This window comes from Phaethon aethereus, assembly GCF_964289735.1.
Source record: "Phaethon aethereus genome assembly, chromosome: 18".
NCBI classification, from domain to species: Eukaryota; Metazoa; Chordata; class Aves; order Phaethontiformes; family Phaethontidae; genus Phaethon; species Phaethon aethereus.
This window is the reverse complement of record NC_138594.1, coordinates 3927988-3998551: the sequence shown is the minus strand read 5'-3', so window position 1 is coordinate 3998551 and position 70564 is coordinate 3927988. Positions and strand designations below refer to the sequence as shown.

General features: G+C 53.7%; 1 protein-coding gene across 1 annotated transcript; it reads right to left on the bottom strand.

The window, feature by feature from the left end:
* Positions 1-24635: 24635 nt before the first annotated feature.
* Positions 24636-58803, bottom strand: HS3ST3A1 (heparan sulfate-glucosamine 3-sulfotransferase 3A1; the record flags this gene model as incomplete). Its single annotated transcript, XM_082008227.1, has 2 exons — positions 58223-58803; positions 24636-25254 (listed from the first exon to the last, which is right to left on the bottom strand). The coding sequence occupies exons 1-2, from the start codon at positions 58792-58794 to the stop codon at positions 24636-24638; spliced, it is 1191 nt and encodes a 396-aa protein (XP_081864353.1). The 5' UTR covers positions 58795-58803.
* Between the last annotated feature and the right edge of the window lie 11761 nt (positions 58804-70564).

Below are 70564 nucleotides of genomic sequence, written 5' to 3'. Positions count from 1 at the left end.
ATAAGCCCTGGGAGTGGATCCTGTCACTCGGGTGGTTTCTGCTTTGGTGGCAGATAATTACAGCATGGAAAGAAAAAGCATTTGCTAAAAGCAGGAACTTAATGGGGTTTCTAAAGGATGCTTTGTCCAGGCAGCTACTGGAGTTAATAAAACTCGGCTTGGGCTCCATAAAGGTCTGTAGGGCTTTAAGTCTGAGTTTTGCTGAGTGTTGCCAGGCTGGGAATTTGGGACTGGCATCCGTGATTACTGTCCAATACTCCACAGAGAGCTGTGGGGGTGCAAAAAGTAACGAGGACTCGGGGTTGTGCAGGAACAGCTCCCGAGCATCCCGGTTCGTGTGAAAGTCGGAGCCGAACAGGCACAACCGTTCACCTGTGCCGTGTGCCAGCCAAGGAGTTTGGCTGCTGGCAAGCAGCAGGATTTCACAACGATTGGATCAGTGTTTTGCGACAGCACTGCAAACTCCCAGAGGTTTTCTGTTTGGGGAGCTCATTATTATTAAGTGCTTGGTGCATTTGTCTTCATTTGATCTCTTTTAGCTTAAAAGGTCAGCAAGACTCAGTTAGCAAAGCGCTCCGGAGATGAAGAGGGGGTATGGATTTTTAATGCTGTGCTGTCATCCCCTGCTCACGCAGTCCTGTTCCCGGTGCCCGGGTGGGACGTGAGCACAGGGTGCGGGTGCCGACCTGCCCCCACCCAGCCCCAAATAGCCGTGGCCCCAAAGGTGCTCACTTGGTGCACCGGGAACTGCTGCCTGCACTCGCACACTGCTGCTTACGAGCTTTGAATTTCTCAGTGTAGCGTAAAGGCAGTGGGACCTGAGGAGCTGCTGAACTGGTAGTTTATTTGGGGGAGGGAGTTCCTCCTCTTGTCTGTTCCTTCTTTCCTCCAGTAGCTGCAGTAGAGAAAAAAAAAAAAAAGTCTAAGGAAAGGGAGGAAGGGCCTGGAGGCAACAGGTTAGAAAACAAATACCGGAAAAATGAGAAATGGAGTTATTTGGAAAGCAGTTATTTGCTTTGAGGTTCAAGTTCTTTTTTTTTTTTTTTCTTCTCTGATTTATTTTTTTGAAAGAAAATGGAAAAATTATTTTCTCAAAATATCCCCCCCTTTTTTTTTTTTGTTTAAAAACATTAGACAAACTTTTGGTGTTGCCTCTGCTCAGGATGGAGTTTGCAATTTAATAACCTTGTTATGTTACAAATCCTGAGACTTTGCGACTCCTGCACTAGTCTGTCTGCCAAGCTGAGAGCATTTCTTGACCTTTTAAAGAAAGCCAGAGATAATGAACCATTTGGGCTGTAGGATGCCCTAGCTGCTTGGAATAAAATCAGCGTGGCTGTGAATTTTGGAGAGGAACAAACGTGCAGCTCTGAGCCAGCAGTGCAGGCTGAGAGTTCGCAGTGATCTTCGACTGAAGTAACAGCCATAAACTCCTTTAAAACAGTTAATAAATCAGAGGACATGGGCAGAGTGAGATCTAGGCTTCACAGGGGCTTTAGAAAGTGTCTTGAAAGGTCCAGAGAGGGAGGATTTGACTGGTTGCCATTGAGTTTGAGCTCGTAACTAGCGATTTTTGCTCTTTCAAAAGGCTCATCAGCTCTTGAGAAATGCAAATGCTGAAGAGGCTGATGCTTGTTGGGGGGACGTGGATGTCAGAAGCTTCTTTCCCTGCTGACGGCGTTGGAAACGTGCAGTGTGCGCCACACGTTTTGCACTGCGGATGTTGGAGGTACAATGATAAAAGATGTTGCTTTCATCAGTATTTTCTGTGGTGAGTTTTAGTCCTTCTCTGAAAATGGAAACCTGAAATACCGCAGCTTCACGGGTGTTGTCCCAGGTCTTAGGTCAGAAACATTCCCCAGTGAGCATCGCTGGCCCCTGTCAGTGAAAGGGCCCTTGTGCATCCCAGACGATGTGGCTGGGGAGTGGAGACCGAGCACCCAAACCGTCCTTCCAGTAGCCCACCACAGCGGTGCTTCAGGCGAGCACCTCCTGACTTAACCCTGAAACCACTGGCTCCAGCTCCCATGGGCTCAGCGCCGAGCAGCAGCCGGGGCTCTGCCAGTCTCTGAGGGCTCCTGCAGCGTACCAGAACACCGTCGTTCTCTGGTCCTTCCTGGAGACCAGCAGATGTTCATGGATGAATGGCAGAGAGAGTTGGGGTTGTTCAGCCTGGAGCAGAGAAGGCTCTGGGGAGACCTTACTGCAGCTGCCAGGGCTTAAAGGGGCTGATAAGAAAGATGGGGACAGACTGTTTAGCAGGGCCTGTAGCAACAGGACAAGGGGTAATGGTTTTAAACTAAAAGAGGGGAGATTCAGACTAGATAGAAGGAAGGAATTTTTGGCCATGAGGGTGGTGAAGCCCTGGGCCAGGTTGGCCAGAGAGGTGGTCGATGCCCCATCCCTGGACACATCCCAGGTCAGGCTGGATGGGGCTCTGAGCGACCTGCTCTGGTTGCAGATGTCCCTGCGCACTGCAGGGAGGTTGGACTAGATGGCCTTGAAAGGTCCCTTCCAACCCAAACCATTCTGTGATTCTCTGTTCTCGGGTGATCCCTTCCGCGTTTGGCTCATCGGGTCCCTCCCACTGCCTGGGGTGTTGCACCAGGGCTGTGATTTTCCTGCCTCCTGCGTGTGGTTGCTCATGCCAGTGTTCTCTGCTTAGCCCAAGTGGTTATGTTCTTTTCATCCACTGCCTGAGTTACTCTGTCCCTTTTCTTTGCGTTTTCCATGGTATTTCCATCTTTGCAGCACGCTTAGCACAGGAGCACCACGCTCCTGCCTGGCTCTTCTCTTGCTTTGCCTGCTGCAGCTGGGTGGTGTTCCCAGGTCCATGGTGCGGACCCGATTCGGCACACACGTACAGGAACAGGGACACACACACACACACAGGTGCACACATGTGCAGTCCTGGCACAGGATGGGGCTGGCAGGCTGGCAAGGACCTGCTTCCATGATCTTTCCATCGCTTGTTCCAGCAGAAAGGACTTAGAAAGCTTTTTGGGCAGAGAGAGAGAAGGGATGGCTAATGCGCTCCAGCCCTCTCCTTGCTCGTGCCGTGGAAAAATGCACAATTAATTTGTTTAAAACGTCACCAAGGATATGTGAGCTCTTCCTATGCTGTGAAACCAGAGCCAGAGCATTGGTCTGTAATTCTTTTAGGGAAAGATTACATAGTTGGTCTTGATTAAACCATTAGTTTAATGTTGATTAAACCATCGTTAAATTATTCATGTGTCTAGCTATTCATACAATACATAAGGAATTTATTGTAATGGGATGGGTTGCCATGCCCAGCATTAAAAACTTGCTGTTGTGCTCACTAGCAGCTAGCATGGCAAAAAGAAACAAACGGGATGGTAGGGGAAGGACTTTCTACATTACTGCTGTAGTATAAATGGAGCTGTCGTTTAAACTGAAATAGCATTAGGTTTATGGTGAGTTTTAGCCACAGATCTCGTGTCATAGCCTGTTTTCCTGCCAAGGAAACATGGGCAGGCTTGCTCTCCTCTAATGGGGGAACCCAAAGCATTGCAGAATGTGGCCACCACCGTGGTGGTGGCGAAGAGCCAGGTAGGACGGTCGCTTAGTGCCATAATAAACAATCATTTAGCTAAGGGAAACCTCCAAAGTCAACGCTCATGAGGAAAATCCCAGGACTGTTTTGGTGTCTGGCAGAGCAGATGAAACACCAGGCTGAAGAGATTTCTCCAAGAGGTCTTCCACTCTCTGTATAGCGTTTGCTTTTTTCCTTCAAAGCTGAAAAGCTTGGCAGATGTATAATGCACCCCACGCTACTGGAAGCCTGCTTATACTGGTCGCTGGAGGGTCTTCTTGTTGCTGTCATCTCCAGGAATAAAACATGGACATTGGAAATGGATGTGCATGAGTCTGCCTGGATACCCAGGGTCAAGGGTGGTTGGGTGAGAGCAACATCCTTGACGTGGGTGACCTGTCGAGGAGCGTGCTGATGGAGCCCTGCCTTTGCATGCACCTGCATCTCCCTCCTTTGCCATGCAAAAGCTGAGGACGGGGAGGGAAGGAAGAAATATCCTGCTGGGGGTGGCCTCAGCCCTGCCCTGCTCTGTGGCTGCAGGCAGGGCAGAGGAGCAGGCAGGGCGGAGGAGCAGGCAGGTGGAGACGGACTGCTTTACATCTGCTCTGCTAACAAGCAGTTGAGATGAAAGCTGATCACAACTGGAGGGTTCCAGGCACATTTTAGAGAAAAATAAAACTGTTTTGAAGCATGATGAGTTAAGAGAAAGGATGATATGGTGTGTCAGAGGAAACAGTGAACCCTGAGATGGTCCTTCCAGTCCTGCATTGCTCTGGTGGCCTCCACAGCAAGCTTCAGAATTTTGACAAAGCCCCAAATCCTGAAATTTTGAAATATTGTCACAGAGCCCTGTGCACCACTCCCCTTGCTCAGATGGGCTCCCACCGGCATTACGTTCCTGGGCTGCACTGGGATGCTGCTGCCGGCAGAGGGGAGGCAGTGAGCCCTGAGGGGTTGGGACGTGTTGGGAGGCCCCCTCACCCCAGCATGGCTCTGCCTCCATGGCTTCCTGGGGCCCTGGTTTCTCTTCTTCAGGGGCACCAAGGCAGGTTGGACGCTGTTGTGTTGTCTTTATTATCGGTCTACAGCCCTACAGTCTTCTGCTGGCTGGGTGAAGATCTACCTCTTGAGATACATATGGGCCACAGCTTGATTTCACACAGCCTGGGTGGATTTGTTAGGTAACAGAAGGTGTTTCCTAAAGTCCGTGCTGGTAAGAGTTTGGAGGGCCTGGTGGGGCCCCAGGGAGTGAAAGGCATTTGCCCATGGCCAGTGCTCATCTAGCAAGCTCAATGTGCTCCTCAAAGTCATTTTTTAGGCCATCCTTTCTTAGGGGGCAGAATCAGGACTCAAAGCCATGGCTTGCTCCAGTGGAGGGTCCCTACAGCCCCCTCGAGACTTGGGGGAGTCCCATCCCCAGGAACTGGAGGTGCTGGGGGAGGATTGGACCGGCTGGGGAGCCTGTGCCTCTTACAGATCCCCACTTGGCAGCTCCAAAACCTCAGGTTTAACTAATCTCCCATCAGTTTTGCTTTCCCACACCCTGATCGCAGGCAAGGGGCTGAACACCAGTCGGGGTCTGTCCCATTGCCTCATTTCAAATAGTGTTTTTCCCCCCTCCCCAAGGCTGAGTTTCCTTGCTTGCATCCCACCGGGATACAGCTCCTGAGCCCAGATCTCATGGCCAAATGCAGACAGCAAGAGCCACAATCCCCCGGGGGCTGATATCGGGGTTTATAAAGCCCCGTGTCTTCCTTCAGCCATCGCTGGCGGGTGGGAGGACGTTAACGCAGCTCCTGTGCGGACGCCTGTAATAGGAGCGGTGCCTGGGGAGGCATTTGGTCCTCATTAGCAGACACTCGGTAGCTGTTTTGTCATTTTTCTTGTTTGTTATAAAAAATAAATACAGTTTAATAGGTGATCTTACAGAGCAGGTTTTGGCAACAAAATAGACCGTGTCCCATTATAAACTTGATGTGTATAATTTAAAGCAAGATGGAATATAAAACCATTTCCAGCTCACATGAGGGAGAGGGAGACACAGATTTAGGTCTTGATGGTGCTGAAATGAAAAACAGCACATTCTTGGATAGTGTATGAAATCAGGCATTCTGTTTTATAGAGTTCAAACTATAAACAGCATTTTTCAGAATAATTAATCACGTAGTTTATTTTTTGCTTTGAAAAGTTTGAGGAGGGGGTTTCTTTCATTTCTTTGTGTATTTTTAGAGATATCGTATGCAAAAAAGCAGCCCTAAACACCGTAGAAGATTATTTGGAGTCCAGGGAGGACTTAAGGGGACGTTCCTGTCAAAATCCCATCTATTAGCAGAGCTTTAAGGAATGCCCCGAGGAGCCCTCGGGAACGCCACGCCTGACGGGGAAGGCTGGGCTCTGGAGCCGAGGGCCGGGGTGTGGAGCGGCGGTGGGAAGGTGAGCAGGAGAGGCGGCGACGCAGCCAGTGAGGTGCTAACCATCGCGGCTTTCGCAGACCAGCGTTAAAAGTGGGCTGGCGGGGACCGGGGGGCTGGTGGGATGTCTGTTAGCAGAGGATGTTCCTCGTCTGACCTGCTGGCCTGCGGTGTGCTCGCCTTCCATCCGGTGTGGAAAAACCTGCCCGATGCTCTTGCTTAAACTGGGCAATTAATTCTTACTGGGATTAGAAACGGGACAGGTCTCTGCTATCAGCACTGTCTCCGTCGTCCCGCAGGGCTATGAGCAGAGGACCTGATCCCCCACCGCCGTAAATCAGCACAGCTCCACCGGAGCTGGAAGAGGGATGCAGATCTCCGCCAAGGAAAGAGGGAGATCCAAAGCGCGTTTCCTCCATCCTCCTGTTGCGTAAAGCAACACGCTCCTCTGGTTTCGGAGCGGCGGGGCTGGCTTGCCGCGGTCTGCTCTGGCTGTTCGATTCTGATTTCAGCAGAGCCAGTGTAAATCCAAAACAGCTCTAGGGAAGTCAGTCAAGTTACTGGAGACTCCAGGCTAGAGGAGATGGGAAACTATTCACAGCTTGTATGTAGCTGTTGACATTGTATGTAAAAAGCTGGCTGAATGCAGCACAATGTGCTTTAAGCAGGGTGCTAATCTCTCTTGTTATTAAGTTCTCTCACATTTCCCATTATCAGAGCTTCTTTATGGCTGTTTATAGGACTGCAAAACTTCAATCTTTTAGGTTGAAATGCATCACCCATGTGTCATCCATGACACAGGTAGTGCCACCAGGTGAAACTTTCCTTTTTCTCGATTTTCTTATGAGCTGGGAAGCTGCACGACCCCCAGCTGTGTTAAAAATAGCAATTGATAAAGCTACACAGTCTTGCACCCTGGAGGAGTTCAAGCCAGCGTTCCTCCCGCCGGTGCCATGCTGCCCATGTGGGTGTTAATATATGATGCCATGCTGCTTTCCCTATGGGATCCCTCCCGGTCAGCAGGCGCTGAGCTGAGGTGAGCCAGGGTGAAGGCAGGTCCAAGAGATGCAGTGGCAGAGGCAGGACCCCTCCTGTAGGGCCAGCAACAGCCTGTCTTATTCGTGCTCTGTGGATTCATCTCCTCATCCCTGGCAGTAAATAACGCACCAAATCACAGCGTCAGTAAGGGTGGAAAAGAGCTTTAAGATCATCGAGTCCAACCGTCAACCCAACACCACCATGCCCCCTAAACCATGTCCCAAAGCGCCACGTCCACACGTTTTTTGAACACTTAAGTATTAAGAAGTCCTATAGGAAACCTACCCTGCTTCTCTAGCTAGAGGCTATACACTAATGTGCATGTACAAGAAGGTAAACCAACCTTTTTTTGAGCTGGAAAGTGGCATGTTTTACTGGAAAACCAAACCAGTTTGCTTTGGCTGTGCTGCCGCCCATCCTCATGGCAGCTATACTCCTGCTGCCGTTTCCCGGTTGGGGTACTTAATGCCGGAGGTGTTGTGGCAATGTGTTGGAGCTGAAATGTATCGGCTTCATGCCAAAATAATTCACTTAGGGTTGTTTGGCTTTTTTTTCCGATGAAAAATCAAAATTTCCTTTGCAAGATGAGACATGATTTCAGTGGGCTGGGGGAGGATTGAGTGGTGGTGGTGCGGGAAGAGGAAATAACTTTCTTTTTAAAAAAAAAAAAAAACCAAAACCTAAAAATGACTTTTCCTTTGCAAAATAAATTTTATGACACATTTTTCGACCAGTCCTAATTTTGAATAGTATTAGCAGTTTGGTGCCAGCCCGCTGAGTGCTGGAGCAGCTCACATTCCTGTAGGAGAGAGATATAAATCCTAGCACCAAATCTGAAGCTGGCCTTTCTTGCTGGGACCCTGTAGACCAAGGTATTCCTGTGCAGAGGCAGGCGAGGAGATCGTCTCAGTGGGATCAGTGCACGAAGCCCCGGTCTTCTCACAGCTATATTAGAAATACAAATCCTGCAGTGAACCTTTCAAGCGTAGAGATGCATTTTGGTTATCAGCTGGGGGATACAACAGTTGTGTGAATAGACAGCTGTGTCAGTGGTGGGATTAGATATCAATCTTATTTGGAGATAAATTGTTCCTAAAGGGTCTGGTTTGGGCTTCCACACGATGTTGTATTGCATCTGCTCAGGACTGGCCACCTCCTGTCACCAAAGGTGCGTGTGGAGTTGCAGGACAGTGACTTATGGGGAAGGGTGACCTTGCATTTCAGATGCAAGACTTGAATTCAGTTCTTGGCTCTATACTACAGTTTCTCTTGCCCATGTGTTGGCCTCCTTGTGCCACCAGCAAGGCATGGAGCCACCGCGGTGTCCAGGGGTGGGACCTCCCTGGACCCGTTTGTCTTTCATTAATAAGCCAGAAGAGCGCTGCGGGCTCCGGGTGCCGTTACAGCTGACAAATGGGGTCAGGGTGCGTGTGCGTGCTCCGTGAGCTCTGGCCGCTTGTCACCCCCGAACCCAAAGAGGAAAAATCACAATTTTCAGGACATAAAGAGCAAAAAAGGTTTCACTGCTCACTGGTTTGCTTGAAGAAAGTGGATCAATACCACTTGATTCATAACTAAATAAAACCAAGCCAGACCCAGCTTGCTGGATCTCCAAGGATATATTTTGTAGCTGAAAAGGTGGCTTTTCTCTTTGGAAATGGCACTGACTGTTTTCCCTGTTTTGTGGGTATTAAGGGAAAGAAATGGGGACTTTTCTGTTCTTTGTGGTTTGATCTGGCTTTTGTTGAATGACACCTTGGATGCTGATTGTCAGCACTCGAGCTCCTGCCCCTGTTTGCCAGGCTGGTGCAGTTTCACCGCAGTTGCTTGTCCACGAGCAGATTTGATACCGAGGAGTGATGGTGGATAGAGGATTTGCTGTTGGCGTTGCAGAAAGAACAGCTGGTGGTTCCCTACATTCCCAAGTGAAATTTGTGGGGAGAAAGGTGACACTGAGAGGTGACTTCCGTGGAAAGCATCTTGCGAAACCGAAATTTTCAAGTTTGGTATTTTTTGGTAGAGTTTTTCTTGAAACATTTCATGGAGTTTTGGGCCACTGACTGGCCTTTCTCCACCACTGTGCGACTATTTTTCTTTATCAAAACCCCCTAATTTTCTTTTGGGCTCCTCCTTCTCAAAGTGCTGCCCAGGGCACTGCCTTCTCAAACTGTGCAATGGCTTCCTGATGGAAAATGATGTCCTCCAGCATCGGTAGTGAGAAGGACCTATGTGTTTCTTGTACAACTGGTCCCGTGGATCTGTGAGAGGAGGAGTGTTTACCAGCAGGTGAGATCTCTCTAATGTTGACAAACACGGTTGTCTTCTGGTGGATCTAGAGACCTTCCCGCTGTGATGGAGCCTCCAACGTCCACCTCCCTGGATAGCAGGGCTGTGGCAGCTGAGCTGCACCCCTGGGCGCTGGCTCCGTGTCCTCCCCACCTCACCAGTGCCGCACTAAGAGAGGTCAGCGGGGAGCCGAGCGCCCTGCGATGATGGAGACCTCGCGTTGGTTTTCCCTTCTCGCTGGCAAGCTGTGCATCTCCTGAGGAGCAGTGCAGGGGCAAGCAGCTGGTGGGAACCAAATGGTTGTGCTGACGTAATGACAATCTGTGGCGTATGAGCTCTGAGAAGCTCCTCTGTTATGTGCTCTGCCCCCGGAATGAGTAAATAAAAGCCTCCTCATTTATTTATGATGCAAATAGTGACTGTGTGTTCAGCTCTAGGTTTTGCTGATTATTTATTTAGAGCCTCTTGTCTCAGAGGCACTGGCTGTTTGCGTGCAGGAGGTATCTGTCTGGCTTTATTACCCACAAACAGACATTTTACTTCTTGGGCTGTGGCTGCTAATGTTTTTGAAAGCCTACTGTGGAAATGGAAATCCTTCCAGGGAGACACAGATCCCCTGGTCCTTCCTCTTCAAAGTCAGTAGCAGCAGCTCATGGTCCCACCAGCCCCCTGAAAATCCCATCTGCACCGTATCCAGCTCCTATGGAGCAACTGAACACAGCTCCTTTGGGCTTGGAGGTTTCTACTGTGACAACACCAAAAAGTGATGGCTAAAATCCAGTTGCTGTAGGCTCTTGGCCTCAAAAAGCTGAAGAGAAAATGGGTAGGAGAGGGATACGGGCAGGCATGAAAACAGTGTTTGGCCTATCATACCAGTAATGGTTGCTTAGGACCTCCTTCCTGTCCCCACACAACAGGAGACAGTGTCACTGTGTACCAGAAGTGTTGGATTTGTCTTGTTCCACAACCAGCCACAAAAAGCAGCTTTGTTGGGTTTCTGGAGACCTGGGGAGTGAATCAGTGTTCCCCTGTGACAAGGTGTCTTTCAATACTCCTGGTTCTTCTCAAGTTGGTGGCTGATAAAATTTTGGCACTTGGCTTTAGGAAGCTAATGCCACTCATTTGATACACCCTTCTCAGGTCACCCCCTTGGCTTTGACAGTTGATGGAGCGCAAGTGCTTCTGCTTCTCGTTAGTGATCCACGGCATGGACCAGATCTCAGCTCCAAAGCTTTGGTGAGTACAATCCTGGACAGCATTTTCAATGAGTGCAAAGGCAAGGAGGGAAGGGCTTGTCCCAGCAGATGGACGAGCCCAGAAGGGTTAGATTATGACAAAGGAATTCTGTCCATCCCCGCTGGTCGCAATTGTGGCGCCGTCATGGGACTCTGGGAAGAAAGGCAGCAGTGGCTTGCCCTGGCCCGCTGCCATTATCTCATTATCCACCAAGTTATTCCTTGCTAAAATGTCTGTCTTTAATTACCCTGTGCAGGAATCGCTTCTTTGTAAAATGATGCCACAGTCAGAATTTTAGAGGAGAGAGCTGATTTTCTGAAATTTCTTTTAAAAAATCTGTATTTACCCTTTTATTTGACTGCTGGTCTCGAAGTCTTAGGGCCCAAGGGCAGGAATTATTTTCTTAGTACCCCCATGGTCTGTTTTTGCAGGGTAAGATCGTTTACATCCACTAAGTCTCAGAAATATGAGGTAGAAAGAGAAGAATTAATTCATACTCCATAGTACAGCTGGGCAACCTGCTGTAGAGGACGATTAAATCCAGACTTACGTAATCAAACTTAGGCACCCAAATGAGTGACCAAAGGCTCTGGTCCAAGCTCAGATCATTGAAGGTCTTGGATCTCCTCTCTTGCAGACTGAGACAAGGTTGCTGTTAAGCCAGATAGATTTTGCTTGGCTCCTTCACTCATGGCAGGATTTCCAGGGCTTTCCAGGACTTCAGCCATTCTCATGGGTCTTCTCTGAAAGCTTCACCTTCAGCTCAAGGTGTGGTGCTGCCTTACAGGTAAGATCCAACCTAAATCCCAGGTACCTTGTGCAGGGAGCCACCCCAGTGGTTAGCGGTGAAAACCACTGCTAGCTAGTGGCGAAAAGTCTTCTAGAGCTGGCAAAGTCGAGAAAAGGGGGGATGCCTAGGAGCCCCTGGGCTTGGAGAAGGCATTTAAGGTTTGAAGCAGTGCAGCACTCCTGTAGCAAATAATCGGCGTGTGTTCTGGAGGGATAAAAGGGGCTGGATACAGATAAACAACGGAGTGGTAAATGTTGTGCCTGCTCTGTGTGTGTGTCCCCAGCTGCATTCACATCTGGAGTGATTTTGGGAGGTACTCAAATACCGAAGAAACCTACAAGGATGCACAAATGGGGCCTTGGTGACTATCAGTGTCTCACCTGAAACACAGTATCGGCGAAAGGGAAGGAGAGCTGGGGATGGGTCTCGGCTCTGCAGCGGGGCAGGACGCAGCCTGCGGCAGTTCTCCACGGGTGTCTGTGATGCACTGCCAGAACCCCCCTGCCCCAGCACAGCACCGGCCACTGGGGCTGGGGTGGGTTCTCCAGCTGCTTCGGTCTCTGGCCTTGGACTCAAGCCAGAGTGAATCTCACTGAGGGGCTGGGATGAGGAGGGGAGTAACGAACTGTTTAGAGGGCCATGAATAGCAGCTTTCATCAGCTGTCATTTCCCATTACAACTGACTCGACATGGAAATGCGGCGCAGGGCCCTGGCAGGAGAGGTTCCCGTGCCTTCTGAGTCCCAGCCAGCTCCATCCAGAGTCTCCTCTGGCTCTTTGGAGACTCAACCTTTCAGCTTGAACCTGCTACAGTGACTGCTAAAGGACTTGACTGTACCTACCAGCTGCAGGACACTAGCTCAGCTCTTGCTTGATGGCATGGAGAGCGGGTCAGAAGTGACTGGGACCTTGCTGGGCTTGATGTGAGTTGATGTGGGTGAAACACTTGCAGACTTGAAGGAGTTCTGCAGCACCTAACCTGAGCTCAAGGATGCCAAGTGCATCAATCTTCAAACAAGACTTTATGTATAGAGTCTTCTGCCAAAAGGTAGAGAATTTGATGTAAAAACAGAAATATGCTTCCGTTGCCTTGGGATACGATATCCTCCTGAGCTGGCTTGCATATCGCTTCACAGAGATCAGCTGTCCACCAAACTACCAATACCTCCTAAACTTGGCTGCATTTCAGTGCTTGTGGGATGTAGTATAAAAAGAAATGAGGATGACTGGGTGTCTGTGTTTCCAACTGACCGTGGTGCAAAGTGCCTAAACCTAAGCCCGAGGATGGAGCTACACCCTCTGTGTATGGAGGGTTACAGGAGTTCTTGTGTCATTTCTGGTTGGAGGTGGGTGTGGTGGTGCTGGAAAGGAAGGAGAACTTGGAAAAGGAGTTTCCAACAGGGAGTAGCCAAAGGAAACTGATAGTTTTTATGCCAATAAATTGGAACTGGGATTACAAAGGCAGAGAGTAATTCTTATGCTCTGAAGATCACTCATTTCTTAATTCTGGGTTCGGGTGGTTGGTATAGGAAAGGATGGTGGCCAAGGGCTGAGCATGGAGATCCCCAAAACCCATAACTGAGAGAATTATTCACTTTACTGAGCAGTGTGCACGGGCAGCTTTGAGCAAGCAACACACCAAGTGTGATGGCTGGTGCTTGCCAGTGCCCAGAGATGCTGTGGGTGTGTGTGGGGGAAGAAGGGCTGGGAGGAGGGAGAGGGTGGAAAAGCTGCATTGTTCCAAGGCCAGGCTGGGAATGGAGCAGAGAAGGGATGTGAAGGACAAGTAACACTTCTGCAAGAGCGAGCCGTATAGAAACAGCTGCTGCACGCCAGCTACTTGGTGTTTCCCCACCTGCAGCTCCCTTGAAGGGATGAAAGGGAAGGTTCAATCTTTATTTCATTTGATTAATAAAAAACTTCTTTCCTTCTCTCAGCAGAGATACTGGAGCACAGCCCACGGGTTGGGAGTGGAGGGAGGGAATAGCTGCAGCTTGGCTTCTCCTCTCTGACCGCCAGCCAGCTCCCTATCTCAGGATGGATCCAGCAGGAGCACGGGAGCTTGCATCCAAGAAGCCCCGGTGCTCTGCCAGGGCCACACAGGTAGCAAAGAGCCTGATAGAAAGTCAAGTGCAACATCTGGGAGTCTTTTTTTTGCTGTTGCCTCCCCTGTATTTCAGAGCAGTAACTCTCCGATGTGCTTGGAGCGCTTGCCAAAGCTCAAAATGCTCCGGTCTCCCACACGAACACCCCTGCATGTGCACAAACGCCTGCCCGTGTTCGTCTAGGAAATCTGGATCAGAGGACAACTATATTCTGGAGTAATATGTTGCCTGGGGGACCCTGAAGGTCTTTTGTAGGAGAACAAGTAGTAGGCTGTTCTGCTCAGCTCTTTATTCAGCCTTGGTGCTGCTGCTTCAGGGCGGGATGGGCTGGGGACTGACGATTCGGGGAACTTGTCCTTCTCCTGCTTCTCCTGCATCCTCCCCTAAGAGTCTAAGACTGCAGCTTGCAGATAAAGGAAGACGAGCCAAAATACTCCTGTGAGAAGGAAATGGATCCAGGCAAGGGGGAATCGGCCACCCTTGCTGTGATGCCCCACAGACTGCCAATTGATTTGCTTTTCCATCTGCATCCTGGATAGTCTGAGGTGGTGGCGAGCTTTGCAAGGGGTGGGAATCTGCAGCCCTGCTCTCCCCGTGAGCAGCATGTCTCTGGTCTGGGAACAGGCAGCATCACTAAAGGGCTGTGCGGTCTAACAGCATGTTTGTGGTGTGTTCTCCTGGTGCACGTACAAGCTACTGAGGGCCTTGGTGAGGTGGAAACAAGCAGAAACCTCCCTGATAGCCAGTGCTTAGGCAAGGAAGCAGGATGCTGCTGGGAGGCAAATGGAAAACAGAGCCTGTGGGAGAGGAAGCCTCTTCCTTCCTCTCAGGCTTGAGATCTGGAGCATGTTTATGGCAACAGAGTAGGCCATCATGGTCGAGGATAGATGGGTTGGCTTCCTGAGACACAGAGCCCCATTCCCATAACTCGGTATTTTGGGCCATAGAATCATAAAATTACAGAACGGTTTGGGTTGGAAAGGACCTTTCAAGGCCATCTAGTCCAACCCCCCTGCCATGAGCAGGGACATCTGCAACTTGATCAGGTTTCTCAGAGCCCCGTCCAGCCTGACATGGGATGTGTCCAGGGATGGGGCATCGACCACCTCTCTGGGCAACCTGGGCCAGGGCTTCACCACCCTCATGGTCAAAAATGTCTCCCTTAAATCTAGTCTGAATCTCCCCTCTTTTAGTTTAAAACCCTTACCCCTTGTCCTATCGCTACAGACCCTGCCAAACAGTCTGTCCCCATCTTTCTCCTCAGCCCCTCTCAGCCCTGGCAGCTGCAGGAAGGTCTCCCCGGAGCCTTCTCTGCTCCAGGCTGAGCCCCCCCAGCTCTCCCAGCCTGTCCTCCCAGCAGAGCTGTTCCAGCCCTCGGAGCGTTGCTGGGGCCTCCTCTGGCCCCGCTCCAGCAGGTCCATGTCTCTCCTGTGCCGAGGGCTCCAGAGCTGGATGCAGCACTGCAGGGGGGTCTCCCCAGAGCAGGGCAGAGGGGCAGAATCCCCTCCCTCGCCCTGCTGGCCACGCAGCTTTGGGGGCAGCCCAGAACACGGTTGGCTTCTGGGCTGCGAGCGCACGTTGCCAGCTCATGTCCAGCTTTTCACCCACCAGGACCCCTAAGTCCTTCTCCATGGGGCTGCTCTCCATCCCTTCACCCCCAGCCTGTGCTGATACTGGGGGTTGCCCCGACCCAGGTGCAGGACCATCTTTAACTTTAAATCAAGTACCTTAATAGTAGACACAAGCTTGGTGAAGGGCTTTAACTGTTATTTTCTTGCCCAAAAGCTGGTCTGGTGATAGAAGCACTGATTGAACCTTCCTTAGTCTGGCAGGGCCGGGGCTGCCTCGTGCCGGGCTCTCTGCCTGCCTGCTGAGTGTTTGCAGCACTGCAGGTGCCACATTTTGTTGTCTTTTGGGATATTGGGGGAATAAGTGCAGAATCCCTTCTTCGTGCATTTGGAGGGCACGGATTTCACGTCAAGGACAGACTCATAGAAAACTTGGCTTCACTTTTGGTGATGGTCTCTGAATTCTGCTCTCGTGAAACCATCGGTAACAGCGAGCCTCTGCCACCGTGCAAACACAGCCATGGATTTCACGAGTGGATCTGAGGGAAACAGTTGCAAACCTCTGTCTGGTTGCTGCACCGTTTGGTGTTTGCATTTCTCACCGGTGCTGTTTCTGTTCCTGGTCTTACTTTGCATTATTTATCCTGGTCTCGGGTGGCTGTACTTAGCAATGGCTACGGAGATGGCCACGAAGTGTTAAGAAGTCCAGATCTGCAAGTATTTTCACAAAGTAGAATTTGGTGATTGCAAATGGTTAACAGTAAAAACTAATTCAGGAAATGAGTACGTCCCAAATCTGGTGACTTCTAGGAGGGGCAGTTAAGCATCTAAGATGCACCCAATAAAGTTAGTAACTATTTTCTCCTTTCTTCCTGCAAGATGTCTTATCCAGCCTGAGAATGGGAGTACTGCCACGTGATGTGACTGAGTAATCACTAATACCAACAAGTAGCTTAAATAGATCATTTCCTAACAACAGAACTAGCAAAGTATGTTCCTGTGAACCATCCGTCTGCGAAACAGTGACAGAAGTGAAAAAAATTACTTCAGGAATTAATTGTGAGCAGCGAGTGTCAGTGGTGCAGGAAAGACACAAGAAAAGGAAAAAAAAAAAGCTAAAGGAAAATATAATTTAAACATCCACAGAAGACATGCAAATGCAGCCATTTGCTCAATGAGGGGCCTCTGGATTTTTCCTAATGAACTCTAATGCAAAGAGGAAATTAAAGAACTCTGTTTTCCACTCTGCCCAGTTGCAAAGCGGCTGTGCGGGGAGCGGGGCCGGGGCCGGGCAGGGACGCCGTAGCGCCTGCCGACGGGGGAAGGATGAGGCTGAGGAGGGAAGTTTCTGCTCTCACGCTGACAAATGGATTATTTTGGTTTTTCGTCTGACAGAGTATGCTTGTTTGCTAAGCAAAGCAAACAACAAATTCAACCAAACTGAAACTTTAAGCAGGAGAAGAGCAGTCTGGATTAACTTCTTGACCAAGTGTTTTTGTTTTTGCTTTTTCTGAAAGGGTCTTCCAAGATGGCCCAATATCTGAGACCATTTACTTTTTGAAATAGAAACATCCTGTTTTCTAGCCTGTAATACTTTTCATTTTGAATCGTAAGCTAAGTATAGCATGAATGGGGCTTCTTTGCCGAAGGTTTGGGAGAATTGAAACCAAATGTTAAGAAATTATCTATCCAAAATGCTTGGCTTGACTGAACTCAAATGACTGTTGTTTTTTAAAAGCTATAAACAATATTGAGATTCTGACTCTTTATCCCCATATGACTTGAGAATTGTTTACAAATTTCAGACATTTTTCAGGAACTAAAAACCTGTTCCTTACGGATATTTATGCTGGCAGCTACTACCTAAAGGACAGCTCAGCTCCTCGAAAAGTAGAAGCATGTGACAATTTTCTCTTTAGTAAAGCTGGTAAAATATGGGGTGTCAAACCAGGATGAATCCTCCCGGGCAGCGGTTGCATCCGCGCGGGCTCCTCTGCGGCATTTCGCTCCGGAGCGCTGGTGCCGAGGGTCCAACGTGCACCGTGAAGCCCACGCTCTCCCCGCCGGCTCCCTGGCTCTGGGGAGGGGCTTGGGTGGTTCGAACGTCGGATTCCGACTCTGGATGGACATTTCTGCGCTGCTGGAAAATGAGCCGCAGCTTCTGTTGGAGCGAGGCGGGATCTGCACTCGGGTTCTGGCCACGTAGAGGTGCGCGGTGCTGCGGCTGGCGCCGGGCTGAGGCTGGAGACGGGTCAGCTCTCCCATTAATAAGCTTTTCCGAGGCAGTGAAAGCCCAAGCTTGATCCTGATGGCAGATGTGGTGATGTATACGGGCAGTCCATTACCACACCAGCAGCACCTTCCAGGCACCTCTTACACGAGTGTCTGCTCCGGATGATGCGACTTGCGCCAGCGGATAACTGCAGACCAGCGAGAGCTCAAATGGCACCTCTTGCTCACCAAGACGTATGGGGCAATATCCAGTTTATACGGGCAGAGCTGGCCGTGTCCTGAGCCCCAGCCCTGCCAGCAACTCGCACGGGTAGCCGTACAAATAATTTATTTAACCTTGAGTCTTCTCCTTGTGGAAAATGGAGGAGTTTGGTCTCAAGCCAATACTGGTTTTGAGTTACAGGGAACCACAGGGGGGGTTTTGAATCGTGGGGTGGTGATGCCGTTGGTTATATCTTTATAATTCCCGTGGCAGGCGGCTAGAGCGGTGTCTGTGGGATAGGACGTGCTCCTGAACTGGGGTCCTTGGACTGCGGCTTCACTTTGGACAACAGACCCTGCCTGAGCTTAGCAGACACGTTCTTTTGGTCAGAAGAGCTAATTAAGAAAACAAGTAAGAAATGGCTCCTGGCAATCCCGCAAATCCTGTGATGCTGCTGAACTGATAACGGCCCCGGCGGGGTCCTCTCCTCCGCCTCCACCAGCCCTGCGCCCCGCTGGTTCCTGCCCCGACTGGGGGGGAGCCCGCGGTAAAAGCGCAAACCCTTCCGCGCGCCCCGAAGCCGTGGGTCCCGGGGAGCCGCTGAGGCCGTTTTGCACCAGCAAAGCCCCAGCGAGCCGCAGACGAGGCAGCGTGCGGCCGCAGGCGTGCGGAGAGGCAGGTAATTAGAGTCGTGACTGCATTTGCCCTGTTGATACGATGCGTTCGGCCGCTTCTCTCTGTGCCCTTAGACTCGTCCCTTCTCGGGAGAATTTTTTCACTCTGTTGCCGTCTCATCTGTGCCCAGCTGTGGGGGGTCTCCAGCAGTGAGCATATAGAAAATCTATTGATTCTGTTCCATAAGCCCCGTACAAAGGAAGGTAAGTGTCCCCCAGCCAATACCTCGCAGTCATTTCCTTTAGCTGTTGCTCACGTGCCCTAAATCACAGCTGTTGGTGAAAGAACAAGAGAAATGAGCTGGAGAAACCGTGGCCGAGCAGGTCTAATCCTGTCTACAACATCACCATTGCCCCGGTGTCGATGGAGGAGCTCGCGGGGGCCAGATGCTGGTGCATCTGTGAAGAAGGACCCTCCGTGACCAGGAGTTGCAGGAGAAGGAATAGCAAAGAGGTTTGGCAAGGGAGCAGGTACTTGTGGCTGATGAGCTGTGTTGGAAGCTCCTCTGCTGCGCCAAGGACCTTGGGCAACACTCACACTGGGGAGTTTGGCCGCCATAAATTACACAGCTGTTTTAAGAACCGTGGGATGATTATTACCGTTATTATTCCTATTTAACGATGCTGGAATGCAGGTGCTGAGTCTTTCTTGAAGAGCTCTGCTTGGCTCCCAGCAGCTTCCACCGTGAGCCGGGCTGTCCCGGGGGCGTTTCTCGGTCGTCAGATTTGGAAGGTCCCGCGCCGAGCGGCGTGCTTGAGGCTCGGCACGCTGTTGGCCTTCGCTAGCAGCTGCACGCCCGGAGAGATGAGGGATCCAAAGCTGCGTTCACATGGTGCGGTACCGAGCCCGAGGGCAGCGTCGGGCCTGAATGAACGAGATCTTTCCCCACGGAGCAATGAGCTGCGCTGCCTCCGGGACGGGGCGAGCCTGCGCGGCGCGCCAGCCCCCGCGCAGCGGTGTGGACAGGCGTGAGATGAAGGAGGTATAATTTTTTGAAAAAGCCATGGCTGGCCAATGTCTTAGGTAATAAATGCTATGAATTGAGGAATGCGGCCTTGTTATTGCCTGGCAGAGGGGAATTCATTCTGCACATTGGCTTCTCCGGAGTTTTCCACCCAGGCGTCGTTGACTTCTTACCACCACATAGGTATTTCTGTATTTCAGCAAAATTCCCCACTTCTAATCTGGATAGTCCTTGCTGGGTGGAGTGCAAAACCCACATTGTTAACTCCGGATAACGGTAATTAAAAGAAAATAAAATCAAAGGTGCTCAGAAAAGAAATGGAAAATTTTTCTGTGGAAGCCAAAAGATTATATTAAACTTCAGTGGTTTAATAAAACATTATGAAGTTTGGGAGCATATTTTCCCTGGGACTTAATCTGTTTATACATCTAAAAAAGTAAATAGAATATCACTTTACTTGACCACACAGAAAACCTGATATACGGGGGCTGCTCCGCTGTATATATTTCTTGGTGAGTTGCTTCCACCTCGGGTTTCAAGCAATGCATCGTGAGTTGGGTCCGTTCCTCTCCGACCAGGTCGGGCGAAAGCAGGAATTCATCAAATTCAGTGGCGAGACGCTGTGGACGTGGCAGGGCCAGCGGCGGCGAAGGGGAGAATGGTGGGAAGACCTGACTTCTCAGGGGGTTTTGCAGTCTAAAGCAAGGAGTATGACATTAAGCTAGCTGGAGAATCGTGAAGTGGAAGGTAAGAGGTCGTGGAAACGGTGCCAACGAGGCCACTGGGGAGTTCACAGCGGGCAGAGCCCCCCCGGCTGCCGTGGAGCGTGTTAGGTTTAGGGGACTGAAATCAGACACAAATGGGTAATTCTGTCTTTTCCCCTTTTTCATAAACCTGCCCGCTCTTTCAAGGTTGCTGCCGCCAGCAAAAAGAGAGCACAGCCTCTCAGTACCCGTAAACTTTATTAAATGTGTGCTTTTTCATTCTTAAATTAAATTAAAATCAGTCTGTTTCATACTGGAATAGCACCAAAGGGAGAAGGATGACAATATCACCAAGCAAAGGGGAGGGAGGAGAGAAAACCCAGAAACCCTTCTATACGAACAAGAATTTTTTTAATGGTTAACAAAATGGGCCATTTTTTTTTCCTAATCTGGAGACCTGACATTGTGTATGTGGGAGAACCGAGGAGGCTAATAACTTGCTAGTTAGTTAGTCAAAATACTTGGTGCAGGGTAGCCATGGCCAAATCATTGCTGGAAATTTAACTTTGTGGTGCAGCACCCCAAAGACCACCCCAAACACCACGTAGAGGAGCCTCACACACTGATCTCCGTGGCACATGGGTGTTTGTATTCCCTTTAACTGTGTAAATTACTGGGTGGCAGCATTTCCTTAGGAGTTGATTAAATTCCCCCGTCACAAAATCAGCCCCCCGTGGACATGGCAGCCCGGTCCTTGCCCTCCCAGAAATCACAGCGACGCGAATCGCAGCAGCAGCGGGGCCGGGTTTGGTCTTGCCAAGCTGTACTGGTACAGCAAAACCCAGTTCTCTGACATTTTCCAGGTGTGGCCAGTTGAAGGCTGGTGCAAAGAGCCTTCCCACAGTTTGGGTTTGGCTGGCAGCGGCCGCTGTGGTGGGCCAGAGGGAGGTCTCGCGTTCAGCCCTCTCTCTGAATTGGGCTCTACAAGCCTGCGCCAAAATACGTCCCCATCAGTGGAAAAAACCCTGATTTTTGCAGAACAAGTGCAATACTTGTGCTCAGCACCCCTGCACCACAGCTCATGGTGGTTTTGGTGGGGCTGGGCTGGGCAGGGTGCTGTGCGAACCCTCAGCAGACCCACTGCCTGTGACCCAGCGGCACCCCTGCAAATGGGGTGTGAAGGAGATGCGTCCGTCTGCCGAAAGATGAATTTGACGATTGACGTTGACAGGATGCTTTATAAAGGTGGTTGGGTTTTTTTGTCTTGAAAGAAATATTCTAAAATCTAAGCGTTGCGTGGCATATAAGCCTGAGCTTCATCAGTGCCTAATGGCACATTTGATTATTGAAAGAAGAAAAATTTTAATACACCTAATTAGTTTCTCATCATTAATGTATTGATTTTTCTGCCTTTTTTTTTTTTTTTTTAAATCAAACTCTGTAGGTCACTTCCCTTTTTATTTATAGCTACTTTTGCTTTCCCCTCCTAATACACACGCTCGGTACTGCAGGCCTAGGAGGGGTGCAGTTTCCAATAGTTTATTTCCAATTCTTCTTAGGTTAAAATAATCTAAACTTCATGGCTGGATTTTAAAATAAGCCTAAAGAATTTAGAGGCTTAAATGTTATTAGAGTTCAAAGCAATTTGATTGCGTGACCTCTTTTTAAAAGGCATTGTTCATACGTGGAGGGATTTTCAAAATTACTTATGGCTCAGATCAAAAAAAATCAATTACAGTCTCAGATCCCCAAATAGTTTTACTAGGTGTGTATCAAGGGATTCAAACCCTCAGAAATTAGTGGAAGTAAAACATTCAAGCATTTTTGGGAAAGTACGCCCATGTAGCCGAGTTCAGTGTGCTGGGAAGAGTTTTTTAAAGGCACGTATGATAGTTAGGCCTGTGTACACACCGAAGCTATACTGCTTTAAGGGCAGTGATTTGGTGGCAGTTGTAGAAACTCATTTGTATGAAGGTGCTTTATGTTTCTATACCTCGTTCAATATGGGAGGAACAATCTGTAGCACTATAAAGCTCCTTCATACTAGTCTGAATGTGACCGTATGAGAGACAATAGCGATAGAATTATATTGATTTTTTTAAATCATACTCTTAAGTGATATTTATACTTGTCAAAGGCATGTACAGATTAGCCCAACCTTAAGTCTCCTTGAAATACCAAAGAAACAGCATGCTTAAATCTTCTTTTCAGCTTGGAGAAGCTCAGACTTTGTGCCGCGGTAGTGCTGGCACTGCTTGGTTGTGCCCGTGAGCGGGTGACGCCGTGTCCTCCCTGCCAGCTCGGCTTTTGCGCTTGGATGGAAGAGCACGGCACGGGAGGGGTGGTGGCCATCGCCCATTCCTGCCCCAACAAGCCTTGCTGTTGGAAAGGTTTTCCCAATGATTAACGCCCATCCTTTTGGCTACACCTTAGGCCCATTCCCCCTTGATCTGGCCGGCATGGGCAGAGAGCAGATTGCTCCCCTCGTCTCCAGTGGGACTTTGGGGAGACCATTACCAAGAGCCCAACACTCTTCCAACTTCTACTGATTTGGGAGCTTTGAGCTCCAGCAAAGAGCTGCAGAGAAGCTGGGAGGGACCATGACCCCACGAAGCCAAAGCTTCCACTGTGTGATGAACCATCTCTGATTTTTCCATGTCATTTCTTGCACGAACATTGAGGGGCTGGAGGGAGGCAAGTAAGAGAAAGGGCTCTGTGGGGTCTGCGTGGTCCCTCACCTGCCCTTCTGCTGTAAGGTGTTTGCAGAAGCAATTATGTAAAATGTTTACCCAGATATGGCACAAGACATTGCCAAAAAGAGCCTTAAAATGGGACACGCTGGAACAAGAATGGTGGGAAGGGAGCGAGGGTGTCAGCAGAGGTAGCGAGGGTGGCACCGAGCCATGCCGTGCCAGGACAGACTGAGCATGGCCCGGCCGTGGTGCCACCAGCCCATCACCACTGCGCTACCAGCCGGGGCACGGAAACCCGAGCTCAGGTAGGGCTTTGGGATCGCAGTGGTGGGAGAAGGTCCTGGGGCCTCACAACACTAATGAAGTTGTTTTAATCGCCTTGGGAAATGGGCCTTGCATGAAAAACCGTGTGGGTTTGCGTCTTCCAGGGACAGGAAGGTCCCAGGACTTTGCACCCTCGGGAACGGAGGGAGGCAAGTAGGGATGAGGGATGGGTAGGAAGGAGGCGGCTCAGGGCAGCCAGGAGGGGATGTGGCTCAACACCTGCAGTGGAAATGAGTCCCTCTTGGGTTAAATTGGAATTCCAGATACAATTCTCTTTGGACCCCTTGAAATCTCTGCTCTGCTGTGATTTGATTAAGATCTTGGCCGGTGTGCAGGCAGCCACTGAGCTTGGTCCCCAGGCTTCTTCCTAACCAGATTACCAGCTGATCCCCCGCTTAGTTTGTTTTACCACATCAGGGCCTTTTTAAAGTCAGACTCGGGAGAGGGAGCATCATCGTGTTGTGTTTATGCAGCACCAAGCGATAATTAGGTGTGCCTATAGTCCAGAAAATGCTGAAGATAAAGAGCCAGCAGATAAATGAGCCCACAGTAATACAAGATCCTGCTTCACTAATAGATTTCTATCGCTGAGACATTTCTACCAGCCAAGTGATAAGGATCAAAGCAAAGAATTTAAAGCTCCTGGTTATTGCGAACAGGAGATTCATTTTGCCTGGCAACTTTTAAAGCCCTGCACAACCTGCTTCCCCCTTGGTTCTCCTTTAGGAAAGGACAAGAAAACTTCCATTGTCTTCTCCTCATTCTCTCCCCTTTCTGGGTGTGGGTTTTGTTCATTTTTTCTCAAACAACCCTTTCTCCACTGTTTTTCTTCTAAGACTGGCCCAACTTTAACCATTCTTCATTATGGCTTAAATATCATCCGCCAGACACTGTGAACTTGTTCCTGCATACGAGTGGTGGGATGGCGGGTCCCCCATCACCTTCAGGACAGGTGTACCATGAGCATCATCTCGGTGTGGACCTTCCTTGCCTGTCACCCAAATCCCTTCAGATGGGCCCCCCCGGGAAAAGTGCTTTGCCGTCAGCGTAGCGAAAGGGGTCCGCGTAGCTGGCAGTGGGGAACACCGGTGTAGAGCCAACTCCCGTCAATGAGGCCTTGTGACTACCTGGCAATTTTCGTCATAAGAGTCAAAAGAATAATTTGTTTTCTTTCACTTTTGGCTACCAAAATTGTTTTGTCTCAAAACAAAAGGCAGGATTATTGGTTTTGGCTTCTGTAAGGTGAAAAAGAAGTTTGGTTGATGAAAGGAACTTGATTTAGGGGGAGCAAAAGTCAAAAAATTGGATAAATTAAAAAAATTTCACCAAGGGTTTAATGCAATTTAAAAAAAAAAATCCCCTAAGGTGAGGTTTTGAAAGCCAAATTACGTATTAAGCCTCCTTTGTTTCATTGACAAAAGTGATGAGGTCTGGTCTATAATGGAATGGTATCTGCAAGCCAAAATCTGGCTGACCTTCCAGTAAGGCTCTGAGCTCCCCCAAGCACCCTTGTCCCTTCTGGAGGTGGACCTGAGGACATCTAAAAACTCTGCACCTGCATTTTGTTTTACAGAGGCAGCGCTAAACCTTGGGCCCATGGAAGGAAGCAGCCAAGCTGCAGGCGGTTCGATAGGACCAGGTTGCTGTTCACAGCCTCCTTTTCTGGACGGATACATCACCTCATCTCTGAGAGAAGAAAGAAGACAAAGCACTGTCAAAAGAAAAAAAAAATCAGAACAAATCATGTTTCAGCACAACTGTTATTTTTTTCCTGTATTTTCCCCCTCTACTGATATGTAAAAAAAAATATATTATATTATATTTTCCTTTTCTTAAATTATTTTTTTCAGCCTCAGTCCCAGCCGAAGTCCTGCCCCGTCATCTGGTAGAACTTCATGTTGAAGGGCCGGTAGAAGTCCCGCAGTCTCTGCACCACCTCCTGGTCTATGTCGGGGTGGGTCCTGCCTTTCGTCTTCCCCAGGCAGTGGGGTTTGCTGCTGCCTTCCGCCTTCTTCAGGCACGGGAACCCCTTGGTTTTGTTGAAGTAGAAGTGTTTGTCGGTGATGATCCTCTTGAGGCCCAGAAAGTCCTGGACCCTGCCCAGCTCCCCCGCGGGGTCGCTGATCAGCCTCTCCCCGCTGACGAAGAGGATCTGCCCGATGGGGAAGTAGAGGAGCCAGTTCTCCAGGTGCTTGGCGTAGATGCCGATCTGGATGGCGCTCCACGAGGTGTCGATCAGGCCTGTAGTCCTGTTTTTGAAGGTCAGGCTCTCAAAGGTGGGGATATCGGGCTTCTTGGAGAGCGTCTGGGTGTAGTCTGAGATGGCTCTGGTCACGGGGTCCCGCACCACCACGATGAGCTTTGTGCCCTTGGACATGGAGGAGATGCGGGCTGGGGCCTCCTTGGTGACGAAGTAGCTGGGGGTCTTCTCCATGGTGATCTGCCCCTCCAGGGTCCTGGGCATGAGGTCCCTGGGAGAGGGGGAGAGAGGGAGACGTTAGTGCCGAATGCCCCGGGGCAGGGTGGGGGGAGCTGCGCGCAGGCAGCGCTGGGGGGACGTGCCGGTGCCGAGGGCAGGGTGCTCCCGAGCCTCGCCGTTTTGTGCCTGTTCAAGGTCTCTAAGGGGCTTCTTGAGGGGGACCCCACTCCCCTTCTTGCAAGGCCGCTGTAAGGACAGAGCACGTCCCTACGATCCTGTTGTCCTATCCCTTTAAATTCCGCCCTGCCCATGCTGGGGTTTCCTGCACATCGGCTTCAATTCCCTGGAATAACAGTGAATTTCTGGGGTAACAACACTCCCTTCCTGCAGGGCGCACGGGATTTTCAAGGGCCGGGATGTAAGAGACTATCTTTTGGTATTTTCAAGGTGGCAGCAAGCTGATGTCACACAAAAATGTGCGATACCAGCCCCCTGACCTCAGCGATTTCCTTCTTCCACCCAAAGAAATCCTACACGCCGGCTGCTTTGGGAAGCTCTCCCAGCCGGCAGCGGGAAGGGGCTCGGGGCTCGGGCCAGCGCCCATCCCGCTTCGTGGTCCCCTTGGGAGGCCAAAGCCGTCTGGGCCGGGCGCTGGCTGTGACCTGCTGGAGGATCGCAGGATTTGGCCTCGGGATAACGGAGCTCCTCTGCGGTAAACACGGCGAGCCAGGAAGGCGCAGGAGCCGTACGAGCAGCCGTTCGTCTCCTCCTCCTGGGCGCTCCCAGCTCCCCCCCGTGCCCCCCCTTGCTTGCCACACCACAGCCCATCCCCTCGCATTGGCATCGCCCCGTATTACACCCCCGGACGGGAGCCAGCGTCCGCAAAACACCAACGATTCGCACCGTCGTCACTCGGTTCCTTCCAGGCGCGCGGCAGAGTCTTCCTCCCCGCCGCTTGGTCTCCTTCCAACGCTCCGCTCCTTCCCGAGGGGATGGGAGACGGACGGGAGGTGGCTGCCGCGCCGGCGACGCTCGCCGGCGAGTTCTTGTGGCAACTGCGGCCCCGGGTCCCCAGGAGCAGGGACCCGCATCCCCCCCGTGCCCTGACCCCCCGACTTTGACCCCGCCGCGGTCGCAACACCCTCGTGCCGTGACGAACCGCTCCCTGCCTGCGTTACGGTGACCGCCTTGCAGCAGCAACATCTGGTTTGCAAACCTGTGCAATATGCCGGCAAAATTAAACTCATCTATCAAAAAAGCAACAATGAAAAGCCAACAACAGCTAAAAATACCAATAACAACCCAACCCCAGGCTGAGTCGTTATGTTACAAATGAGGCAGCGAGGACTGACCCTTCCTAAAGCAATTTTTTTTATTTGCAGCCACATTACGAAGAGGCTGAGCAAAGAGAAGGTCCTAGAGAAGCCAAATCTTTGCCGGTCTCTGCTGAGGGTTTCTGTTTGAGGGAAACTCCATGAATTTGGGACATTCTGGCTGGAGAAGAAAGGAGCTGAGGGGTATGAGAGAGCTCTCATGCATCCTGAAGGATGTGAAGGCATAAAGGCAGTCGCTGCTGTCACTACGGATGGGGACGGGTTCAAAACCCCCACCAGGATGTCCCTTGCCGAGCAGACGCACAATTCTACGGTGGGATTTGCCGTCACCTGATGCTGCAAAGGCCGAAAGCGTAAATGATTCAGAAACAGACCGGCCAAATTCAGGGTGGATGAAACGAGTTGGCGGCAACGAAATGTGAGAGGCCCAGAGCCACTTCAGCCACTTCCATAGGGAGCCCCCAGCCCCAGTTGCCCTCGGCTGGGAGGAGGTAACAGGAGAAGGAGCCCTGCAGACCACCAGCCCCCGTACACTCTTCTGTGGCTGAACCGGCCACGGGGCGAGGGCAGCAGGAAGGCGAGCTGACTGCCGTCTGTGTTTTGGTAAGCGCTGAAACCTCCGCTGCGTCTCCCCGAGGAGCGGCTGAAGCCCCTTCGCGGCGAGGCTGCCGCAGAAAAGCTTCCTCCGGTGCGCAGGAATGAGCGCGCACCGCTGCTGCCCGGGCTGGCGGGCAGGGACGCGCCAGCAGCCCCGGGGAACGCGCTACCACAGCTTTTGGGAGATTAATTAATTACAAAGGGCATCTTTCATGGACGTAAACAGTTGCCTGGAGGCCTCCCTGGACTAATGGCATCTGGGTTTTATTGCAGAAGAGCCACTTGAAAAGACAAGAACCACAAAAATGTTTTTGGCAAGAGCAGCCACCAGCGGGCCCTGCCAGAATAAATGGATTCTGTTATTTTAATTTTAGTAGAGCTTGGGGCTTTATTTAATTACTTAATAGAGGAGGAAGACTTTCCTCAAAGGGAGCATTTCGGCTGCGCATGCATATTCATATCTGGCCTCTTCCAGGTCTGTACTTTCTTCCCAGCAGGGGTGTCCGAGGCGGACGTTCCCGTGCCCGGCCAAAGTCCCCAGAGGTAGCTCGCGGGGCTGCTGCTCACGGGGGCTGCGGCCCCTTCCCCACCCCAGTGGGCTTGGCGGGGCTTCACTTTGGTAACGCAAGGGTTTGGATTTGTCCTCTCTCGGAGCGGCTGCGGCAAACCCTCCAGCACCCGGCCGGGGTGGGAGAGGCGCAGCTGCGGGGTCGGCTGCCTCGGGGGGCTGGGCTGGGGGTGATGCTGGGCCAGGGCTGAGGTGGTTACCGGTCCCAGTGACGCACGTGGTGCTGCTCTGGGATTTCCTGAGGCACGCTGGTGTGCCAGCCCTCGACATCGGCACTTTGGTGCGAGGGCCACGTTAGGACGTCCCGGTAATAGTCTCCCAACCCTCAGACACTCCTGGTGTGGGAACTGATCATGTTTATTATGGCTTTTATATCTCTTTATGGACGGTATAATGACGCCGTTAAAAATCTTGACATTAAGTTCCCCAGGGCAAGCGGGGTGTTGGCTCGACCTCCATCCTGGAGACCAGAGTCCACAGAGATGCCACCTGAACTCGAGTCCCTGTTCTCAGCAGGAGCACAACTCGGAAAGAAAGCCTCACTTCATCTCAAGAAACCCGAATAGCGGATCAGGCTCCCTCTTTACAAGACTGAGCACCCAAGGGTTGTGCTTCTGGAAATTCAGCTTGGAGGGAAGGATGCCACGATACGTGTTGTCGGCGTTTGCCACCAGCCTGTGCTGGGTACCTGCCTTGGCTCCATCGGGGGATGCAAAAGGGGTTAAAACAGCTGGTTTGCCTCATCCGGCACGTGCTGCTGTCCCACTAACTCTAAGCAGCAAGAAAAACTGTGGATTAGCGGGAAAACAAGTATTGCTTGTTCCAGAAATGAGGTTTTGGGAGGCGACAGCCTGTTTCACGTAGGAGGAGCAGCCCCGTGCTGCTGTTTCCCACAGAGGTGGGAGCAGCTTTTGGGTCACTGGACGCAGAAGACTCGAGGTGAGCTTGGCTGTCTGAAGTCCATCTGCTGCTTTGCTCCCAGCTGGACCAAGCCGTGTCCTGCTCAGGACCTCCCGGGCTCCTGAGCAGCATGCAAGGCATTAAAAGCTGCTGTGGGTGGACTTGCTGCAAACCTTTCCCACATAAATCTAGTCCAGATCTCTCCCGAAGGGAGGCTGAAGTCGGCTGATAAGGGCAGCTCTTCACCAGGCCTCACGCCATCACAACCCAGCGCGATAAATAAAGCTGCTGTGATTACAGCTACCAGCCCCACGTGCTCTCAGTAAAACCTGCCCCGACCACGCGCTCAGGGCAGGACTCAGCTCTGGTTTCAACCAGTCCTAGGAGTTTTTTTAAATAATCAGCCTGTCAGAGCCCGGCTATCCAGGCTGGCCGGATTGAAATGATCATCCAGAACAAGGTTTGCCAGACGAGTGGCGTAGAGGGGAACGATGCTGTCATCCCCCAGCGGGGTCAGCCCTGCCCTGTGTCGCGGCAGGGCCTCAGCTGCAGGGTCTCGCACACCCTTCCCCATCCGAGGGCACGGCTGGGTCTACCTCGAGCTCCCCTGCAGCAGAAAAGTGGGTTTGTGCACTGCTTGAAACGGCAACTGCAATTGCTTACGTGAGGAGGAGGAGGAGGAGGATGCAGATGACGGGTTTGGACCGGCACTGGGGTTTGTAGCTTGCAGCAATGCAGCTCCTCGGTGCCGGAGCAGGGAATAGCCCTGGGAGAAAGACCAGTCCCTGCCCGCCCAGCGCTGGCGCGCTGACCCCAGTGCAGCGGGGCGGTCCCGGCTTCGCCCAGCGCCGGAGGTCGAGCAGAGCGCGTCCGCACGCACGGCACAGGTAGAGCCTGAAGGGCGCAAACCCACCAACGACCAAGTCCCGCGCCGTAGCAAAACCCGCAGCCAGGACCTCCGCGCGGCAGGGGCGGCGCGGGCACAGCGCTCGCCTCCCCGCAGCGCGCCGCGGCGCTGGCTTAGCGCTCTCCCCGCCGAGGGAGGCAGCGGAGGAGGAGCGGCCGCTGCACAGCCCCTTCTCCGGCGCGCCGACGTTCACCCTCCTCTTTGGCCGCGTTCCTGCTGGGCTGGCCGCAGCCTGGAAGGGCACGGGCACGCAGGCTGGGAACTATTTGCCGGATAAAGGATGGGAACGACGCAGAAACGTGAAGCTGGAGTCCAGCCTGTTTACACAGAGCTGGGCTTTCCCACAGGTCCAAGGTCAGGACGGCGCGGGCGACTTTAGCTGTCCGGACCTTCCCATTACACAGCCTGCGAGTTGCAGCGGCGTTACGAGACACAGCAGAAGCAGAAGGGCAGGTTTACCCCTGCCCTGCACCCCAAGACACCTTCCCCGGACAGCCTGGGCTGGGGGCACCTTACTCCAGCCTCCAGGTGCCTTTTCCATCTTTGCCGCTAGCCTGAGCTACTGGTCGAAGCAGTGGGATACAGGCAGAGGAATGGCAGGGAAGGAAACCCCCACCAGCAGATATCACAGCATGGAAGGAGACTCCCTGTTTCCATGGCTGGAAAGGAGCTGCCAGTGAACGCGGTAACTAACGCCTTCGAGCACGCTCCAAAGGAGAAACCTGCCCTCCGTTCCTTTTTGCCCTGCTCAGCTTAAACCAGCTGCAGCCTGGTTTTGCTCCAGATTCAGTGGCCAGGGTTTGGCTGGGGTCTGGAGCACCCCAGCCCGCAGCGGCGGTGGGAAAGGAAGTCTCTCACGGTGGCACGTGTTGTTTTTAAGGAAGCGCCACCGACGAGGTCATCGCAGGAAAAACCGTATCAAAGAAACGCAGCTCTTTCTGAACAAGCCCAACGGCTCTGCAATCCGCTATGGGACCTGGAATCCCACGGAAGAGCCTTTCCGGCAAGGAAGGGCCAAATCTGCTCCCAGAAATGTAACACGGGGTCACGGGGAGGATCACAGAATCACAGAATCATTAAGGTTGGAAAAGACCTCTGAGATCATCAAGTCCAACCATCAACCCGACACCACCATGCCCACTAAACCACATCCCGAAGCGCCACATCCACACGTTTTTTGAACATTACCACCCACCAGCAAACACCTGCACCACGAAGTGGCAGCGTGGTTAAAAATGAAATCGCCTTGTTCATGCAAAATTATCTGGTTTTTGTGTACAGGAGGAAGAAGAGGAGGAGGAGGAGAAAAAATACATGCCTTTCACCTCTGGGAGCCAGTGGTGCCCAAGGCTTTGAGGGAAACCCCCCTCCATCAACCACCCGAAAAACCAGGCAGCAACCGAGACGGGCGCTGGCGCTCTCGTGCCCTGTAGTCCCACGGGACGGCATTCCCTGCCTCTCCCTCACCTGCTGCCTTCTGCGTGCCGGGTGTTACGTGACTGGTGGGATGGGGGATGCTACCGCAGGGCTAGGAGAGCAGAGGGAACATTAACTGGCCGATGGGGGCTTGTTTCACCTCCCACCTCTCTACAGAAATGCTGCCAGAATTTCTGTCTCCAGGACGGGGCACGAGTGTGGATATAACACAGCTGGCAGTCTCGGGGGGAACGCGGAGCCTTCTCGAGCATGAAGCTCTCGAACCAGGAGGATGGGGAAACCGAGGCACAGCAAGCAGTGCGGCTTGATGCGGCCTCACGCCCCTGGAGCAGCGTGCATTGCCCCCTCTGCTGCTGCGGCCACCAGCAAGCTGTCTCCCCCCGCTCCCATTTCGCTTTTGCTTCCAAATCATTCTAAGCAGTGACTCTGCAACAGAAATTTATTAAAAAAATCTCACAAGCGGTTGCCTTTCCCCCACCCGCGAGCCCACACTCCCAGAAGGGCCATTACAGTGTGTACAGGAGATGACTGAAAAGAAAGATGCTCCGGCAAGAGTGATAACTTGATGTAACCAGTAGCGTGTATGTATATATATAAATTAAAAAATGCTGCCTAGAGATGAATGTGTCCCTCCTATGAGGCCGATGTCTCAGCCCAGGGGCTGTGCTGCCCTGGCAGCTCTAGCAAGGTTCTAAATTTGCTTTGATGAGCTGTGAGGGCACGTTGGGAGTTAGCTGAGCCTCCTTTTGCCTTCCTTTAGATGTCAGGTGAAATCAATAAATGGAAAGATGCATTTCAGGAAACTGATAAAAATTTAAAGAAAACCTCTAAGAAAAGCTGTGGGACTGAGGAAGCTGAAAGGAGAGTGGCAAAAGATCAAGAGAGGTCTGGAAGGAAAAAAGAAAATCACTCATTGCGTTGCTGGATGCAAGATCAAGTCCAACTGACATTAATATCAAAAGGACACCCTTGCCATTGGTTTTAACGGAGGATGGAATGGGCTGAGGTTGGAGCAAAATAAGAGGCAGGAATAGCCCTGGGAGGGGGCAAACAAGACTGTGGGTCCCTCCCATCCCTACCCAACCTGCTGCCAAGGCGTTTTCTCTGGGTAAAGATAACACTCGGTAAAAATCTAGATGTTATTGGGGGGACCTGCAACGCAACCGCCATCTCCCAGAGGATGCCTGCACCCTCACGAAGCAACCGCGATGGAATCGGGGGCCTTGGGTTCTCCTCCGGCTCTGCTCTTCTGTCCCCACGGAGCCGTTGCAGACCGTGCAGAACGAGTGGATCATCCGCTGGGATAATCGTGGTTCTGTTCCCTTGGCCGTGGCTGGAAAGATGTCGGAGTCCCCAGGACTCAAGAGGTTTGAAAGTCAAAGCCCACATGAAAACAGGACCTTGTTGCACTGGTCAAGCTGTGCTGGAGCGGAAGGGCGGTTCTCAAAGCACACGGGGCGTACCGTCACTTTTACGCATTTATAAAACACCCCAAGCCCCAGACCCGGCGGCAGGAGCCCGGGCTGCAGGGACGGGCACTGCCGGGCGCTGCGGGCACAGCGCCGGCCACGGGCATCGCCGCGTGCCCGAGCGTGGCACCCCGCCAACACGCCACCTTCCCGAATGACGCGCCCTCGCAGAGGCAGGGCCTCTTCTCCCTCCCCCCCGAATCAGCCCGCTCTGCGCTTGATGCCGGCACGGAGTCAGCGGCGGCGGGAGCGCCCGAGCTCGTCCTGACGGCGGATGCCGGCGTTTATTTGAGCACGTCTCAGTATTTATGTATCTCATTACATCTGGAGTCCCAGGCAAATCCATCTGGGAAATGAGGAATCGTTTTTCATTTGGGAGCTAGGCTGGAAATATGATAAAATCACTGTGGGCTTGATTTGCTCCCTTGTAGGAATGAGCTGGGGCTGTAGGGATTTGGCAAAGGGCTCATGCCCGACACTTGGAGCCCTGACCGCTGCCAGGGTTAGGCTCTCGCTGGGGAAGGTACGTGGTGCTGGAGAGGCCACTGAATCACAGAATCACAGAATCATTAAGGTTGGAAAAGACCGTTAAGGTCCTCAAGTCCAACCGTCAACCCAACGCCACCATGCCCCCTAAACCATGTCCTGAAGCGCCACGTCTACACGTTTTTTGAACACTTCCAGAGATGGTGACTCCACCACCTCCCTGGGCAGCCTGTGCCAATGCCTGACCACCCTCTCCATAAAGAAATTTTTCCTAATATCCAATCTAAACCTCCCCTGGTGCAACTTGAGGCCATTTCCTCCTGTTCTATCGCTGGTTACTTGGGAGAAGAGACCAACACCCACCTCACCATAACCCCCTTTCAGGTAGTTGCAGAGAGCGATGAGGGCTCCCCTCAGCCTCCTTTTCTCCAGACTGAACACCCCCAGTTCCCTCAGCCGCTCCTCGTAAGACTTGTGCTCCAGACCCCTCACCAGCTTCGTTGTCCTTCTCTGGACACGCTCCAGTACCTCAACGTCCTTCTTGTAGTGAGGGGCCCAACACTGAACACAGGATTCGAGGTGCGGCCTCACCAGTGCCCAGTACAGGGGCACGATCCCTGCCCTGCTCCTGCTGGCCACACTAGTGCTGATACAGGCCAGGACGCTGTTGCCCTTCTTGGCCACCTGGGCACACTGCCGGCTCATGTTCAGCCGGCTGTCGACCAGCACCCCCAGGTCCTTTTCCCCAGGCAGCTCTCCAGCCACTCCTGCCCGAGCTGGTACCGTTGCATGGGGAAACTCCGAGATGTAAAAAGACGGGATCAAAGAACGCGTGTGGCCACTGCCGGAGGTGATGAGCGCTGGGTCCAGGGCTGGTGAGGAAGAGCAGGGTTTGTGCTCCCCTGTGCATGGCTTACCCCAAAACTGCACACTCACTAAAGCTGCTGGTCATGCCTTGGTTAGGCCTGGTTAAAGAGCAGGCTGGTGGCCAGGCCAAGAGGGAACCACTTGCAGGACTCCTCGGTGGCAGAGGTGGCTGATGGACCCATCCCCAAGCCCAGCAGAGAAAGCTCCTTTAGATGGCACCTGGTGATGTCTCCGCTCCTGTACAAAGGATGGAGATGTGATAAAGGGGTCTACAGCCAAGGGCTCTGGAGCTCTTCATCTGCTTCTGGTAGGCAGATGCTGGGATTTGCCAGCAACGCCGCCAGGCAGGACCCAGCACCCTTCCAGACGGATGCAGCAATGCGCCACGATAACTCGGCTTTTTAGCCATGGGAAAGAAAACAACTACAAAACGCCCCTTTTCCAAGCCCCAGCCGGTCAGTCCAGAGGAAGCGGCGGTGCCACCCATGATTGCCTCAGCTCCGGTGAGTTTCTTGTTCTAGCAAAGAAAATCAATGGCTTGCACGGCTAATGGCATCAGAGAGTTTCTGCTTGTCGATAGCACTTAGGTCCTGGTGGTCTCCGGGAGATGCCCAGATGTGCTTCCGAGCAGAGCGGATCTTCGGGAGCTTCTCGGCACGGTTCCTTCTCCCAGACCAGTCACGGGACGCCGGGACCGTGGCATCACCTCTCGCCGCCAGCACGGCCTTCGCTGGGAGCCAGGAGGCCGCCGGCGCCCGCCTGAGCACAGGGCTCCCCGCTTCCTTGCTGCCCTCCCAGCAGCAGCTCTGCCCGTCAATAATTAATCAGAGCAATTAGGCGGAGGGCTTGCACGCCGTAATTAGCTCTGATCAATGCAATCTCCCTTCCGGGGCAGCGCGGCAGAAGCCAAGCGCAGAAAGCGCAGCGGGGGGACGGCGCTGTTGAGCCGAGACCCCCACGCGGCCCCTCCTCGTGCTCCAGTGCTCCTCTGCCCTGTCCAAACGCCCCGTCACTCCCAGGCCGGGGAAGCCGACGTGGAATTACGGGCGTGCCTGCTCGTACGGGTGGCTCTCGGGGGCAGAGTGAACCCCTTCTCTGGGGGACGCTGCCGCTTCCCGGCTGGTCGCCTCGGTCTGGGGTCCGCAGGGCGCAGCCACCGCGCCCTTGGCCGGGGGTTGTTCCTGCTCTTCCTGAGCAAGGTCCCGAGATCCGGAAGGAGCGACTTCCTGCGGCGGTATCGGCAACGGCCCGTGCAAACAAGCCACCTTCTCCGCGGCGTTTCTTCGATGGGTTTCCCAGCCCCTCGGGAAGGAAAAGGCTTCCGGGCTGTGACCTCGGCGCGGGGTGACACAGGTTACCGCCCCCGCGGACGCGGCGCTGGGAGCTTCGTGTCCCAGTCCCAGTTTTGGAGGCAGCAAGATTCCTGGAGTGCTTTTTCGTCAACGCTGGCGGCAGGGAGCAGAGCTGCCCGCGGCGCTCGGCACGCAGCCGAGGTGGGAGTTAGGGGGGTCTCCTGAGAACCCCCAAGAGCCCAGCGCAGCCCCTCGGTTGGGCTCGCAGATGCCTTTGCCAGGATGCCCGTGCGATGGGCACGGCACGGATGCCCGGAGGGATCCCATGAACCCAGTACTCACCCAAAGGAGCAGGTTTGCTGAAAAACGCGTGCCTGTTCACCCACTGCACGGCTGTGCCATGGGGAGGGAGATCACGACCTCATCCCATCCCACGGAGGGATGCAGAAGAGTCGCAGCCTTCACAGGGACTGGCATGGCCTTCAGCCTGGACCTCACCCTCCTCAAGTCTGATGTTAAAATACCCACTTCTGCGACCTGCGTCGCAGCTCTCAATGGTCTTTTTTTGTTCCTATTAAAGGTGTGCCTGTATGGGCTGACCTTCACTCCTGGCTACTACGTGAACAGAGCAGGAGATGGCACGTGCTCTGAAAAGCTCATGGAGTAAAGGGAAAAGACTGAGAGAGGAGAAAAAACACGCGGGTCACTTAAACGTCAAGCCCGTTCTTCTTCCCTAAGGGCACCCCTGAAGTCTTACATGTGTACATCCCCCCAAACATCCTTCCAGGCACTGCTGGTGGCCTTGGAGGGACCAGACCTGCACCGTCCCCCACCTCGACCCAGGGGAACCCCCTTGATGGGCTGAGTCCCAGGGCAGAGTGGTTTATACGGGGGAGAACATGGAAAAACCTCAACCCTCAAACCAGTAACTGTCTCATGCCTCTCTCACTCAAGGACCTTCAAGACCACACAGTTCAGCCCTGACTAAGCAAATCACCTTAAAGAGGAAGGTGAAAGAACTGTTTATTATTAGAAATGTCTCCCTCTCTAGGACTCATTTTTTGATAAATTAGCTTCAGCTTCATTACTTCATGATATATTTCCCTTGACATTTAATTATACTTACTCCAAACACATTAGGCCAATCAGTCTGAACAGCTTCTTATTAATATGCAAATTTCTCCTTTGAAAAGCCACGAATCTGTGAAAATTCTCTTTAGGCTCCAATTAGGCCCATTCGGGAAGTTGGGAACCCCCTGAAACGCTCTCCTGGTCCGAGGGTGGAGGGGACCGGTGGGGCTGGGGGGCCCAGACCCACAGACACAACCCCAGTGCCTGGTTTTGGGGTGGGAGAAGGGGATGCTGCCATCCACTAAAGCACCTTCCCAGGCCTGAAGCCACTAATATGGGAGGTTGAATCCTGCAGACCAACATGGTGCTGGCAGCTCATCCCCATCCCAGCTCTTCTCTGCGGGAGCTGATGTTTCTCCTCTCCACCAGCCCTGGAGAACAGGCTGATCCTCTGCTGAGGACCACAAACCCTTCTTGCCGCAGGGGAGCTTCACGTGGGAGCTGCAGAAGATGCAGTGAAATCTCCGCTCGATTTTTAGCAGAACAAACAGGAATCCAGTTGCCCCGGTGCCATGGGCAAACGAGACGTGATTTGCATTAGGCAAAGAAATTGAACCACACAATTAACCATCTGCCCTGGAACAGATTTAGGCTTCGCTTTAAAGCGTCACTTCCAGCCTCCCTCTGCTCTCGCATCCGTCTGAACACCGCAGGATTTTCTAGTCGGAAACCAACGGGGAATAAATTCATTGAATCATTCCTATAAGTAACTGGGGAGAAGCATCAGCGTAGGTACAACAGCCCCGGTGGCCTTCGGCCTCCCGGACGCGTTTCTCGCGGGTTACGCAAATGGGCAAACCGCAAAACTGCTTCAAACCCTTCCAGAGCCTCCGGCTCCCACCGAAAGCCTTTACTTGCTAAAACGAGATGATTTCCTGGGAGCTGCTGTGTGCCACAGCACCTTCTCGAGCAAAAGTTACCCATTTCATCTTATTTCAAAGGAGGTTGTAGTTTTTTTAAAAACACGATTTGGTATAATTTTTTTATTCCCTACAGTTAGACATTAAGATCGGAAATACATCGCAATCAGTGTACTATATAAATAGTCCAATTTTGGAAAACAGCTCTCATGAGCAATAAAGAAAGCCAATTTACTATGCACTATAATAAAAATATCTTTTTTAGCATATATATCAAACCAAAGTGAACAGATAAAAAAAAATAAACTCAACCCCCCCCCCCCCGGTTTTTGCCTGAGAGCGCAGGCAGCCCGCCCTGGGGAAGGGCTCGCCTGCCCTATGTAAATATATACAAGAGCAAATCCGTTAAAAATTGTAGCCACCACTTTGTTTTCTAAAGGTCCCAGTTTATCCTTCGGCAGAAGAAGGAGGGCTGGGGAGAGGTCGGTGAGAAACACAATCCTTTCCTGTATAAACAGTATAGCCTCCGCTGACTTTAAGTGCGTCGTACGGTGTATATTTTATGTGTGTATATAGAGAGAGGAAGAGAGATTTTTCTAGCCAGCTAGAGACATAAAGTGATCTTATATCATCTAAAACCAACAATCTTACTTGGACTTCTGGCAGTTTTCCTTGCAGTCATCCCTGCCACCCCCCTGCCCCTTCCCCCACGGGCTGCCGGTGTGCGCTGCCGTCTGCCCCCATTATTTTTCACAAAGGCATATAAATCACTGTGGAAACTCTTATTATCTTATTTTCCCTCTGCTTCCCTCTTGTCTGTTTTGAGAAAAATTAATGCATTTGTCTCCAGAAAAATGTGCAGTCTCTATAATTCAGTTTTAAAACAAGCACAACTAGCAAATGGATAGACCTCGGTTAGGAGCCTCATTCTTCATGCGAGTAATTGAACCCTTCCCTTCGATTTTTCCTTTGGGTGTTAAAGACAACTGATGCCTTCCTGGAATTTGCTGAGGTCTCAGAAAGGTGGAAAGACAGACAGACAGACTGACAGAAAGAAAAAGCAGAGGAGAGAAAGAAAGAGAAAGACAAAGGAAAAGAAAGAAGAAAAAGAGGAAAAGAACAAAGAAAGACGAGAGAGAAAAGAGAAGGAAGGAAGAAGGAAAGAAGGAAAAAGGAAGAAACGGAGAAAGAGAGGAAGGCAGAAGGAAAGAAGGACGGTCTGAAGCACATCTCACAGCAGCGGCTGTCCCTGCAGAGGGACCTTTGGGGACCTCCCAGGCGAGCGTCCAGGCTGGGGTCTTCCCAAAAGCCGGCGGTGCTTTGGTCTGGAAGGCTCCTCGCCGCCCCGGCCGGTGGGGAAAGCCGCCCCCAGCGCGCAGCCCCGTGCCGCACCCGGCCCCGCGCCCCCGGCTCCGCCGCCGCAAACCTGGGCGCCGAGAGCCCCGCCGTGTCCTGCGAGCGCCCGAGCCCCGCGCGCGGCGGCGGGCAGCACCCGCGGTTAACGCCAGCGGTTTCATCCCGCTGCCTCTCGCTGCCGCCGAGGGCACCCACCCCTGCGTGGGAACGCAAACCGCCGCCGGGCTCCGGACAGCGTGTTTCCCCAAACCACAAAAATCACAGCCGGCTTTAAAATAACCCCCGTCCCCCGTGCTGCGGGGCTCCCGCGCGGAGCCAGTCTCCCCGCGAGAGCAGTACGTACAACACGGGCTCCCGGACAAAGCGGTGCACCCCCCGCCGCAGCCCCCCGCCCGCGTCCTGCTCTCTTATCAGCGCCGAGGCCGATTCACCGCTCACGCAGGGGAGGCCAAGAATAATTCCAGAAAAGCCACAATCAAGTGAGCGCTCAGGCCAGCAAAGTCTGTTGTTCCTTTGTCTCTCACTGTATTATCTCTGTCCCCTGGGAGCGACATTATTGCCTGCAATATATAATGGGATTTGCTTGTTTTCCATGCCTGCCTCGTTCTTCTCCGGCACAAACACACCCGCACCTTCAGCCGTGCAGACTCGCGGCAACGCACGCGTTCTTCCCGTGAAAGAAGAGGAGGTTGGGAGAGGAGCTCGGGCAGGAACCGGAGCGGGAGAGACGGGCGGTGGGTGAGAAGCTGAAGGGCAGCTTCATGGAGGCGAACGAAACGCTCTCTGGAAATTGCAAATACACAGAAAACCACTGAATGGAGGTGATTCGGGGGAAAAAAGGGTGTTCCTCCATCCTCCTTCCCTCCGGAGAAGGAGAAATCCCGCCAGATCTCAGAGACCAAAAATCAACACCTAGTGAGTGCGGCAACTGAAGTTGCTGAACTAAAGAGCTGAAGCCCGAGGTAGGGAGATAATATCCGAAATGGGCAGCGGACCCAGCGGGCTGAGACCCATCCGGGCCACGCGACCGCTCGTGGGGAGTTTTGGACACCCCCGCATCCCTGCGGGTTTGTTGGGAGCGGGGAAAAGGGCTTTGTCCCTTCTCTGCAGAGATAAAAGGATCCGTCCTCTAAGATATTGCTGTGGAGTCTTAAACAATTCAATAGCTTTATAAAAGAGCCAGACACCTCAAAGGACCGCCCCCCCTTTTGAGAAGGGAGGTTGTTTCTTAAATTATGTTGAGAAGTGACTTCTTTATATATCACTACACATTTCTCCCTGCTGCAAGGCCAAAAAATCCTCTATTTGTATTATAAAAAAGAAAGCCTGACCTCAGGCTATGATCTAAAATATATGGAGTCACACAAGTTTACCCTTGCAGTCATTCCTCATCCTTCCCGTGCCAATTCTTTGTCCTTCTGCTAAATGAAACTTTAATGGCTAGGAAAGGGCTCCCTACTTTCATTCCCGGAGCAAAGCAGCCAAGTGCAAAGAGGGCAAAAGTCTCCAGAAAACAGAAAGCTTAAAAAGATTCCTCCTCGCCTAATTTGCAAGTTCTGGGGCAAGGCAAGGGCTAGTGCCGAAGAAACCGGAGCGAGCAATCTCACCCTGGCCGCCTCCAGCCCCGCAGCCTGTTAAGGGATTTGAGCCACAGCTCACAAGGTCGCGCATTAAAAGCTCTTTTCTGGGCTCAGCTCTTCCACCTCCTCCCGGGGAACGCGTCACTGTCTAACCCGATATCAAACAGAGTCATCTGACATATTTCGGGAAGTTTTAGTTGAGAGCAGATCTAAACTTCACGAGTAAATCGTACAGCAAGCAGAGGAAGAAGACCTGGTGTCCAGCCAAGGTCCGGCTGGCCCGTACGTTTGTACCACGCTCACCTTCACGTGGCTGCACAGGGGAGGCCGGCGAAAGCGGAGGCTGTTGCTTGCGCATTAGCGTGACACCAGGGTTTCTAAGAGTCAATCCAGCTCATTAATATTAAAAAAAAAAAAAAAAAGCGCTCTGAATGGACGAAAAGAAAACCAATTAGTGACCTCAGTTTCATGAGTCAACTTGAGCCATGTGGAGCCAGACCAATAAACCCTCATCTTCCTCACTCAGCACCAAACTGGCAAGGGCTGGGGGGCTGGGGGTTTCAGATCAGCTCCCCAGCCTCTCGCTTTCCAGGGCTGTCCTGCTGCGAGCTCTTCCACGCAGAGGCTGCTCAGCAAGACCAACCCTCCTTCCCCCTTCGTTTTCTCAGTGTCCATGAAGAGGAGAAAGCCCAGCCTGAGCGTGCTCCCTCCTTCATCGCCATCACCCAGGAAAATGTAGGAAAACGCAGGAAAAACAGGCCAAGCCCAGGCTGACACTCAACAGCAGCAGGGATTGCAAATCCGTGGTGACACCATGGGCCATCGCTGCACCGGGACAGTGGTTGGGTCTCACCTTGCAGGGCAGCAGCACCACCAGGACCCTCCATCTTTCCATCCCAGTAGAGAGCCGCGGCGGGGGCTTTGAAAAGTGATGCTGTGTCTTGGGAGCCCAGGTCTCCCCGAGAAGCAGCGAGACGTCGGCTCTTAAGCCACTCTGGAAAGCCCAGACAGGACCCCTGGAGATGAAGATTTTGAAGTGTGATCAAAGAGACTCGCAGAGATAGCAAGGAGGATTAATGCTTTTGCAAAAGCACAGTGAAAGCTTCTTAGTTATTCCAGCGGGGCTTTTTTCAAAGGGGCCTAAGGGAGTTAGGCACTTAAATCTCACTCGGATCCTTTATTAAGTTTGCAAATCCTGCGTTGGAGTAGTGCAGAAGTGTGACCCCTGAAGCATTACTTTCCGAGCATGTCTGCTTAAGCTAAAAGCTGAATTGATTCTGGCTGTGTTGGTGGGCTCCTGCAGCTGCTCCATCCCCGTATCGGAGGGAGCGAGCTTGCTGGTGGAAAGGGCTGAGGGTACAACGTAGTTAAAGAAATAAATATGGGGCCGACATCACACTGAAACTTTGCGGGCTTGCACGTTCAAGGGAAATCGCTGAGAGCGGCTCCAGGGCTGATTCCCTCCACACGGGTTAAGTTGTGCTGGAGGATGCTGCTCGTGGCAGGTCTGGACTGCGAGAGCGACCTCCAGCTGGGCGAGCAGCGTCGCTGGTCCTGTCCGTCGGGTCTCACCACGGTCTCTAAGAGAGCTGCAGGAATCACTGATTTCATGAGTTTGGTTATTTTTCACTGTTCATGTCTCCCTGTGCTTTTTCTCCTCCTTCGCCAGCCTTTTACAGTTAAACAATGTAAAAAGAAGACTCGGGGGGTTTTGTTCCCCAGACGGTTCCATGTTCATGGCGTCTTAATCATTCCCACCACCACTGCTAATGCTATCGTGGAGGGCTGCGGCTCCGGGAAAGCAGTATGAGGAAGCCAGAAAAAAGGCACAAACAATAAACAAAGAACCTGTTCTCATGCAAACGTTCCTCACGATGATGATGATGATGATGATGATGATGATGATGATGATGATAGCAAAAGGGCAGATGAGAAATGCACACCACGGTCTGGCCGCGGTGGATGCCTTCCAAGCCTTCCCGCCGCATCCCCTGGCTTTCGTTTCATCTCCCCCGTCGCCGCACACCGGACAGGGAGCCCCATCCGCCGAGCCCCCGGGCACAACGCGAACGGCTTCGGTATTGTTGGGAAACATGGCGCGCATGTGACGTGGTATTGTCCCTAATTTGATTAATGAAGCAATCACGCTGACGGGGCACTCCGCACACGCCCCCAGCACCTTGTTACTAACCCAGCCAGGAACTTCCCACCAGAGCATTAATTCCCCAGTACTTGCCTTTCCCAACCTTGTCAGGTAATTGTTTATGAAAAGATGAATGTATACAATAATACTGGGTGAAGGGAGCTGATGTATGTGGTGTTAATGAATGAAATAATCAGTTTGGTAATAACTGGCATGTGTATTTGTCAAAAGGGAACCAGCAGGACATTAGCATTCTGCAGCCACCGAACCTTTATCTCCTGGGCTTGTGTTTGACAACCGCCCCCAGATAGTCCATGAATAAAATACAGCGTAGTACCCAGACATAATTAAACTGCCAATGTGGATGTACCTAAATGAACTTGATATCTTAATGACACTAGATAGCACGCGAATAATGAAGGCGGCATGAAAGGGACGCGCATAATGAACACAGACGTCCCGGCTGTCGCTGCGGAGCCGCCCGTGGGGACCGTCCTCGCCACGGCAGCTCCTCGTTAGCACGCGGGGCGTCGCCTGCGCTCCCACGCCGGGACCCGCGCTGTGGCAGTGGGGCGCATCCACGCCAGCGCTGAGGACAGAGTGCTGCCGCTGTGGGGCCAGGGCCGGCGTCCTGCAGGGCTGGCCAGGCTGTGGCGGACAGGACGGTGTGCGGGGCGCTGGGACCTGCCTGCTGGCACTTCTCACCCTCCCTCCTCCAGAAATCCCTCCTTCGCCCCATCTCTGCACCACGTCCTCACCGGTCCTGCGGCATCTGCTCCTCCAGAGACCTCTGGCACGCTGTTGTGCAGCGCAGACGTGATTTTAGGAGCACTTAATATGATTAAATTACCAGACCTCGTCCTTTTTTGTTGTTGTTTGCTTTTTTTTTTTCCCCCAGCACAGAGACTGTTTTCCAGGGAAGAAGCCAATCCCTGAGGACAGGCTGTTCAGAGGAGCCTGGCCGCTGGATGGGATGGCTACCGTGTCCCGAGATAACTCAAGCAGCACGTGCAGAGCCACAACCCTCCTCATCCCCATCATCCGCAGCCATCAAGCCAGATCTGTCCTTCTCCCAGCACCCACGGGTGCAGTCCTCCCTCCAGAGGATGCTGGGCCCCCCCGGCAGGCACCCAGCTGTCCCGACAAAGCTGCTCCGGCGTTAACGCCGCCGCTCGCGGGCGTTCGCTCCCGTAAGGCAGGTTTCAGCCCCCCCACTCCGGGGACGCACCGCGCTGGGTTCACACGCCACACCGCTCGGAAAGGTAATTGCCACTTATTGCTCTAATGGCTCCAATTTTAGCAGCAAATGAGCGATGTACAGTAAGTATCAGTCTTATTAAAGAAATAATAATGGGAAATTAGAGCACGCGCTACAGGGAAGGAACACTCCCCCGGTTACACAGGGTACAGCCGTGCTGGCATTTGACAGCAGCAGAGTCCCTGCCTGCTGCTGATATAACTCCAATATATTTGGATACAGCAGGTTCAGTGTGTAGCAAAGCAACCAGCTCAATACAGCTCGGCTTGCTCCGTAATGACTGAATCGACTGGTGGCTCAGAAATTTCTGCGAAGCCAGCACGGGAAATGCGAACTGGAACAGGTCCTATCTCCCTCTAAAAAGGAGATAAGGAAAAACTGCTTGATGAAAACGAAAAAAGTACTGCAGGTCTGGGGGAAGACATCTTAAAAAGCAGCAGACAACACAGCCCGGACCACCGCAGGGAGAGCCAATGCGGAGAGCAACCTGCTGCGGGTAGCACAGCAAGTCGTGATGCAGGATGAAGGACTGAGATGGGTTAAAAAACGTTAACTCCTGCTTGGGCCAGAAAAAGGGGAAAGAGGCACCGGTGCGGCCCAGCCCGCCCAAGAGGGCCTGTGCTCACCACCACCGTGTCTTCAGCCATGGGAGTTACTGTTAGAACGATGCCAAAGAGATGCAGGCAGAGCCCCGGGTCCCTCCCAGGTGAAACCTTCGACTTACTGCACTCTGCCCGTTTTCCCCGGCTGGGTGTTTGGCCAGGGGATTATTTAAAATAATGCCAATTATTTAACCGTTGCCTTCCTTCCCAGGAAAGACATCCCCGTGGTGCACCCTCGTTAGACAGTGATGGTGATTTCATTAGATTAAATAACTCCGATGCTCCCCAGAGCCCAACAGCACTTTAGAGCCTCGGAGTTAGAGTTACTGTTATTTAACATCGATTACATTACAAGGCAAATCCAATTTCTCCCCTAAACCTACGATGGCTACGATTTGCCTAGCGGAGAGGTTAACGACGGCATTCCTGGAAGTCCATGCCGAGAGGGGGGGCTGCTCCTGTCAGCAGTGCCGGGGCCACTCCGGGGCCCGAGCCCGAGAGTCCTGCCGTGGAGGGCGCGAGTGGGGCTCAAGGGGTCTCCCCATCGTCCCCAACTTCGCTTCGCTCCAAAGCCGGGGGTCAGGCCGACCCGTAGCTGCCACGGTGGCTTATCGCCCCCTCCAGCAGGAATATCCCCAGGAAATAATTGGGCCGCTTTGACCCGTGGCCCTGCTGCGGCTGAGGCCGTTAATCACTCCTTAAAGCTCCCTCTCGGCCCTCTCCCCCCGCGAGCCCCATGGCCCGCAGCTCCCAGCAAGGGACGTGCCTCTCGGCTGCGGCTCTGCCCACCGCCCGTCTGCCCGGGTCTCTCCCTTCCCCTCATCCCCTGGATCCCGTGGGAATCCTTCTCACAGCTCTGGGGACCTGAGGGCTTGGAGTGGGCTGGCAAAGGTTGGTCGGGGCAGGAGCGGGACCATCTCAGGGCTCCACTCCCAAGCACAGCGCACTTTCCTTCCAAGCCCTTCCCTAGGGTACGCCGGGCATTTAATGCCTTGGCTTAGGAAACCAGCCAGGACAGAGCTTCCTTGGGATCTCCTCGCTTTGGGAAGCCAACAGGCTCAGGCAGCTCCTACATGTATTCCCCACATTGGGCAGAGCCTCCTGCAGATCCAGGGACGCTGGGCAACCCCAGCAGCTGCAGGCAGGCAAGAGCACAGCCCGCTCAGACAGACAGACAGACAGACCGACAGACTCCGGTGAGAGCAGGCTCAGCTGCTGCTGCAAAACTCACTGGTCTGATAAATCTGGCTTTAACACTGGGGATGGGTAAGGAAAAGGGGAGGCTCCGGGAAGAGCTGGCTCCCAGCGACCAAGGTGACCACAAAGGTGACCATGGGCAGAGGCCAGATGCACCAGGGCACCCACCCCGGGCTGACCACGGGCTGTTGAGCAGAAACTCCCAGGGACAGAGGGGAGGAGAAGGACCTGTGTCTTCATCCACACCAAAATACCCAGTGGGCTCCAGTCTGGGTCCAGACTCCCCCACCCTTGGATGACGCAGGGAGGTGATGGCCAGCAAAGCCCTGGGGAGCGGCCAAGGCTGAGCATGGCTCTGCAGGTCACCCAGGTTTGGGGTCCTTCATCTAGGTGCAGCCTTACACCAGCTTTTACAGTGCTGCTCGACTTGGCCAACAAAACCAAGCGCTGCTTTCAGGGTTTTAACAGAATCCAGAGACGCTCATAATTTTAAGCCAGATTTACTCCAGAGGAAACACACCCAAATTCCTTCCTTGCCTCTGCAGCCACCACCCCTGATGCCTTTCCCATCTACCTTCCCAGGGCTATAATGTGACCAAGCCCAGGCAGCTTCCGAGTGAGAGCGGGTATGGGGGCATTGCTCTGGGGCCAGAACGGAAAAGAAGCACGTGCTGGGGAGATGCTTATACTGTCCAAAAATAAATAATAACTTAAAAATCCAGTGCTGCAATAGCGTATTTCTCACGTACCAAATAATCCAGAGGTACGCTAGGAAACCAGAAGTTTTGCTGGGAAGGCTGGTGGGTCCCGACGGATAAATCAAGCTCGTGGCTTCTGCTCTTCGCTGCTGCAGGAAACCGCCTGCGACGCCGGTGCCCGGCTCCGGTGCCCGGGGAGGTGAGCTGCTGCCCCTCTGCACGGCAGAGGCAGGCGGTGATGGGGAAGCACCGATTTCTTCCTCCCACCTCCGTTTTGGGGCAGGCTGGAAGGGAGGGCAATGAATGCTGGATTTTACTGTCGCAAAGCCCCTTGAATAGCCGGGCTGCAGGGATGGGTGCATCAGAAACGGGGACACATCCAGGCATCAGCTGTGACCTGGCAGTTTGCTGTCACTTGGCCAAACAACTCAACTGCAATTAGGAAGTAACGAGCAGACGAAGCCTATAAAACTCCGAGGTGCAGACCCCTTGAAACCCCACAGCTCACGGCTTGGCTGGCCAGCGGGAGCCGCAGCCTCTTGGCTGCTGCCCGCCCCGACCCCGCTGCATCGCAGGAGGCAGCGGGTCCCCGCGATGTGACGGAGAGCCGTGACCCCCCGCGCAGGCAGGGCAGAGCTCAACCTGTCCATGTGCCAAACGAAGCAGCTCCGGCGCCTTGGCGGCTTCGCCACCCGGGGCTGACCCCAACCCGTGGCACTGGAGCTGGTCAAACTCAATTAAACGCTGTGCGCTGCATCTGGGTCAGGCCGCGAAGTCCTTCCCCCTTCTCGGCCCCTTCGCAGGCTCCCGGGCTAACCGCTTGCATGTCCTACTAAATTCTTTCTTTCTGTGGCTCTTCCAGCAGATTTACTGCAGCTGGAAGGGAGGGCGGCAGAGCCAGGAGCAAGCAGGCAGAGCGGCATCGTGACTCGTTGGGAAGGCGGCTCCGGGAGCCGAGCGTCTCTGCCCTGAGCCTGGCTCCCGTGCTGGGCGGAGTGGGGATCATGCCCCATGCACGCGGAAACAACGTTTAAACCCGATGTGACGTTGCGTCCGGCCCTCCGCGCGTCCTCTGCATCTGCCTGTGGCCAGAGCAAACGCAACCCAGAGAGGGTGATGCTGGAGGGACGGATCCTGGTGCTCAGTGACTGCAGGAAAGCCAAGTCCCAGCCCCACTAGGTGCACCTTTAGCAAAATTTTATGAATGAGCTCATTAGCATAACCCCATTTCACAGATGGGAAAACTGAGGCATGGAACAGAACAGGCCCTTGCTCACCACCACCCAGCCAGGCTGGGTGAGCGTCCCAAAGCCTCCTCGCTGCCTTGGACACAACACAGGAGACAGGCAGCACGTGCTGCCTGTGCCATGGCAATGCCCATGCAGTCCTCGGCAGCTCAGCTCTCCTGCCACCGCAGGTGCACAACAAAATCCCACCTCCTGCCCTAAGGAGGGTCCCGCCCGAGCCAGACCCTGCTACGCTCGGAAAGAGCCAGGTGGGAACCGGCCATCCTAGCTCAAATGAGGAGCAGCAGCAGCCGGACAAGAAATTCTTTGCTGTTTGGTGCGAGGCATTTAGTGTCCGGGCTTTGCTACGAAATGGAGAGATTACTCCTGGCAAGGCGGCATTGCCAGTCTCCTTGGAGGGACAAGCGTCAGCAGAAGTCCTCCTTCCAGCAGCCCCAGCACGCAGCTCCGCACTCCCCCCTGCCCTCCTGCCTGCCCCGTGCCCCCTCCCCAGGATGAGGTTTCTCCCTTTGCTGCCGCAGGAAGCAGGACCGGGCGATGCAGCCGTCCCTGCCACGCCTCTCCTGGGAGACATACCACCTTCCAGCCATCCAAGCCCACGGACGGGCTGGTTTTTGTGTGCTCGCTCAAAAACCTCCACAGCCCCTTGAGCCCAGGAAAGCTTGCATGGGGCAGAAGAATGTGGCTCACACCCTCCATCTGGGCAGCAAAATCCTCCGGCTGATAGGCAGAAATTAAAAGCCGGGGCAGCAGTTGGACCTTAAACCACTCCAGATGTTTGCAAAGCACACATCAGTCCCGCCGGGGCTCCAGCAGCTCAGCCCACGGGGCCGGGTCGCTGCCAGCCCCCGCCTGCGGCCGCTGCACGGGGGGGAGCAGCCCCGGGTGCCTTAGAAGTGCATCAATCCGAAAGGAATCTTCAAGAAAGTTCAGCCATGCTTACCCAGCTCTCACTAGCCTGTCGGGGATAAATGATATCTTTCTTTTTTGTCTTTGCATCTGGTATGAACTAACACAGTTACACATGTCCAGGCTCTTCGGCACAAGAGCTGGCCGGGTGCAGGCGTTCCGTGGTCATTTATACTGAAACGACCCAGACTGTGGGAGCAAAGCACAACACTCTTCCCTGCTGCCAACCACCAGCCAATGCCAACCAGAAAAATTAATCCCCCCTCAGAAAGGGTTATTTCTAACCAAATAACATCAGTCCTATTTTTCCCCAATAACAGTTATGGGAAGGTGAGCCTCCCTGGCTCACCCCGGGGTCCCCCCGACCCACGAGCTAATTCCTGGGACAGCAGCAGGAGCAAACCCCGGGGTCCCTCCCAGCCGAGGCTCGGGGACTCCCTCAGCTGGACTTTGCTGCTGGTCCCTCATGCTTAACAGCTCCTGATGCATCTTTGCTAAGCACTTCTGAAGCCCTTTTACAGCCTTTTAGCAAAAAACCTTCCGTGGGAGCCAGTTTCCCAATTTAATCTCACACACTTTGAAAAAGTCCCCGTTTCTGCTTCTTTCCAACCTGCTGCTGATAGTACAGATGGAGACATGCAAAGGGTGGCCGCTGCCTTCTCAGCCACCCCGTGAAATCCCCCTCTCGGCAGCTTCTGGCCCCAGGCTGTGGGGAGACTGGTCAGAGGAAGGAACCCAGTAAAGCCGCCGTGAGCCAAGGCTGTGGGGAGAGCTGGTCACTGCGCCTGCTGCCCCTAATGCAGCCGGGCTGGCGAAGAGCAAGCACTGAGGCATGTGCCTGTGCTCAGCATCTTCTTCCTGCTCTTCTTCCTCCATGTGGCCCTGCTCTGCTGGGGAAGCTGGTTGGAACAGGGCACACGGGGCAGCCAGACATTGGTGGGACCCACACGCACAAACCGGGTCTCACCAAGCCCAGCACAGGAGGCTGTGCACGTCACGACCTGTGCTCTGCTCGCTGCATGCAGTGAGGTTTGGCTTTTGCCTTTTTTCCCTTCTTTAAAGGTGACGAAGGAGCTAACAACCATCGTCACACAGTACAAGACTGACAAACACCAGGCAAACATTTATAGGCAAGCACTGATATTCATACAGCACAGTTCAGCAGTGCAAGAGGGCAGGAATATTGCACAACATTAGCTTTAGCCTTTGCCGTGACACGCAGCTTTTGCGCAGAGAAAAAGCCAAATCATCTTGCGGACGAGAAGAAAGACCGCGCCCCAGCCATCAAACGCCAACCGCCCTCAGCCCCGTGGTGGGTCTCTGCCAGCAGCACGGTGCCACCAGGTCCGTGGGCAGGGAACAAAGACGACCAGAGCCAGTTGCAACTGCAGAGTTAATTTTTAGGGGCAGAGACTAGAATTACCTGAGCTGGAAGTTAGCCCGGATGCGGGGATTAGCACCCTCAACCCTTGTAAGAAGAGTCAGGGGAACTTTCTGTGACCTTCAGCACGAGGAGCAGGTTGAGGAGCAGAGCAGCACCAGGCAGGGACGTGGCTGATGCCGAGGGAAGCTCAGCACACGCTGAACACCCATCGCCGACGCTTGTACCAGACAGCCTCCCTTCCTACCACAGTTAGAGACGGTCAACAGCAGTGCGGAGCTAGATGCCAAGAGGTCCCACGTGCTAAGCCTTGCTCTGCCAGAAGCTCTGGGTGCTGTTCTGCCTGTTGCCCCACCGGTAGAGCGGAGCGTCCTCCATTCCACCAACGCTGCTGATGGCCGTGGCACTGCACTAACCCGGGGGGACGGCCGTGCCGTGGCTCTGCCGACACCTCCTAACAGCATGGTTTTGGAAAGGGAGAAGCACCACGGCTGCGGCCACCGGCCCAGTGTTGGCGTCTCAGAGGAGGGAGATCTCCCCCGCTTCTGGCTTTGGCACATCCTACAGCCTCCTCCTGCCGCCCCCAGTTTTACCTATGCAAATCACAGCGCGCTAACAGCACAATACTAATTGCACCCAGGGTAACCCACTGCTCCCCTCGTCCAGGCTGGGGACCCCCCGATGGGCAGAGGTCCAGCAGGAGCAGGGGAAAGCCGTACCTTGCTGCACCAGGTGACCTGGGGTCCTCCCAAACACCTTTTGAATGAGGCTTAAAGCAAAACTTGGCCAGGCACAACCGGGAGTCCAGCAACGTTTGAGACCAAAGGGAGTTAAGGAGCAAACTTCCAGCCAGGGGAAGGACTCCAGAGCCAGCAAAGTCCAGACACAAGATGGGGAAAGCGGCATCTCCAGCTGGCATGTTACGGGGGCTCGGAGCACGTCAGCACCATGGGGTCGCTGATCCTAGAGCGTGTTTTTGGGGGTATCAGCTGAGCCAGGCCACCTCCTTGGGCTGCCTGCAGACCACCTGCGCCGTGCCATCGCGTCTCCTGCCTTTCACTCGCTAACACTGTGCCAGAGGGGTCAGGACACAGAGCTTCCCCAGGTGGGAAATCCAGATGTTTCCTCACTTGTTTTACTCTGAGCTGGAACATTCCCTTGGGAATTTCTCTCCAAAAAGGGCTTCCAAACAGTCCAGTACAGACAGTGCAAAAGTGTTTAAATAATGTCGAAAGACGCTGGTATACCATACTCAATGTTACTATCCAGTATCATGAAAGCAGAAATGAAATGTTAATGACAAAACGAAACACTTGAGAGCCCGGGGATGCACGCGTGAGCATACGCACACCCCATCAGATAAACACGGAAGTCAAAACAATTGGATTTGATATTTTCCCATAAAAGGCTTCCCCAGAGAGCACGGGCTGTGGGAGGGAGCCCTTTTCCAACGGGCAATGTCAGAACAAATCAGCCTGGCTTTTTGAAATTTTCAGCAAAAGAAGATTCCGCGCGCAAGAGAGAGAAATAAATAAATAAGTAGCCAGCTTCCCATCACGACGTTGAGCTTGAACCTGAACGTCTCCCACCAGGGGAAGGTGTGGGAAGGGCGGCTGTGGTCAGACCTGATCCAGCTGTTCACGTCCCAGTTGCCAGCCACTGGCTGCGCTCGGGAACTGGAGCCGAGCGGTGGGACGGGCAGGGGAGGCTGCTCCCTCTCCTATTCACAGCCAGGAGCTGGGCAGGATCCCGCCGAAGCTGCTGTGTTGGCATCCGCGATCTGCACGGCTTTGTGCAAGGAAGGTGTCCGGATGCCTGGAGTTGCCCCGGTTGGATTGGGCACAGCTGCTCGACGGTGGGGAGAACAACCCCACGAGGTTTCCAAAGCTCCCTCGGGGCAGTGACGGGAAGTTTCTCCTCTGTCTCCCACCAGAGACGCACCCAGCAGCAGCCAAGAACCTGGGGGAGTTTGAGCAGAGATCTTTGTATCTCCGCAACAGATGGTGTTGCAACAGAAAGAGCACGTTATGAATCTCCTCGCTTCCAGGAAGCAAGAAGGATGGTCTTGCCATGCACGAAGGGAACCGGCGATTTCTTTTGCTGAAAGATTTCCTCCTGCAGAATCACATAATTCGATGAAAGAAACACCAAGAATAATTCACTTCTTTCAGCAACTCTATTTATATTCTCACTGTGGGCACCGTCCTGCTCACGTACCCCCCGGGGACGCGCGAGGGCTCAGGAGGGCGCAGTTTGGAGGTTAACATTTTAACTCCAAACCAAGAAAAACTGAATTTCCCAGGAGGTGGGTTATGCAGGCAGAGACAGGCAGAGACACCGGCCACTGTCACGGTCCCCGGGATGGCCTCAGTCCTACAGACCTTGCATGAACAGCCCCATTGACCCACACGGGGCTTTGAAATGGGGTAAGACCCCAGTATCCAACCCCAGCAACACAACATTAACTGCAACCTAATCCACTTCCCTTCCATAATACCTGCATGTAATGAGAATTTGCAAAGATTTACAGCCACAACAACCGCCCCTGCTCCCCCTCGCCAGCCTCTGCTGTTTCCCTGCGACAGCAGTTTGGGTTACCTTGATATTCTGCAGGGGAAAAGCATAATTAGCAGCTCAGGAGTTTTAGTGCCTACGTCAGGGAGGGGGCTCACGAGGGTTATTCTCAGGTTTTCTGACCACTTGTTGTTTGGTCTGAACTCTTTGGAAAGGCACCAGGTCCCTTCCCCCTCCCCAGACCTGACTACTCTTATTGTAGACTTCAAAAGCTCGGGGTGAAATCCTAGCTTGGCTGTGGTGAACAGACATATTGGTGGCGATGGTGCAGCCAGAGCACCGCCCCGGACCCCAGACTTGACTTAATTACTCCCAGGAGCCCCCCCAAAGGCAGCAGAGCCGATGGTCGGAGGACGGGTTACATGCATAGGTGAGGATTTGCAAGATCTGACCTTGAAGGAGGACTAGTGGTTTAAGCGGTGTGAATCTGCTGCTTCTCTGAAGAGTATCACGATTTTTCCCATAAATGGGCTCTCGCCCCAGCCAGCTGGAACTTCACGTTGCTTTTCACGAGACCTGGCTCTATGAATTCGACTGACAAAATCTTGGACAGTTGAGGCCATATTTTCAAGATTGCTCAGCACCAGCAGGCAGGGCCAGGGGAGCCCCGGTTTCCAAGCGTCCCAGGCAGAGCCATGGGTTGGATGAGGACAGTGCCGAACCCCTCCAGGCTCCCGCGCCCCAGGGACTGGGGCGTGACATAGTACTGAAGAGGAGGACGGGGTCTACTGACTTCTGAACCTCCCAAGTATATCCCCATGCAGACCACAGGATCCGCCAAGGGAAGAATCCAATAAACCCCTAAGTAGTTATTTTGATGCTTTCTAATGGGAGCGGGGTTGACTTCTCCTTATACGCCAGCTTAGGAGCTCCCCCCATCATCAGGAACAGGCATGAACCCTGGATATGAACTTCTGCACTGACCAGAAAACAGAAGTGATATGTATAGATGCAAAACGCTTAAAAGCACCACCAAAAATAATAACCTTTTGGGATTTATTTAAGGAGTAAGAGGGGAGAGAGCCCAGCCCCAGCTCTTTGCACTTAGATCTTGCTGAGGGGGCGAGGGGTGTCCGGTCGCTGCCATCCCCGGTCGCTGCCATCCATCAGGTGTGCACACTCGATGGCATTCCGCCTCGCCAGGACAGCGAGACGGGGCTGTGCCAAGGCGACAGGACCTCCGCCAGCAGCTCTGGTGGGGTTCACCTGCTGTGGGTGCTATTTAACCCACAGCATAGACCAACAAGCTCAGACTCCATATACCTGCTCCCCTCTGAGCTTGGAGAGACGTGCCACAGAATCACAACCCTGCTGTTCCACCCCTGCAGCACAGGGCAGTGACTTCCCTCCCGCTTCATAGATGGGCAAACTGAGGCACACCAAGACATCTCCCCAGCAGCAGGGTGCCAATCTTCAAACGACTTCAAATCTTTACTGAAAGGCTTTGGAATAACCGAGTCCAGGTCACACACAACGGCAGCGGCAAAGCACATGAGCACCGGAACCAGTTACTGTCTTTTTATAACAGACTCGGTGGTGACCCCAGCCCTGACCTCATCAGCATTTCCAGCGAGCTCCTTCTCCCCTCGCTCTTCCCCAGCAAGGAGAGGTCCCTTCAACCACCCATAAACCCACCTCATCCTCCCTCTCCAACGACTCCTTGGCCAGGAGACCCACGCCGCCCAACCGACACGCTCTCCGTCGTCTTTGCGCCCGTCTCAGCCTATCTCCACCTGTTGTTTACACTGAATTACCTGCGCTTTGGGGCCAAGAACACCTTTTATTCCCTTTTTGTACTGCACCTGGCACAACGAGCTCTGTACCGGGAGGTATAAGATTACACAGCTAATAAATAAACAAGGACCTTGATCCTCTTCAGCATGGGGTTGTCCAAGGCTGCAATTTCCAGAGAAACTGCTGCAGGCTGCGCTTGATGCTATTAGTAATTCAGAGGCGTTTGGGAGATGAGATGTTCCCAGGATGAGGAGCAGGCGCTGCTAAACCAGAGCTCCCTACAAGCAGGCGTGCACACAGCAGGGAGCGGAAAACCCAAACCGGCTCAGACTCAATGTCCGACGGCAAAAGCCGCGTGCTGGGGCTGGGCGCACCCTGAACACAGCCAAGACCTGGTGTTTCTTGCGGAGGCTGCAAGGATAGGTGAAGAAAGGCGGGGGAGGAGATCACTTAAGGCAACTACCGCTGCAGCATCTCCCTCCCGCAGGGAGTTCTGCAACAAGGTCTTTCCTCCTGATGGCATCTGGTCCTGCTTCAACTTCCACGAACTGTACGCGTTCGCCCGAAAGTCTCCGCTGGCGTCACCCACACGCTCCCGTCGCCCGTGCTCCCGCGCCGCCGCCGCGCTCACAGAGCGGCCCCGACTGCCGCTGAACTGTGGTGGCCACCAAGCGCCGCGGACCTCCAGCCCATCCGCTGCTACAGCAGCGGCCCAGCCCCTCCATCCCCCGGGCTCCGATTTCACCATGATTTGAGGCACGGAGGATGGGAAACGACACAACAAGGTGGGATACAGCACAGTACGCACGTCCCCCCCTAAACAAACCTCCTTTTCCTCTGTCCCAGACCTCCTCAGCAACTGCAATGTTCTCTGTTCCCTTTGACTCAGAAACATCAGTCGTTGCCTAGATTAAAAGGAAATAAAAAGAAAAAAAAAAAGCCTTGGCGAAAAATCCCAAGAGGATATTAATTAGGAGGCAGAACACCCCAGCTCTGGAAGCATCGAGGAGGAGCGATACTTAAACTCCCAACCTGACGAAGTAACTTTGAATCATCTTTCATCTTCCCCTGGATCGGGTGTAATCTAATGACATGAGCTTGGCTTGGCTATAGTGAAATTGGCATTGGTGCTACAGAGGCAGGGAGATTAAAACATATGAAATAAATATTCCCAGGGTGACTGACAGTATAATGACATTCCAACAGGCAGCTCAATCAGCGCGAGACTAACAAAGGATCAGAGGGAACCAGCCAGACTCGCAATATCACCCGCAAAAACAGCTTTTTTTTTTTTAATCCAGACTTTTTTTTTTTTTTTAAACTTGACTGGCTTAGCCCCTATTCTTGGAGGTTTCCCCAGGCTGTATACGGCCGTATTCGGGGTGGGGGATGGCAGTTGAACTCTATTACAACCCATGCTCACCTGCTATTGAACTCTGTTAGCTCAATAGCCTTGTTCAGGGCTGGAACGGAGATTTCTGTGCCGGGAAGTCAATGCGAGCATTGTGGGCTGCCCCCTCCCTCCTTTTGTCCCCGTACGAAGGCTTGTAAACCCGAAACAGAGAAAGCTGCTTTCGGCACACAACTTCCCTCGATATTCAACTCACACATGAGCGCACGCGGAGGTGTCACACTTACCAAATTAAATCACTCAAATTGTTTTTTTATAAAAAAATCGGGCTCCCGGTAGGACAGCTGCCTTCTTACCCGGCGCAGGCCACGAGAGGCGAGCCGTTACCCCGCTTGATCTAGCAGACAGCGTTTTCGTGCGCTGTGTGGCACCCCAGGAGGGGACAGGACTTTCACGTGCCAAGCCCGAGCCTCGCGAGCTGCTGCCCCACAGGCACCACCATCGAACCGGCCGCTTCGGGAGCGTCGTCCTGCTTTATCCACCTGTTTATCCAGCCTCACGGCGTGTAACAAGCGGCTCTGACGGGAGCTGCTCGTTTGTTTCCAGGAGGAACCGGGGTCCCCCCTCGCGCTCGAGACCCCACAGCCACCCTGCGACGGTCGCGGTGTGGCATCCTTGCGGCAGCCCACCGCCGTGCGCTGGCTCTCCGCCCTTCGCAAGCCTGCGTGGCCGCGAACAGCCGAGAGGTTTTTGTTCCCTTGGTCAGGGCGCTCGCTGCCCGTGCCGGCTTCCTGCAGGCGCTGAAAGCAAACCCAACTGTTTATACCTTGTAATGATGCTGTTTAGTCTGACTGCTGGGAAACAGAAATGCACGTGAAACCTAAGCCTCCGATGCCAAAGATAAGAAATCAGGACCCCTGGCAAACATCTGGCCATTTCCCCGGCACTGAACCCTCATCAAAGATTACAGCAAACCCGTGGAGAGAGAGAGAGGTTGGTGTTTTGTTTTTTTTTTTAAATGAGTATTTAGAACTGGCTGGTAACTGGTTACCAGTGGGCTGACACCGCAGCTCTGCCATCACGATGGGACTCTGTGTGTTAGTAAAGATTACTCATACAAGCAAAGCCAGCAAGATTAGGTCTCAAGGGAATAATGCCATACAAAGAATTCACTGTAGCTCAGCCTCCACAGGGCTAATAAAAATAATAATAAAAAAAAAAAGGTGAAATTCAGTACATCAAATACCAGAACAAACAAACTGCAGCAATTAATGGGAGAGCTCATGTACCAAATGCTAAAACATGATGATTATACAAACAGCCTGCAGGGCAGCTCCTTGAATGAGTAAGAGCTGCAAGATCAAGACCAAACCTCTGGAAAATTAAATCCCCTTCACCGAGGACTGTACTATGCCCTAAATGCCTGTGGCTCCTCCTCTGTCTAGGTCTGCACTCCCTGCTCGGGCACCATTTCCAGAAGCGGGTCTATCCCACTGCCATCTGCTCCTCAAGGTTTCGAGAGCATCTTTGATAAATGAGCTTTTCTGCATATCCGCCATAAATTTCAGTAGACGCCACCCCAAAGCCATGTGTTTATTTCTCAAAGTTGAGACTTGATTAAAGTTCTTGAGGTTTTTCAGATTCGTTTTTAATGTTTCCTTTCTGATACAAGGTCAGCATGTGGAAATCGGATAAGCGCACACTAAAAATATAATTCTGTAGACAGCTTCAGCCCACACGAAAGGAAATCTTTCTTCTCGGAGAACCCACACTCTGCTGCCTGCAAAAACCCGGCGTGTTTCTGACACCGGCAGATAGACAAGGAAGCCCATCACTTCCATGTGTTAAGACTTTTACATAAACACTCGGACCGTCGGTACTATCCTACGCCACATTTCAATACTGTCACCGCAAGCCGAGCCAAAATCATCCTCTCCTCTGCTAATAGCCGGGCTTAACATGAAAGTAAAACAAGCTCCGGGAGTATCCGAAATCCTCTCCTTTTTGCTCGTTCATTCAAGAAAGCCACAAACACAGACACAAGTCTGCAAAAGAGCAGTTTCGCCCCCACCCTAACCAAGCCTTTCCATAGGAATCTGCCAGAAGACGCTCCTCTATTAATTTAAAACACACAAGGAAAACATCTAAACAACATTAATGAGAATCCTGCCCCTTAGCTTTAACGTTTACTGTCTCATTTTAAAGGGGATACCTTTTATTTGGTTTAATGAAATACTAATTAATTGAAAGAAGAACCCCATCTAGCTTTTTGCTCGTTTCTGAAGCAAGGTGAGTGTGTGGGTTGCGCTCCTGGAACTGACCTATTTGGTTACTCATTAATGGGCTCCTGAAACATTTGCATGGGAAATACGTTTGGGTTTTTTTCCAGACCGAATACAGGAAAGCTGTTTTTAACGGCTGCATCTCCGGGCTGGGAGTTGCGGGAGGTGGCGGTACGAGGCTTTGCGAGGGGACGCAGCTGGGGCTGCGGGGCGGCTCGGCTGGGAGTTAGGATGAACCACAGGTTTTGCAAAGCCCCCCCCGAGAAAAGCCGGGGAGCAGCAAGATGTTGGGAGGCCTGTGCTCCTCGGGGGGAGGGGGGTGTTAGCTCGGCCTCGGCATCCCCGTGCAGTCCCCAGGGCGGTGGGGCACCCACTACTCTTCCCATTGCTCCCCCGCCCTGGAGGCAGGGCCCCCTGCTGCAGGCAGCATCCCCGGGGGGACCCTGCGCCGGGCAGGAGGGCTGGGGGTTGCGCTGGGCAGCGGGGGGAGAGAGATGGGCAGGAACTGGGGAGGGAATGGCGGGGAGCGGGGGGGAGGCGAGGATATGGGGAAAGAGAAGGGCCGGGGGATTTGGGAGCAGGGACGGGAGAACGGGGGCGGAGGAGGGGGAGGATGGGGGGAGAGCGCCTGGGGAACTGGGAAACAGGGACGGGGCCGAGGGCTTGGGGAGTGAGACAAGGGCTGGCGGGTGGGTCCGGGGAGCGGGGACGGGGCTTCGGGGAGCAGCGATGGGGCTGCGGGGGGTCGGGGAGACGCGGGTGGGCGGCGGAGGGGCGCCGCGGCCAGCGGGGGGCACTGCCGGCTCGGCCACGGCCGCGGGGCCGTCCCCGCCGGTGCCGCCGCCTGCCCCGTCCCGTACCTGTACCAGGCGAGTCCCCGCTCGTAGTTGCGGTCGAAGAAGTGGGGCTCGGCGCCGACGGCGCGGACGTCGGGGTGCACCCGCAGGAACTCCAGCAGCGCCCGCGTCCCCCCCTTCTTCACGCCGATGATGATGGCTTGCGGCAGCCGCTTGGTGCCCTCGCCCAGCAGCAGCGTCAGGGCGCCGGGCGTGCCCGCCGCGCTGCCCCCGCCGCCGCCCGAGCCGCCGGCCCGGCTCCCGCCGCCCCCGGCCGGCAGCTCCTGGCCCGGCGCCGCCTCCTGCCGCCGCCGCCGCTGCTTGAGCCGCTGCAGCAGCCGCTTCCGCCGCGCCGCGGCCGCCTGCCAGGGGGGCAGCTCGGCCGAGCCCCCCAGGTACCCGCCGCCGCCGCCCTCCTCCTCCTCCGGGGCGGCGCCGGCAGCGATGATGGGTCCGGGCAGGGTCTGGCAGCGGTCGGCCAGGCAGTAGAAGACGTAGAGGGACATGAGGAGGGAGCAGAGCATCACCAGGAACTTCTTGAAGATGCTGCGGGGCAGCGGCTCGGCGGCGGGGGCGGCCGCCGCGCTCACGGCCATGCTACCCCGAGGCGGCGGCCGGGCGCCCTGGCCATGCTCCGCGGCCGCCCGCCGGCGCGGCCCCTCCGCGCAGCGCTCCGCGGCGGCGAGGGGCTGCGCGCTGCCGCATCCCCAGCACGGGGGCCACGGCGCGGCGGCGCTTCAGGGGGGCATCCCCCGCGGGGAGGCGGCGGGGGGGACGACGGGCCGCCGCCGCCCCCGCTCCGGGGCCGGGCGGGGAAGCGGTGCCGGGAGCCCACTCGTGCTGAGGGCTCGGCGTGGGGCTCCCACGTGCAGCGCCCGCCGCGGCAAACTTCGGCGGAGACATCGCCGGGCGCGGGGCGGAGCGGGGCGGAGCGGGGCGGGCGGGGCGGGGGGCAGAGCCGCCCCCGGCCCGGCCCCGGCGGAGCCGCGGCGTGCGGATGGTGGTGCGGCCACCGCGGGGAAGCCGCTTCCCAGCCCCTTCGGGCGGAGCGGGGGCGGGGGTGCCCCGGGAGGCTGCGCCGGGGGGTAGAGGGATGCGGGGGTGCCCCGGGAGGTTGTCCCGCTGAGGTGCCGGGGTGCCGCGGGAGGCTGCGCCGGGGGGTAGAGGGGTGCCCCGGGAGGCTGTGCTGGGGGGTAGAGAGATGCGGGGGTGCATGGGATGCTGTCCCGCAGGGTGCGGGGCTGTCCCGCGGGGCAGAGAGGACATCTCGGTTGTCTCTAGATGCCGATTTATCCGGCCGCCGGCTGGAGCTGCAGTGGGAAATCCACCCCGCTGCCCGCTGGCAGGCTCATTCCTCAGCCGAACGCCACAGGACTTTTCCGTAAAGCGTGTGCAGTGCGATGAGGCCGTGGTGTCCGTCTGACCGCGCTCTGTCCACCTTTCTGTCCGTCCACTCAGACTCTTGAACTACCTCCCCCATCCCTCTGGTGCCTGAGCACGAATTCCTGATTTGCCTGATGATCGTAGCCACCTCTGCATACACAAATACCTTTACATGGACGAATAGTCCCCCTTAAAATCAGTGAAACCACTGACATGGGTGTAGAATATATTTGCAGGATTACAGCCAACAGTTACACTAAGCAATGTACTGAACACAGCACCAAAAGACCTGAAATAAGACTTTTTCCCCGCTCGCTTGAACACATTACCCCTAGACTGGCTGCAGAATCTGGGCTGCAGTTGGTAAGAAGTATCTACAAACACAACATGATATTGCTCTCAGAATTTGCTCTTCTCCTTTGAGAGTACATAAAATGTGGAAATAGCTATCAGCTTCATGCCTTGTCTGCCTGATTCTAAGGGCTTCATTATTTCATTGCCTGTGGGAATGTCCTTTTAATTTGAAATGTTTGTCATAGATTACAGAATTTTTAAACAAACTTGCACATGAAACACTTGACTTACTTAGATCTTTTTTTTTTTCCCCCTTCTGTTTGGTGTGGGCCTAGCTGAGGAATTAAACTTCAGCAACTTGGAAATAAAGCCGGTGTATCCACAAATTATTCAATGAAAAGGGAGGGAAAAATTTGCAATGAATAATAATCAGCCATCTGCAGAGCTGGCTGGCTAATAAAAATGTGTTTCCAAATAGTAAACAGGCCAAAATTAATAACAAATGTTATTTGCAATGAATTATTCTATCAGATCTTCTCCCAACTTTATGACACTTTTCCTCTCTAAGCAATGCAACTTATCTTGAATATATGGATTTCCAAATCCATACCTGTCCCAGCTGCAACGCAGCCAGATCGCTTTATCTAAAATTAGTGAGCGTAATTCCAACTAGGTTTGGTGACTTCAAGATACTGTAGCGTTTCAGGTATTTCAATGCTTCAACATGTAAGTAGACGCCTGGTGTGATTTACAAAAGGCTATAAGCAGGTTAGGCCCCTAACACCTCTAGGCAACTACTTACATCATTAGGAACCTAAATGCCTTTATAAATCTGCGCTGTGATCCGAAGCTCATTGAAGTCAATGAAAAGACTTTGCTGACATCAAGGGGCTTTGGAGCAGGCCCTGTAGAAGGAGTGTGATCAATGCAAAGTGGTTTGGCTTCTTTATGCTGGTTATTAGGATACTTTTTTCCTAGACGCTTACAACAATGCTATGTTTTCTGTTCAAATAAATGGTCATTTCAAGCAAGGAAAACAAGAAAAGAGAAATGAAATCGATGTGGAAAAGTGCAGAGGGATGTGTGTGTGTCTGCTGTGATCGTATTGCAGGACGCACGTTTGCTGCTTTTTTTCCTGGAAATATTGGTGAGAATCTCAGCTTTCCTTTAAAAAATTGCTAGTTGCCTAGGGAAAATATGACCAGAGTCTATTTTAAAGGTTCCGGTGTCTAGAAAGCAATAAGCCAAATATATCTGTATTTAAAAAAAGCCTTATGATATTTAAGGCAATCCTGTGATTTTTTTCAGAACCTGACTCATCATTTTTGGCTGCTGGGGCTGAAGGCACCGCTGGCTCCGGCAGGCAGCCACAGCTCTCCGGGAGGGAAAGTGTCTTACCTGCTAGAAAGGGCAATATAGAGAGAAATGAAACACTGAATAGCTTCACTCCTCAGTACCCCATATTGCTGCGGACTCTGCTAGTACAGCTGCAAATACGAGATTCCATAGAGGTTTATTAGCAGACTGGCTTTGTCTTTATTTTTAGACGAGTTTCTCTCTGTGCAAAGAGCGTTTGGTGAACACTGTACTATACAGCCAGAAAAATTTGGTGGCTGACGTCACGACATCCCATTCTGAGCATTTACACCTCTTATCTGTTTTAGCCCCAATGCAAAAATAACCCATCTCAGGGATAACGCGGAGGGGGTTTTAATGACTTAGAGGCTTGGAGCAAAAGGTGTTTTTCGTTTTACTCAGCCTCTTACACAACTGACTTAACATTTTCAGTGCAGCTTCTTTCTTTTCCCCTTTAAATTTCTGCTGCGTCGCTTGATCTACCTGTTTCAAACCCTTCACTGCACCCCGCCACGGACACCACCGTGCCTTTCCCGCAGCCTGGGGTGCCTTGGGGTGCCGGTATCCCCTGGGGCCCGGGGGAGCCCCGCGTGCGGTGGCGGGCCGGGGGCGTGCCGTCACCCTCCCCGGTGGGCTGGCAGGGCGGAGGCGAGCGTGGCGGTCCAGCTCGCAGGGCTGCGCATCGCGCCCGTGACTCACGGCTCCCTGGCACCAGCCCCGCTGCTGGCGTGGGTTCAGCCCGGGGATGGTCCTGGCAGGCTCTCCTCCGTGGTCCTGTTTGCACTCGTTCCTTACCTTGCTTGGTTGTTCCTTTCTCCTTTTATCTATTTATTATTTTATTGCTTGCTCCCCTCCTCCCCGAAGAATGCTCTGCTGCACAAGTCATTTCTGGTGCCACTTGTGAGAGGGAGTGGGGCTCTTCGTCCAGCACGGCTGGAGCCAAAATCCCCCTCCCCTGCCAGCAGCAGCCCATTAGCAAGGTTTCCTTTTCCAAACGGGCTGATTCGGGATGCCCTTCCTCTGGGGTCCCCTCATGGGACACCAAGGGAATAGACCTGCTTTCCAGGAGAGCCCTTTGGCAAACCAGTCTGCAAAGGCTTAAACTCAACAACCTAAATCCTCTGTTGCTTTGGCAATCAAGAGCCAAAGATTTTGCCTCCACCATCTGATATTTCCAGGTGCTCCCATGCAATCGGGAAAGTGGAAGGCTTCCAGCTCGGACGCCTCGTGCACGCACAGCCCATGCCAGCCCCACTGCGACGGCTATATTTTTTCCCCTTTCCCAGTGACCCGTAGCGTAGATGGGATCAGGGGTTAAACTGGGAGTATGGTGGAAAAGGGACCGGGGAGCCCGAGGCTAGCACAGCTTAACAAGTGATTATAAGGTCTGAAGGCAAAGGGAACCGCTGCCTGTCAGGAAGAAAACATCCCATTGTGCCGGGGAGGTGGAGTATGGGACAGAGGAGAGAGAAACAGATTGATAACCGAGGGGCGATGTGACCCCGCATGGGCTCCTACAACAAAAGCCCCTTCATCTAAAATGAATAGGAACAATATCTAATGGGGACAGGACAGCAGCAGCCGAGGATTTGAGAACCGGGAGGAGAGGGAGGAGTCAATGGTGGGTCCTGTTTTACCCAAATCCTCTATTGATCTCCGTAATCTCCTGGGCTTCTCCCCCCTCGAAATCATAGGGAAAGTTCAAGGACTTTTTGCCTTTGGATTGCAGGGACGTGCATTTTCCTCAGAGCTGGGGACCGGCAGCCAGCGAGGTGTGGCGTGGGGAAGGCTGGTGGGAAGCACCCGGAGCGGGGCTGGGGTGCCAGGGATGAGCCGCCGCTGTCGCCTGGGCAGCCCTGGGATGTCCACATCCACCGGCTGGCAGCGGTGGAGGGAGGACCATGGCTGCCGGCCTCCTCCTGACCTGGCTCCCGGCTGGGTTCCGGCTCCGCTGAGCTTTTTGGGGCAGAGGATGTGTGGATGTACAGAGCCTGGCACAACGAGGTCCCGGCTGAATGCTCCCGTATTGGGTTGACGGTTGGACTTGATGACCTTAGAGGTCTTTTCCAACCTTTATGATTCTATGATTCTATTATTAAAAAGGGATTTGTCTTTCTCTTATGGGATCTGCAGAGCCCTCATTAGGTGCATCACGTGCCAAGGGTGTACAGGGCAGCGGCGGAGCTGCATGAGCACTGGGAATGGGAGCTGCATCTCCGCGGAGCATCACCGTGGGGACTGAGCCGGGAGGGGCGGGTGCTGGAGATGTGCTGGAGAGCTGAGCAGTGTCTCCAGTACTGGGGGATTCATCAAAAAGGTATCCTGAAATATTGAGCCATAGACACTAAAAATGTAGGGACAGGATTTTTCTTTTGGTTTTAATTTTTTTTTTTTTTTTGGAAGTACAAGAGTATCTGCAGAAAATATTATATAAACCAGATAAAATAAAGAAAAAAAGTTTTGAGGGAGTATTTTCAGCCTGCACTCACTTAACCTGACAAAATGACTTGTCCTGTTGCAGAGTATGCAATGCCTGCACCCAGGAAGCAAACAGACCTGTGAGCAGAAAGCGGATGAAATCTTAGTCCTGCTTTGGCTGAGGCAGGAGGCAACGTATCTCTATACCCGATGTCTGGCCATGGCACTCTGTCCACCTTGCATCTGATAGCTCCTGCCCAGCGGGGATGGAGAACAGGCCAACCTGATTAGAGAGCTGGCACAAGGTGTGAGGACATCTGGGACGCCTCGGATCGGGAGCATGAATTAATAAGAACCGGTAAGAGGAGGAGACTGCACGGGGTGCAAAGCCCCGACGGGAGCTCGGGGCTACCAGCTGCGGCTGCCCGGCTGCCGCAGGCAGGGGCCTGATTTCTGGTCCTGCCCTTCCCCACGCGGCCGTCGCGCTCGCGGTGACGCCTCTGCCGCAACGGCGGGGAGAGCACGGCCTGGAGCGGGGCACTTTGTCGTGCGTAACACAATCCAGGGGGCAAAAGGGCTGACGTCTAAATGACCCCTGTTTGTCCTTCCCCGGGAGATACGGGCTGATGATTTATCTGGAGGGCCCCCGCAGCTTGTTAACAGCTCAGCCTCCCATGAAAGCAGCTGCATCAGCGTTTCCCAAAGGCTGGGGCCGGCTGCGGACCCTCCAGGGCCGGCGGGACCGATCACGCCTCTCCCCTGCTTACTGAAGCCACGGCTCCTGGGTGCGTTGCCAGTGGCCTTCAGGCTGCCGTGGTGGCGGAATGGGCTGGGGGACAGCGGGGCCAGGCAGGGCAGCTTCGGCAGCCTCGGCGCTTCGCTGAGATGCTCAGCGGGGTGCCTGCTCGCCCCAGCTCCTTCTGCAGCCCATGAAGGGAGCGGGGGCCTCGCTGGTGCGCCAAGCCCACCTCTGGTGCTCCTCCACGGGCTGGTCCAGCAGAGGAGCAGCCCCATGGACCTCAACCAGGGGAGCAGCCCCATGGACCTCAGCTGGTGGCACTTACTTCAACCAGCATCCTCAGGGGACTGGCACTGCATCTGTTGCACGTGGGGTACGTTGCCGCTCACGGGCAACGTACTCCACCGGCGGGCAACCACCCATCCTGTCCACATAGGGGAGGCTGTTGCAGGCACACGCTCATTTGTGACATGATACCGGCTTCAGCCCCCCGGTGCACCCCAGGAGCAGGCAAGGACACCGTTACACCCCTTTACACCGGGTGAGCCGGCACCGCGGGGCCATGGCGGGAGTCGCTTGGCTGCACGGGGCTGTAAGCATGAAGAGCAAGTGCATGGAGGGGTCTGGGGGCTACACTGAGGGGTCTGGGTGGTGGTTGAGGGGTCTGGGTGTGGACCCCAGCTGTCACCTTGGCTTTTATCAGATGGAGAAAGGCGGTACGTCGTTCTGCGTTGGCTCGAATGACACCCACCCCTCCCCACATAGCAAGGGGCTGTGGGAGCAATGGATTTCCACCCGGAGAGCTGGGGCAGGCGGCGGAGATGGGGATGCACCGTGCTCAGCACAAATCCACGCACAGGGGAGCTGAAGTGAGCTGTTACACCAAAGCGCATTTATGCATCAGCAGCTCTCATCCGTGGAAAAATCACCTTTGGAGTAACCCAACATTGGGGACGTCCTGAGAATAACGGCGTGATGCCCTGTCTACACGTCCATGCCTACAGCCCGTGGGTGCAGGGTGCACTCTACGGACACCCCAAACGGCGGGTTTGTTAGCTAGGCTGGCAAACTGAAATGATGAATGCCTCCCCGGTGTTCCCAGTGGTCCTCAGCCTCCGCAGGCAAATATTTACAAGAGCTCTCGAAGGGAAACCCATAAACTGCTCCCTGGTGTAGCTTTCTGAGGATCACTCCAGACAGCTATATTAGCTGGAACATGAAGTAGTTACACTCCTGCTGCTCTTCCAGTGCTTTTGAAACAGATACTTGTCTCTTTTATTACCTTTGTTTGTGTCTCGTTTTATTTGTGCGCTGCGTGCTCCATTGTGCTGCGTTTGATACAGTTGTGATATTCTCTACGTTTCAAACAAATGCCAAGCCAGACAATGAAAACAATACAGGGAAAATTAAACCCTAAATCTGCATTTATGGTTCTATATTAAATATACAGGGAAGGCTGGTTTCAAACTGTTGATAAAACTTTTCTTTTTTTCTGTTAAAAATGTGCTTTTGGGGAAAGTGGCATGTTGCGTGGAGAAGAGTTGACTTTGATGAAGGTATACTTGGTGAGGTTTTCCTGGTCCAGGATGGACCGGACTGGAGACAAGGCTCACTCTAAGTGGCGATGGGGGCTGCCCGTGCTCACGTCCTGGCTCCCTTCCATACCAAGCCTTGGCTCTCTGCAAAGGCTTAACCAAGCGGCTCTGAAGTTAGTCAGTCTTTTCACTGACTTTGCTGGATATCCCGCAATGCCTGGGGAGCGCCGAGGGCCGAAGCAGGCTCCTGAAGGGCTGGGACAGGTCAGCTGTGCTGGACAGAGAGACCCACTGACGAAGGGCTGGGCGAAAAGGCCATGAGCTTCTCCCTTCGCCGCAGGTTTTAAGGAATAACTTGCCCTTTGTACAGTGATGGTATGTGTGGGGCTGGAAAGGGGAGGCACTGATTTGAGTCTCATGGCTTGCTCTTTCCATCTGATCCCTTCGAAATATCCACCGCCCCCGAGGGGGGCTGAAACCACAGCTGGAAACGACTGGTCGGCGACAGGACGCGAGAGCGGAGCCCCGCGGTGCACGTCCCGAGAAACCCTGCGGTGTAACCAGCAGCGCCAGGCCGAGAGGGGCAATGGTGCAGCCCCAGCAAACCAGCCCCAGAGCCGGCAAATCCCCGGGGGCTGCCGAGGGGAAGGGCGCGGGCTTTGCCCCCTCCCCGGGAGACCCTGCGCCGCTGCTCCCGCTCCGTCCCGGCTGAGCAGAGCCGGTGACAGCTCCGCTTACTGGCTTCGCTGGGCTGAAGAGAGCACTTTAAAAGGAAGCAAAGCAGCAACACAGCATTAGTTCCTGCTGGAAGGGGGAACGAGAGACGCACATTCCTGCCTTGTATGGGAAATTTGGCCTGCTTGCATCACCCCAGGAGTTTGGGCTGAATACTGTATTCTTAGCATCCCATCCTCAGACAGCCCGCGCTCCTGCTAGGCAATGCTAAAAGCACGCTGCCAGCCCCGAGATGGCTGTGCTTCAGCGGCGGGCCTGGATAACTCGCTCGGGCTTCGAGGTGGGGCTGGGCGATGGCCGAGCAGCGGCAGCCGCCGCGCTCAACCCACCAAAGGAATCCCGGGTGGGGGGAAACTGCCCTGTTGTGTCCGCACCCCCCTGCACGCCTGCGCCGGGGTGTTCGCGGGGATTCACATCCGCGTGCCAGCTCGCGGATGCGCCCATCGCCCCGCTGGGATACCCCGGGGTACCCCGAGAGCCGGCCCCGCCGGCGACCGCCCGGCCCGTGTGCGCGTCCCAGGCGTTGGAGGGTTTTGGAAGCAATCCCAGGACGGAGCTTTTGACAACTTGGGAGCGCAACATCCCGGTGTCATTTTAGGCCTAATTTGCATGTACAGCACGGCGCCGAGTGTGTAATTACTGAGCTGTGCAGGCAGTCGTCAGCTCGGCTGTTTCCAAACATGATCTTTAGCGCAGCACAAAACATAAGCGGGCACCTTTCCCTCGGCACAGCCTCGTGTGAGGTTCAGCTAAGAGAAGCGGTGGGGTTGGGTGGAGGTTAGACACGTCCACCTGACCAGCCTCAGCTGGACAAGCCCAGGGAGACATGGTCACCTCCTCCACACAGGGAAGAGGGCTGAGACGAGGTCAGGTTGGTCTGAACATGTTGATAATCGACAACAGCTCTCCTTGGCCTCCACATCTGCCATGCACTAGCCAGACCTGTCATGTCTCAAGCCCCAGCCCTCAGGCTCCCCCTTCCCGCTCTCTCCGCGCCCTTCCTGGTCTCCACGTTCACCCATGAGCCTTTCCCTCCCTCCTGGGAGCTGTCAGAGGCGTCTGCAGGCTCAGTCACTACCAAGGGTGGGAAAAGCTCAGCCTTGAGGTTCCCCCTCATTTTGTGAGCTTCTGTCCCAGCTCGGTGGCATCCAGCTAAATAAAGGGAAGAGTCAAGCTCCAGATCCGGTGTGTGAGTGCGAAAAAGGATGCTCTTGTCTGTGTATAAGCATTGGCATTGCACGCACGCACAGGAGAGCAGACGGAGGTATGGGCATGCATATGGTTGGGGGAGTGTATCTGCATGCTTGCAGCGTGCGAGCTCGACGCACCTGCACGTTGTGTATTTTTCATTGAGGGCTGTGTGTCTTCATAGGCTTCTCCGCACGGATGTCTGTAGAAAAAGAGCCTCAGACATTTCTGACGACACATCTATGTCTGGCCGGGTGTCCCATGCCGGCAGACAGCAGCAACGCTGTCGTTCCAGAACCATGATGAAAAACAGCGAAGACTGAGCCTCATCGTGCATCTGTGTCACCACCAGGTTTCTCCTCCCACCGGCCCCATTTCCCCATCCCGTGGGCCGAGCAAGGGCGTGGGGCGGGAGGTGAGGGACGCCCTGTGCTCCTGCCAGCCGGGGGTCAGCCGAAGCGTGGCTTGTGTTTTCGGCTTGCCTGTTTCTTTGCGCCAGTGGGCTTTTTTTCTTTCCGTCTGCTAATATCAACAAAACCTGCCAGGGCACCTCATCACCGGAGCTCCCGGAGAGCAAGCGCGACATACTTGGAGCATGCAGTCAGCTTTTCCAGCCAGTCCACACGGCCGGCGTAAACTGCTAAGTACCGTCAGAAACCGCTTTATAAACTCAGGACGGGGAGGAGATGATTGATGGCTCCGCGCTGGACATGATGCAGCTTCTACACTTCCCTGTATTTATAATATTTGTGTATTGCCCCTACCTCAAAGCTTGACAGGGCTAGTCCCATTCACTTAGAGATACGCATTTGGCACAGCCTGACATAAACTCCATCGCTTCGGGCCACCAAGGGAGAACCATTGTTATAAACTTTCTCCCCCCGCACCCTGCTCGGCCCCTTTTTTCCCCCCTTCCAGTCGCATTATTTCTTTACAAGCCAACAAGAACAGAACCAAATGTTTCACATCTGTTCTTGCCGTCCGGCCATTTGCATGAGAATCGCGGTCGGTGTTTCAATGAGCACAGCTCGCTGGCCGGCAATGGGGCTGGAGCCGGCCACCACCGGCCCCTCGTGCTTCTGCCAGATGCCTGGGCTCCGCACAAAAGAGACGGACCCGCTGCGTTAACAAATCACCTTCTTTCGGGATCGAATAGCTCTAGAGATACGTCAGGTGATTTCTCTTTCTGGATGGTGTTGTGGAGCTGATCCTCACTCTCGAGTCAGCCCGTTTGAACCTCCCGTTGAAGCGGTTTGGTGGTGGTGGTCTTGTTTGCCGACACGGCCTCCACTGAGGGAAGGTGGAACGTCAGCCAGGCTTAAGGCGGGGGCATTTTTTGTTTAATCAATCAGTAATGGTAATTTTAATGGTAGATCATCCCCAGTAATATGGCACCACTGGGAAAGGTCCTTAAAAAATATGGCCCCATTTCACAGAGACTTCCCATTTAAAAAAAATAACAAAACTTCCAGTAACCGCTCTTTTTCTGCTTGCCAAAAGCATCTTTCTCCCCCTCCGCTCTGCCCCTGCATCCCCTGCCCTGCCCCTTCTCCAGGCCTGTTCGGCTCCTGCCCCTGCCCTGAGAGCTAGTGCTGGCGGCGAGGCTCGGGGCTGAGATTTTTGGAAGCTGCTTGTTCTCTTTCCAGCTGGGCTGGGCATTATGAGCTGCTGGTTGACTGACGCAGTGCTGGATGAAAGACTTGGTGTCGACGTAAGCTGTCAAAAACGCCTTGGAAATTGTAGCAGGGAAGCGTGGCCATTGAAGCCCCTCCATGCCATCCACCTCCCTCCCCAATTAGCTGGTGCTCTTATTAACTTTCCGAGCCATGGGGTTCTCCCAGGAAAACTAATGTGTAAAGAGAAGTTTTTACGGCATCGCCGTCTGCAGGGCTGTGGCTCTGACCTCCAAGCAACTCTGTACGGCCCCAGCAAGGGCAGCTCAGCCTTGGCGAGGGGGATGTTCAACGGCTTGGTGCTTTGTCCTGCTGGGACACTTGTACATCCTAAAGACTTCAAGGTGGGAATCGCACTCCAAAGTGAAGATTATCCCAGCTGGTAGTTACTGGGTACAGCCTGCTGGGTCGATGCACGAGCTTGTCCTGTCTCGGGATGGTAAGCTGATATCCACGTGCTGGCACCCGAGCCCTGCCTGTGCGGTTTGTAGCCGTTCCCATCAGCTGGGAATCACCCCGCGGGGCTACCTGGGAACGGCAGGGTGGCCCCATGGGAGCAGGCGCCTGCTGGGGTCACGATCCCCAGCTCAGCACCCTCCTTCGGGCCTGTCCAAGCATTTAACTGTCTTGTGCAGGATTCCCAACCACAAAGGCAATACAGGTGGTGTATCAGTCCAGCCCCCTTCAGCCAGCAGCTACCAACCACCCACCGCCGTGGCAAGGTTCTCGCAAGCAGAAGGGGCTGATCAGCGTTATTGAGAGAGGGCTGGGCTGGGGTGCAGCCACATTAAGGGGGGAGCAAAGCCCCTCAAACTACGCCGTGCTCTGAGCCCCTGGCTCAGCCGCAGCCCGATCAGGGTGGGCTGGATGCAGTCGGCCCATCTGAGAAACCTGCACCGACTCTGTGCCCACCTCGACCTCCAGTCCATGGTACAAGCTTTGAGAAAGGGCGTTTCAGCAGCGCGAAGGGCTGCGTTTACCAGCTCTGTGCACCAATGGTAGAACGAACAGTGGCTGAAGAACTGGCACTGTGCCACTCCTCCAC